The sequence below is a fragment of the Polypterus senegalus genome, chromosome 3 (assembly GCF_016835505.1).
Source record: "Polypterus senegalus isolate Bchr_013 chromosome 3, ASM1683550v1, whole genome shotgun sequence".
Taxonomy (NCBI): domain Eukaryota; kingdom Metazoa; phylum Chordata; class Cladistia; order Polypteriformes; family Polypteridae; genus Polypterus; species Polypterus senegalus.
In genome coordinates, this window is record NC_053156.1 from 31,444,128 (window position 1) to 31,516,216 (window position 72,089).

At 40.0% G+C, this 72,089-nt stretch overlaps 1 protein-coding gene and 1 long non-coding RNA gene across 2 annotated transcripts; one reads left to right on the forward strand and one right to left on the reverse strand.

The window, feature by feature from the left end:
- Window positions 1-38,019: 38,019 nt before the first annotated feature.
- Window positions 38,020-41,073, reverse strand: LOC120524990. Its single transcript, XR_005632877.1, has 2 exons — window positions 40,801-41,073; window positions 38,020-38,477 (listed from the first exon to the last, which is right to left on the reverse strand). It is a non-coding gene; the product is annotated as an uncharacterized LOC120524990 (long non-coding RNA).
- On the forward strand, window positions 38,162-52,186 carry LOC120524989 (endonuclease domain-containing 1 protein-like). The gene is made up of 2 exons (XM_039746907.1): window positions 38,162-38,537; window positions 49,100-52,186. The coding sequence occupies exons 1-2, from the start codon at window positions 38,175-38,177 to the stop codon at window positions 49,691-49,693; spliced, it is 957 nt and encodes a 318-aa protein (XP_039602841.1). The 5' UTR covers window positions 38,162-38,174; the 3' UTR covers window positions 49,694-52,186.
- Window positions 52,187-72,089: the final 19,903 nt, after the last annotated feature.

Consider the following 72,089-nt stretch of genomic DNA (forward strand, 5'->3'; position numbering starts at 1 on the left):
TTTAAACTGGACATAACACTCATACAGTTACAAAGAAAGACTGCATATGGTTTCAGACCCTCTCTGTCATCCGATCTCATTTGCAGCCACTTCTTGGCCTTCTTCATGTAGGCATCGGCTATCTGTAAGTGGATTCCATAAAAGGTCTCTAGCTTCTTTCTGACCTTTCTTTAACTTGCTTCCGATGGCAGGTATGTACAGCTTTGCAAAATTTCATTAGGCATACCTTTGGTAAATTGTGCTAAGAATTCTAATTTATCTCGGGGGTTGTCCACCACTTCATCAACTACACAGTCAAATGCCCTGACAAAGTTTACTTAAACCAATGGGGCACCATCAAATGCTGGAACCTTTCTATGGGGTACATAGGGCACTTGCGTCTTGTACTGCTGTTCATAATACTGTTCATAATGTGGTTGGTGAGACTTGTATTTACTTTCATTTTTATATAAAAAGTTACAAATACTTGCTACATATGGTTCTTCATTTCTCACATCTGGTTTCTCAGGAACATTATAGGGATTTGGTTCACTTGGACTATGACTTCTTTCTTTAAGAGCTCGCAACTTTGCATTAGATTCTATGATTGGAGCCTCTAATGACAGCTGATTCATTTTTGCCTTTAGCTGTGCCTTTTCCAAAACCAGAACCTGCTGCTTTTATTGTTATTTTGCCATTATGTTTGGTGACATTATCATAACATCTTTTTGTTTTTTGCAGATAGTACCATTTTGTATTCTTTTTCCATTGCTGTGGGCATGTTGTTTATAATAACACTACTCTGTTGCTAAAATATTAATAGAGGTGGTGCTAAATGTGACAATAACAGCACACTGTATAAAAGATGGTGAATTACATCTCGAGGCTTCCTTCCTTTGCATATTTTTACCCTTTCTTTTTCAACATTTTGTTAGTGTAAAAGAAGTTAATTAGTGGTTCCAAGAAGAATTTTTGGACATTTTTCTTTTTTATTAACTTAGATTCTTATCTTTGTTGTGACTGTGATGTTTGATTTTTTCTTTGTGCTGATTTTTGATTTGTACTTGTTCCTTCTCTATACTTCATCATTCAGTCTTTTCCCCCTAAAAACCTACACAAAGCACTCACCTTTGCTAACATCTCATTAGTTCCTTTCCTGAGCTCCGTAATAGTTCTTTAATACAACTCAAGGTGAAGTTAAATTGGTTGGTTTATGACACTGATATAAAAAGCTGAAGGTCTTCTGGCAGAAATCCTTTCAAACAGGAGAAATCCTGCCAATTACACTAAGCTGCTGAAAAGTATTTGAATTTGTCAAATTATTTTGTCTCTCGGCTGGCCTGGGAACACCACAGGATTCCCCCAGAAGAGCTAGTAGAAGGGATTCATTTAAAGTGTATGATTTTATTTAGTTTCTTTTATTGTTGTTTTTGTTCATTTTGAATGGTTGTTTCTGATGTCTTTATGATATTTCTGTTGGTATTATATGTGAGTTGTAATTATGTTCTGTTTCCTTAAATATTCTTCTGTTCCTTGTTTTTTGTACCTGGAGCACCAAGAAGTGGGACCACCCTGCTGTCACCATTCCTGGGCCCTCCCTCAGGGTATTTAAATTTAATACAAAGGCCTGAGAGGGAAATCATTCTTTTAGTCTTGGATTTTGTAAGTATTGCTGCTTATTGTTGGATTTTATGTTTTTGTTGACCTCTGCCTTTTGTTTAAAGGATTCTGATCATTAGATTGTGATTTGGACTTAGTTCCTTTATGATTTCCTTTTAGGCAATTCCTTAGAGATTCTTTAAATTTTTGTTAATAAATCCTTACTTGATAAATATTCTTTGATTGCTCTTCAAATACAAGCTGATGGTTGACAGTCATCCTTCTCCTTGTGGGACTTTCATTTTAGATTTTAAGACTTTTATAGTTGTTTTGCCAGCTCCTCATTTTTGGGCCTACTCTGGCTGAAGCCAACAGGTTGTCTAGGGACCTGGCTGAAGTCAAAGTTAACTTAGCTTGGCAGATCAGGCATCTTATTTCACCTTGGAGGGAATGCCAATTCATAGCAATACTAAGCTGTAAGGGAATCATTCTCCTGGGACTTTAAACTACTGTATATAATTTATGGAAACTCAAGTAATAAGTGCGAGTAGGTGGGCATAATTTTGTTGTAATGAAAGTTCACAGCCGAATGAAGTCAGTGAAACTGTAAGATGTAATGATAAGTACAGTTGGCTTGGCTAGAATTTGAACCTGTCATACAACAACAATGTTAATCAATATGCCACTATGCTGCATTATATTTATTCAAACCTACTTATTCTAATGAAGGAAGCGCAGACAACTTCATTAGTGTAAAGTGTGAGGTGGAACACAATTCAATCCTGTTACTCACATGACCCACTCAAATTCTAGAGTATATTCTGTTTTAAAACTTCAGAAAAGGCAATTATGCAACATCAACTAATATATAGTAGACACCCTGGGTCCAGATCTGAGAGATACAAACTCTTCAAGAAGCCACAAACTGCAGAAGGGAGTGGAGATGCCCAAAGAAGCCAGCTGCATAAGTGGCCCCTGAACAGCACGTGAGTTGGGGGGTTGGGGTGAGTGGTGTGATTTGCTGATTTAGCACTATGAGAAACACTTTATTTTGTGTCTGCCTGCCGCTGAGGTCTATAGTCCAGGTAGCATGGCCACTGGAGAACCTCAGATTGACCCTGGCCTTGATCAAAACTGGGGGATGGTGTGGTAGTTGGGTTGTGGGCAGAGAGGACAAAGCAGCTGGGAGAACATGGCTCCACAGAAGACCTGGCGGCATGGTTAAGACATTGTTAAAGATACAAACAGTCCTTTTTAGGACCACACCAGCAGTCTGGTGTAAAGTGGCTGAATCTACTCCTACTGTTTCTCTCACTCCCCAGGTCATTATACTGGTATTTGTGGGAGATAGAAGTGGGATAGAACTAATAAATTACTCCAAAAGGATGATTTGTTTAGTAGTAATGCTGGTGGACTTCCACCATGCAAAGGATGGTTCACTTCACACTGGGTGGACCAGGTCTTCTTGCACCCCTTGAGTGTCCCAGTGGATGGAGTTTATGTTACCCTCAAGGGTTAGGGTTCTGAGAGAAAGGCAGCATAAAACCCTGGGTCCAGAAGTACAAGAGGGACAAGCTTTTCAGGAAGGGGGTGAAGATGCCTGGAAAAGCCAGCTATATCAGCAGCTTGTAAACAGCATGGGGTAGTGGGATTGTATATCTAACACTGTGAGAAGAACGAAAGGGACATATTAGATGGGAGCATGTGGTGCTACATAAGACTTAGTGTTGTGGTGGTAGTAACACTGAAAAAAACAACACTCCTTTTAATGGCCAAACCAGCAGTCTAGTATAAGCTGGCTGAATCCATTCCTCTGCATCTTGCACCCCTCGGGTTGTTACAATACTGAATGTTAATCATCTGACATGCAGGTCCTAGATCACAGAAATCACAAAATGAAAACTAATGTCAGAAACTTTGTGCGGCTTTAATAATGAAATACATAGAAGATTAATTGGCTTCATAGGTCGTGCAAAGGCTGGTTTCAGCCTGATGCTACCAAAATTGGTTACAGGGACCCCTGCCTACCCTGGAGACCCTGAACTGTATTTTTTAATGAGTTTGTAAACATATGTAGATATTTATACAGTGTTGCAAGTCCATCACACAGCACACTCATACCCACACCCACTCAAGAGCAACTGGAGAGAACACATACAGCCTTGAAAAGATCATGCAAGCCCAACACTAAGTGGGCTGCATCACCATGCCTTCTAATCTTTTATAGCAGTGAACCTCACTAGATGGGCATGTGGTATAGCAGGTCCACAGCCCTCTCAGCAAGGGCCAGTTTTTAAATAAATAATCACAGCGCTCGCGGCTTAGTGAGGGGGCGTGGTGGCTGTAGCGGATCTCAGGGCGATCTGCGGTGTTAACGTTTGTCACCTAGTGCACAGGCGAGGGACTGCCCACATTCATGATTGTTCCTGAGGATGTTAATGTGCTGCAGTTGCTATGGCCCCTCAATATATAGAAGCGCGAGTTGGTTAGAAGGGGAACAAATGGGAAAAAAGAAAAGAGAAGGAAATGGAGGTTGCAGGAGGAAGTAGGAAGCAGTGAGGAGAAAGAGCAAGTCGGTGCAGCAGGAAGCGAGTGAGAGCAAGCTCGTGGCAGCTGAGTAGGCCAACACCTGGGAGAAGTAGTGGTTGTGGTCGCTCCCGCAGAGTTTGTTTGGATGAGCTGGAGTGACCGGAAGGCGCAGTACTCTCCGTGGAAGGTAGCGGGAGTAGGGACTTGGGACGTGGTGTTCCCTGCGTGAGAGCCGACCGGAGCCAAGGATCGGTAAGGCGACTGACAGTAGCCTGAGACGCTAGTTTAGAAGAAGCACCGGGCTTGACATTGGTTTTTAAAAGACTGCTTTATGATGAACATTTTAACCTCGTTTTAAAGGATTGTTTTTTTTGTAGTATTTTTAACCTCCACCATTGTCACTGTTTTATTGGATTATTTATTTAATGAAGATCTTTTGAATCACTGCACTATTTTTGAAACACTGTTTTGTTTTGTTGAAATAAAGGTACTGTGCACTTTTTCATCATCCCCTTGCTCTATTGTTATTGCCTCCCTGTCTAGCTCATCGGTAGCATTACCGACAGTGTTGGGTTCAAGGGCTTCCGAACAGCGATGGGAGCATGGAGCTGAGCCCGCATTGTCACAGGGCAACCTACAAATCATCTTTAAATAGACCTACAGTACTAGTCGGCACAGGTATGTTGGCAGCATTCACCTAATAAATGCAATTCTTTATATCAGGAAAACAATCCAAATCTTATTGCTTGTCCATCTCTAATGAGCCAAGAGCCACCCTTTCTTTCTTTCTTTCTTTCTTTCTTTCTTTCTTTCTTTCTTTCTTTCTTTCTTTCTTTCTTTCTTTCTTTCTTTCTTTCTTTCTTCTCCTGTGGCAGTAGTTATAGCTTCAAGTATTCTTGTTACAGTAAGTCTCTACAACTTTGCACATCTGGCTTTGGGCAGTTTATCCCATTCTTAAGCTCTATTCAGTCAGATGGGAAATGACCGTAAACTGCCATCTTCAGGTCTCTCCACAGAGAGTTTTGGCTTTGGCAGGGACACTCATAGATTTGTTCCAAAGCCACTCCAGATTTGTCTTGACTGTGTGCTTCAGGTCTTTGTCACATTGAAAGTGAACTGTCACCCCCCTCTAAGGTATCATGCACTCTAGAGCAGATTTTCCCTCAGTTCCACCCAGCCTCCCTGTCCCTAATTCTATGAAACACATCCATAACATGATGCAGAACCACAACTGTGAGCCAATTCAGTCATTCTATTGAAAGAGGGATATAATGATCGGTATGGTAATTAAAGTTAGATAGTGTTCTTTTAAGGTTAAATTAATAAGAGAAGTTTGGACAGAGCACATTTCAATTCACAAAAAGTCTCAGAACTCATCATCTAACACATGAATACCAAAATCAAACAAGATTTTGAATGGTATAACATTCAGGTCTGTTCACTGGTAGCTTAGTTACTTTACTGTTTTGAAAGTTAGAGCAACTCTTTTTATTTTATATTTTTACTTCTATAATGACACATATATCACAATTAAAATTTTTTAAAATTTGTTTAATTTTAAGTGTTATAATATCCCAATATTTATTTATATTGTAATATCCCAAAATAACAGTGATAATAAAAGGTAATTACATGCAATAGCAGTAAATGTAATATATGTTTTTTAATAACCATTTACAATGTCATTATGTACAAATCAAGCCCAGATAGGTTTCTACTGGTTCATAGACAGCAGATTCTGACTTAATAATCTGAATAATTCTTTACATTTATATAGCACTTTTCTCACTACTCTCACTACTTTTCATAGCTAGTGGGAAGCCACTTCAACCACTACTAATTTGTAGCATTTACCCGGATGATGCATTTGCAGCCATTCTTGCACTAGTCCTCTCACCACATATGAGCTATTAGGTGGTCAATGACTAGGTCATGATGGGTAATTTAGCCAAAACATTGAGATACACTCTGCTCTTTAAGAAGGATGCCCAAGGTCTTTAATGACCATCACAAGTCAGAACCTCCATTTTACATCTCATTCAAAGGATGGTGCCAATTTTACAGCACAGTGTTCCCATCACTACACAGGGTCTTCATTCAAACCACAGGGTAAGCACCCCCTGTTGGCCTCACCAACACCTCGTCCAGCTGCAACCCAAGCTTTTTCCTAGATGGTCTCCCACCCATGTACTGCCCTAGCCTGACCATGCCTAGATTCAGGAGGATGAGCCATTCTGAAGTGCATGTGGTATGGATTAACAGATAAAAATATTGCAATGACTGATGTGTTATTGTTAGTTGTTGGTTGTGAAGGATCTGTGACTAATTGTACTTCATATTTCACAAACATAACATTTTTAATGAAGTGCCCAATGAAAATGTAAAATCTGTATGGATTGTGACTCTTTGCCAATAAATTACTGTTTCAGAGAAATGCAAAATCATTGTGATGAACAGCTAATGCAGCCTTGAGGTTGTTATTAGTGTAATGTAAATGCAGAGTACCCAATTATTTATTGTAACTAAGTCTTGTTTACAAAGCTCCTTTCCTTTTCCATCCATTTCTGGACAAGGTACAGTAGGCAACCTTTTGCCTCCCTTGCTTGCATTTTCTTTAGTTTACAGTTGCAAAGATTATTTAACTTATCCTGAACAATTTCAAGCAGAAGGAGAAGTGAGTTGGTGTAGCACAGAAATGAAAACAAACTTGTTTCAGCAAACCTGGAGACCTTTATACATTTCATTTCAGAGTCTATATTTTTTTGAAGTAAACAACTCAAAAAGATGCATTCCAAAGAAGGGGAGCGCACATTCCCTTTGAAAAACAAAAAGCATCAATAAATAAAAACCTATGAGGAGAACTGAATGCTTCAGCAATAAGATGGGCTCAAGGCCCATTAAATTGAGAGGTCTCAGGTATCTACTCTAAAGGCAGCATACCTGCAGGATTAAGACAGTGACAAATTACACAACTTCTGGTCAGAGGGGATGTCAAACTTGACAAGAGTAGTTGCCTGAGTATGACATACTGTAGATGTGGGAACCAGCTAAGCAAAATGAAACAATTATAAAACATGGGCAAAACAGTTACAAAATAACTAAAAGAAAGACAATTACTAACAAATAATTAATGATTCCAGAAATGATTTCGGAAAACCAATACATAAAATATAGGCTCAAATAAGTAATAAAGAAAAAAAGACATTAAACAAAATAAAATACAACAGAAAATTGTCTACAATTGTCTACAATTTGAAAATATATGAGTGTACTGCAAACAAAGACTAACTTTCATGTTTAGCATTGTGATGCCCCATGCCCATCACATACCTCACAGCGGTCTACCCAAAGGGCATCTAGCAGTCATACAGATGATAAACCAGGATGAGTAAGAGAGACACAGACAAGATAGTACTGATGTGTATGAGGACCAACAAAAACAAGAGACCACACTTATAACTCTTTTTATTTAACAAATTAAGAAACCTTTAAAAACAATTTCCTTCTGAGTTGACACACAGCTTCATACAATGCATCCAACATTCAAAGCAATTCCACAGATCATTTTCTAAATGGCTTTTGAGGATCTCTGTCATTTTTGCTTTTACTACTACCAACAAAAAACAGGTTCTTTTGAGCAGAGACTTGTGCCATTCAAAAGCGCTTGCACAAGACAAACATTCTTCACCGTAAGCCTCAGTCAATATTTGGAAAGTTTCAGTCACAGATTTCTTCAGTTTCACAAGAAACTTGATGTCAATATTCTGTTCACTCTTGCACTCCAACATTTTCTAAATGAGGGTAAGAAAACATCTATATTTGAATATGTGTCCATTCGTACTGATAGAGGCGATTGAGTCAAGCATTTTCTCCTAGAGACAAGTTAGAACTATTTCGATAATCATCTCTTTGTTTCGCCCCTTCTGCTCTTGGTTCCTGAGCTATAGGATTAGTCTCATTTTTTGTATGTTGGACCTCATATAATGGCACTCCTGCATATAGAACTAAAGTCCACACAAAATGTGTATTGTGTATGGGACTACTGACCTAAGGTAAACATGTAACCAACTGCTGAAAACTTGTCTAACTCATCTACCAGTGGTTTTTGTCAAACTAGTGGTTCACCCTTTCAACAAATAAATCACTGTACCAGTCTAGGAAAATACAATACAATATAATACAGTTTATTTTTGTATAGCCCAAAATGACACAGGAAGTGCCACAATGGGCTTTAACAGGCCTTGCCTCTTGACAGCCCCCCAGCCTTGACTCTCTATGAAGACAAGGAAAAACTCCGCAAAAAACCTTGTAGGGAAAAATGGAAGAAACCTCGGGAAAGGCAGTTCAAAGAGAGACCCCTTTCCAGGTAGGTTGGGCGTGCAGTGGGTGTCAAAAGAAGGGGGTCAATACAATACAATACACAGAACAGAACAAATCCTTAGTACAGCATAATAATAAAAATTTTAGAAGCAGAATTTAACTGTAGATGATATCACATAATAAGATTTGGATATTTTTAGAGTCCTGGAGACCTCATCCATCAAGCTGCCTCCCCATTTGGCCATTCCATGGCTGAAACGTTGCTCGGGCAGCCAATCCGATGAAAGGACCCCTTTTTCCCATGATTCCTGTGATCCTCCATGAGGAATGACTTTACCATAGGCAGGCAAACAACTTGGCAGGTGGGCCGTGGCACCAATTGCCACATTTGAGTACCAAGAACAGAAACAGAATAGGTGAGGGTTAGTAACAAATTATAACAATTATGTTACTTATGTTTTAGTGCTAATGACTAACAACAGAGATGCAGTCTGTACAGTTTATTCAGCAGCTCTAGTCAGAATATGCTAAACTGAAGTAGTGAGTCTTCAACCGAGATTTAAAGGCTGAGACCGAGGGGGTATCTCTTATAGAAGCAGGAAGACCATTCCACAATTTAGGGGCCCTGTAACTAAAAGCTCAACCCCCCACTGTTATTTTATTAATCCTTGGAATCATAAGCAGACCGGCATCTTGAGAAAAGCAGTAACATGAATCTTTACACAACATTAAAGCAAACATACATTGTGAATAGTAGGGGAGCTGTCAAGCATTCATTGTGCCTATGATATTTTTATTTAAATTTATTTACATTAATTAATTAACAAAATCAGTAACAAAGGATGGGTCTAGCAGTGTCCCTCAGCCACAAGTCTGACTTACTGACTGTAAAGTGAATTGAGCTCTCATTCCAGCCCATAACAGCAGGCCCAGTACCCAATATTCCTAAAGAACCCCCTACAGGATATCAAAAGAAAGACAGTCACATGTCTCTTCCAAGTACACAAATTAATGAAGACTGGTTGAGCATACTTCCATGAACCCACAAGAATTCTTCTGAAAGTAAAGAGCTGGTGAAGATGAAATCTTCATTGTTCACCCTGAATCCCAGGTTTTACCAGCAGATGGACTCTCCTTTCTAGTACCCTGATATAGGCTTTCCCAGGGATGCAGAATAGTGTGATCCTCCTAAAGTTTGACATGTTCCAGGTAGGTGTGAGACTTCACCAGGGCTGCCCTTTGTCACTGATCCTGTTTATAATTTTTATGGACAGTTTCTAGGTGCAGCTAAGGGGTGGAGGGGGTCCAGTTTGGTGACTTCAGGATTTCATATTTGCATTTTGCAGACAATGTGGTTCCATTGACTTCAATGGGCGGTGACCTCAGGTGTGCACGGAGGTGGTTTGTGGCTGAACGTGATAAGGTTGGGATGAGGATCAGTATTCTCCAAACCTGAAGTTATGGTTCTCCTCTAGAAAAGGTTGGACTGCTCTCTCCAGGTTGGGGAGGAGATGCTTCCTCAACTGGAGGAGTTTATGTATCTAGAGGTCTAGTGAGGGGTTCACAAGTGAGGGAAGAAAGAATTGAGAGAGACTGACAGACAGATCAGAGCAGCATCAGCAGTTTTGAGTATGTTGTATTGGTCAGTCGTGGTGTAGAGAGAGTTCAGCCGAAAGGCAAAGTTCTTGATTTACCAGATCTACAGTACTTTCCTCACCTATGGTCACAGGCTTTGAGTTGTGACCTAAAGGACTAGATCACAGATGTAAGCAGAAGAAATGAGCATCTTTCACAGTGTGTCTGGGCTTAGCCTTTGAGATAGGGTGAGGGGAACAGACATTCGGGAAGAGCTCAAAGTAATGCCACATTTTCTTTGCATCAAAAAGATCCATTTGAGGTGGTTCAGGCATCTGACTAGGATGCCTTCCTATGAAGGTGCAAGTTCAACTGGAAGGAGGCCTCACGGCAGACCTCGAACATATGGAGAAATCATATCTTCTAGCTGGCCTGGAAACACCTCGTTATTTCCCTGGAGGAGTTTGAGGAGGTGGCAGAGAAAAGGGATGTCTGGGCATCTTTGCATAGACTACTTCCCCCACAACTGGATAAGAGGTAGAAAATATGATAGATGGTAGATGGGTGGATACATTAATTTAGGCATTTTGTTATTTTACGTTATTTATAATAGTCATATTTTTGTTTAGTAGTGTGGTTGTTTTCTATAGTGACCTCTGTACCATGTTTTAATCTACCTGCACTGATAAACAGATATCTAATCTGGATTTCTTCTAACGTTCCTTCAGAGGCTGCCTGACTGTGATATGCTGCTAGCCATACGGAGTCAAGGCTGTGCTGTTGATATCCTATATTCTGTTTCATCCGCTACAAGTGTTTGAGTATCTCTCAACATTTTTTAATCACATAACCACATCCCACAAACAACTCTTCTGTGGCAGTGAAAGATGTGTTCATTACTCCTACTTTCTAGATCCCCTTATCACGGCCTAAACAGGCAAAACCTGGTGATAAAATTTAACTGCAAAAGCAGCAAATCCAATGAGATAAAATGTACAAAATAGGAAAAGAACTATATGTGCATCAGGAGCAAAAACGTAAATCACATTAGCCTGAGATTGTGAATCTATCTGGTCTCAATAGAGAATAATAATAATAATAAGATTCAAGATTCAAGAGTTTATTCATCTCACACACACAGTTATATAATGTGCAGTGAAATGAAATGCTGGTCTTCTCCAAGATCATGCAAAATAAAAGCAAACACACAACAGAATAAATAATAAAATTAAAAAGATCAAATTAACTACATTAAAAACAAATGAACTAAATAAAATTAAACTAGATTAAAATAAGTTAAAAGTCTTAAATCTCCAACAGTAAAAAGTATAAAGTAAATCTGCAGTAAGTTACAGCGAGTGTGCCATAAATTTTAGGCTTGAATGTTTGTTGGCTTGTCAGAGTTCAGGATTCCAGTTGCCTGAGGGTAAAACCTCCTCTTGAGTCTTTCAGTTTTTGCCATTAGGCTTCGTAGCCGCTGAGTTGAGCAGGCTAAACAGTCTGTTGCTGGGGTGGGTAGGGTCCATAATTACTTTCATTGCTTGGTGCAGATTTCCCGCAGAGAGGGCAGTGCTGTTCTTAAGATGCACTCTCTGAACGCACCACTCTCTGCAGGGCTTTGTGATCTTGTACCGTGTTAGGATGCTCTCCGTGTAAAAAGTTTGCAGTATGATTGCCGAGACCTGGAATTTTCTCATATGATAAAGGCGCTGTCTTGCCTTTATGACCTGAATTTGTTTGTGCTGGATTCATGTCAAGTGCTTAATGATGAGCACACCCATGTATCTGAAGCCGCTCACCCTCTCAACAGGAACTCCTTTTATGCTGATGGGGCCATAGATGTGCTGCTGCTTCCACCTGAAATTTACCACTAGCTCCTTGATCTTGCTGACATTCAGTGAGATGTTATGTGCCTGGCACCATACAACCAGGTTCTCTACCTCATTCAGATAGGCCTCCTCATCATTGTTGGAAATGAGGCCTAAGACCACTGTGCCATCAGCAAACTTATCAATGGCATTTGAGCTGTGCTTGGCCACACAATCATGTGTGTAAAGGGAGTACAGCAGAGGTCACCTGAGGTCTGCCCATTAGAAAATCCAGCACCCATTCACTGAGTGGGATATTAAGCCCCAGGTCTTTAAGCTTTGTGGCCCATAAGTGGGGGACAATGGTTGTAAAGGCTAAGCTTCAGTGTATAAACAACAATCTTACATAATTCCACTTCTTGCTGTCTATTAGGGACATAGAGGTGTGCAGAATATGTGAAATGGTGTCAACTGTAGACCTATTTGTACGGTATGCAAACTGGATTCTTAATAATCCCCTTGAAGCACTATGAGGCAGTAATCATTAAGGTACGAGGGTTTATTGTTCTTTGATATGGGTACAATTTTTTTAAAACAGGTAGGAACCACATACTGGGCTATAGAGTAATTGACGAAGGATGTAAACACTCCAAAAGCTGATTGGCACATGATTTAAGAATGCGCCTGGAGATACCATCTGGACCTAATGCTTTCCTGCAGTTCACACACCTTAGAGCACGAATGACATTGCACTTTGAAACAGACATCGCATCTCCACTGTTCTGAGCAGTGCTAGTACTAGATCTCTTATCCTCTATTATCTCTTATAATCAGAAAGTTAATGCTAGCTCTGTTAGTGTCAATCCGCACATTGAAGTGTTCAGGTCGTCAGCTAGAGAAGAATCAAAACACACAGTGGGTTTAGCTCTAAAGTCTGTAATGGTCTGTAATCCCTGCCACAATCGTCTGCTGTCCACCAGATGAAAGTTAGACTCCACTTTCTCCATGTACCTCCTCTTTGTCTTCTTCACAACCTTCCTCAGAAAGTTTCAGTCTGCTTTGTATTCACTATAGCCTCCAGTCTGCAATCCCGGAATTCTACAGTTCACCACGTCCCAGATTGATTTGTCCACCCGTAGCTTCAGATTAGGGAAACATAAGATTGTTTTTGTTGGAACAATGGACTCTGCTACCATATAGCAACAAAGCTGACAACTGCATCAGCAAACCCATTGACATCATTAGAGCTCGACCAGAGTCCACAGTCCACATCGTCAAGCGTTTCCTGTAGCATGGCTTCTGATTGGGGAGACCAGCATTTGATCTCTTTCATCACAGGAACCTCTCTTATGATGCATTGTTTATACTCAGTGAGAAGGAAAATGGTGGCATTGTCCAACCTGTCGAAAACCGGATGTAAAAGCACTTTGTAGTTGGAAATGTGGCATCCAGGTGAAAGTTCAGCATGAAACATCTGAGGTTAGCTTTGTTAAAGTCCCCCGCCACAAAAAACATGGCACCCGGGTGCTTGATTAGATGTTCAATAAGCACATCAAGGAGTTTAGACAAAGCCCTATCTACGTTAGCCCGAGGGTTTACATAGACAGAGGTGATGATAAAAGCAGAAAAATCATGCGGCAAATGATAAGGGCGGCAGATGAGTGCCAGATCTTCCAGATCAGTAGAGCACGAGTGCAAAAAACTGGAGATGTGTCTGGGATCGCACCATTTATTGTTTGTCATAAAACAGAAACATTCACCTTTTACTTTACTGGATTCAGCCATTCTCTCCATCCAAAAGACTGAGAAATACTCAGATGGGTTACTGCTCAGTCTGGTATTGCAGGTGAAAGCCATGTCTCAGTCAATAATAAAAAAAATATCAAATAGGGATTTAGACAATATTTTTGAAAATGTTTCTGTCTGTTTTGAGCTGTCCTACTTAAAATTAATTAGAATATATAAAGTTTAAATGATGAATGCTTGCTTGAATCATCCTACACTAAAAATAATTCAAAAAGATCAATGGCATGTGACAAAAATATGCACAGTGAAGGAAAGATAACAAGATGACAAAGAAATAACAGCATCACAAATAAAGTCATGCTGTCCTCCTGAACTAATTGTGGCATCATTTTGAGTGTGTTTCATATTGCTACTTTACAGCTGATGTTCATAGTCAACATATTTTTTTTTATCTTAAAAACGCCCTTTGCCAATTATCAGGTGTTTGTTTTTTAAGATGTCCTAGTTTTGAGAATTTAGAGAATTATCCACAGCTCTTTCACTTTATTATCATCTTCTTGTGATATCTGAACTCCTAGCTGTACTGACTGTAAAAAAAACAGTCAGTTCAAAAAATTAAAGAGTGAGGATCAGGAGAAAGAATAAAGTCAAAGTATAAAGGAAGGGTCAAAACTTAAAGTCAAGAAGAAAAGAATGTCAAAGTCAAATTGAAAAACCAAAAGTCAGTGTCAAAAGGCAGAGATTTGTTTCAAAACACCAGTAATCAATAATCATGGGTAAAAACATTGATTTCCTGATTAATTGCTATTTTTCATTTAATGATTCAATATTGATTATTAAAGTCTTAAGGTTGATATTGTTAATCTCTACCCTGCTTAATTACATTTTTGACATTCGATCCAGTAGAAGTCACAAATTCGCCTGTTAAGGCTTTCTACGGAAAAAGCGCAATAGACTACTGCCTCACATAAAATGGTGTGTCCTCCTCAACTGAAATCAGGGCCTTTGACGCTTAACTCAGATGTGTTGATTTACTACAGATTCAAACAGAGTGTGTGTAAAGGAAAGCTGGATAAAAGTTAGACCATATGTAAACTGTGCAACTCAGAAGTTAAGTATTGTTGTAATACAACAAATCTGAGAAATTATTTATCCTGACGTCACCCATAAACATAGTCTCAGTTGACATCCTAATGAATAGAGAATAAACAATCTAGAATAAAGTCCAATGTCCAATTACAAATAGAGGTGCTAAGTTTATTTACCAGACTTAAGGGGATGATAGTGTTAAATGCAGAGCTAAAATCAGCAAATACCATCTTGATGTAGGAATTGTTGTTGTCCAGATGTGTCAAGGAAGAGTGAAGAGCCGAGGATTTGGCATTCTCCATTGACCTATTGTGACGATAGGCAACTTGGAAAGGATCTAGTGTGGAAGGTACACTGGATTTGAGTTGGGACAGAACCAGTCTCTCAAAGCACTTGGTGATGATATGGGTGAGTGTATCAGGACAGCTGTCATTCGGGCTCCCTGAAGAGGATATTTTAGGCACCGGTACAATCATTGTGGACTTAAGGCATCCAGGGACAACAGCCGGGGCCAAAGACAAATTATAGATGTTACTGAAGACCTCATACACTTGCCCAGTGTTGCTCATAAGCACATGCCTGGGTATGCCATCAGGATTCCTTTTGCTCAGTACAGATTGTACAGTGGAGGTGGTAAGTCTGAGGGGCTGGTTGTCTCAGGGAAGAGTTTTGGTTGCAAGTGTTTTTTTGTCCTGATTAAACAAGCATAAAGTTGTTGAACTCCTCAGGAAGATTAAACATTGAAGAAGGAACATTGCTTGTTGTTGAGATTGTATTTACCTTACTGTATTCTGTGATGGTCTGGATGCCTTGCCACATACGTCTTGGGTTGATGTTTTTGAAATGATCCTCAGTTTGTTGCTTGTGTTTCTGCTTGGCTCTCCTTATGCCCTTTTTCAGATTGGCTCTGGATGTACTGTAGCTGTCAGCATCGCCAGATCTGAAAGTGTCATCACTTGCTTTCAGCAGGAGTCTAACCTCTCCATTCATCCAAGGCTTATGGTTAGGGAAGATCTTAATCTGTGGTGTACCTTTCAGTGTCCACTTGCGAGTCCCGAGTGGCATTGGTGGCAAACAAGCTCCAATCTGTGTGCCAAAACTTCTGCTGTAAAGCAGAGTCTGCCTCTTCAGGCTAGTCTTTCACCGTCCTCACTGAAGGTCTCACACATCTGATAAGTGGTGTGTATTTGGGGAGTAGGAGCAAGGAGAGGTGATCCAATTGTCCAAGGTACAGAGGTGGAAATTGCCTTGTAGGCTTCAGCAATGTTTGTATACACATCTAAGTTTCTGTCTTTTTGGGTGGGGCAGGCGATGTTTTGATGACCACTTGGGGAATACAGTTCTAAAGTTGCAATGATTGAAATTGCCTGCAGTAATGAAAGCCCCATCTGGATGTGCTGTTTGTTGTTTGCTAACAGCAGCATGCAGTTCTTTCATTGCAAGATTAGCTTTGGCATACAATGGTACATACACAGCACTGATAATAATAGATGTGAATTTCCAAGGTAAGTAAAAAGGTCTACATTTAATCAGATATTCCAGATCAGCAGAGCAATGAAATTCTCTTTCAATAGTGTCCGCACAATAAGCATTGTTCACATAAATGTACAGACCTCTGCCTTTGGTCTTACTGGTATTGTCTATTATTCTGTCTGCCCTGAAGGTGGTGCACCCCTCCAGATCAATAGCATTGTCTGGGTTACCATCATTTAACTACGTTTTGGTGAAAATCACGATTTTGCAGTCTGTAATACATTTGTGTGAGGTGATCTGGAATTGTAGTTCATCTAGTTTGTTTGCTGGACACCAAACATTGGCGAGAAAAATGCTTGGCATAGGTAGAGTTTGCTAATACCTGGCTAATCTTTTACTCATTTTTTTCTTAAGCACTTGCTATTTCTCCTTCAGAGCACTGGATTTGAATGCTCTCTTTTTCTTATTCAGGAGACATTTTAGCTCCTTAGTAATTCAGGGCTTGTTGTTTGGAAAGCATTAAGATTGGGTTAAAAATGTTTAGTACATCTCAGCTATAAGAAGAAAAGGTCAGTTAGTGAAATGTGAAGGACTAGATTCTGTGTTATTGCAAAACTGGAAGCTGTTATTTTTTAAGCTTATCTTCCATCTTCATATATAACAAACCTGAGATAAGCAACCTCTTCTTTAGTTTTACAACTGATAAGTTACTATTCTGTGGTCAGTACACCAGACAATACATTTACAAAGTTTATCAAAAGTCATGCTCACCCCAGCATATCAGTTAATCAATGTATCAATATATCAATATATCAATGAATCACCTTTATTTAAATCACCATGTAGCATGGTCCCAATAAACTGTACAAATAAGAAGAAAAGATGGTACAAAATATACAGTAAGCAAGTGAAACATAGAAATCAAAAAACAGCAACATCAATGTTAAAGGAACAATAAAAAATACAATTTGAAATTAGAAACACCATTTAAAGGGATGTCAGCAAATAATAAAAATAATAATTTAAGCTTTTTTGTTCTGTCGGCCATGAAAGTGGCGCACCCCTCCAAGTTTCAAGATGATAGACCATGTGAGTTGTCCATGTACCATAGGAGAGACCTCTGACCAGGACCTGAAAAAGAAAAAAACTTTTTTTTGGTGCATAACAGCAAAAGGTTGCCTCATCACTTCTTTTATGCTTGGCTCCTAGAATAATTGGCAGAACACTAATAGAAGATCTAAGATGACAACTTGGAATGTAGGGAGACAGGCACTTTAAAATATAGGAAGGAGCAATATTATTTAAAGTTTTATGAACCATTAAGAGTATTATAAAATCAGTCCTAGAAGTAGATAAAAGAGCCCAGGGTCATCAGGTGCTATAGACAGGTAAAGTTGTGTATCATCTGTATAGCTATGGTAGTTCACCCTGTGTTTAGAGATTATCTGGCCTAATGGAAGCATGCAGATTGGAAATAACTGCGGGCCCAGAATAGATCATTGTGTTACACCATATATAATTTCATGGATCTCTGAAATTTTTAGTCATAGTTAATATATACTAATCTTTTACAAGTATACATGCATATGCATATGAAGCTATAAGGTAATAAATTATTTAAACATAAGGAAATGGACTGAATGTAACTCAAGGGTTAACTAAATGTAACTTAAAGCTGAAGTGCATGAGGTCTCTGCCTTGTCTTAGAGAAGCCAACAACGGGATTTTCCAAGGTTAGAATGAGGTAAATGAGTAATGAACACCCCTCCAGAAATCAGGGATAAACTGATGGAAAAGCCCAAACACCCCCTCTATGGAGTAATGCTAAGATCAAAGGGACAATCTGCTAAACACCCTTCTTAATGAGGTGGTGTTTAGAATAATAGGAGAATCAACAAGAGTCAGAAATTACTGGTGGTGTTAGTTTATTGGATAAGGTAATAAAGTTCTGCATACTAAGAGTTCAATGAGTTGATGTAATAAGAAAAAAGCATAAAAGCATATCAATTGTTTAATTGAATGCTCACTCCATGAACTGAGATATTTGTGCATAACTATTTACAAATAAAGAAATGTTCTCCATTCTCATCTGGGCTCTGTTTCAGCCTTATTTGAAGATGGAGGAAGGTTTTTACATAGCACTTCTAGCATCTGGTAAGCTATCAAAGTTGAGGTAGCCTCTGTGAGTGTTGAGATATTCTTGCTCTGTATTTGAGCTTATCTATGCTGTGTGAATGTTAAATAGATAAATATTGCATGACTTATATGTGAATCAAGGCATTTACAATACAATACAGTTTCAGTATTAACTTATCTACCAATATAGAAAAAACTTCAGAGGTTAAAATGCCTTTCCTGGACACTTTTACATCACAAAAGAGAGTTGTTAAAAAGGGTTGAGTAGAAATATATAACCACATTTTCTGTTTTTTGTCTTACTGAGAGTAGTTTAGTTTTAGTGACTACTGACACAGATGTATTGGCTCCCTTGGCCTGGTCACTAAGGATGCCTGTCTGCAATTGGGTTATATGGTAGACTAGCAAAATACCCGCGCTTCGCAGCGGAGAAGTAGTGTGTTAAAGAAGTAATGAAAAAGAAAAGGAAATATTTTGAAAATAACTTAACATGATTGTTAATGTAATTGTTTTGTGACTGTTGTGAGTGATGAGTGTTGCTGTCATATATATATATATATACACACACACACACATATAAACATATATATATACATATCCATACATATACACATATAAACATATATATATACATACACACATACACACATACATACATACACACAAATACATATATATATATATATATATATATATATACATACATACACACACACATATATAAACATATATATACATACATATCTACATATACACACATACATACATACATATATATTGTGACAGTAGGGGGCAGTAGTGCACCCTTGAACCCTCAGGTACAACTCCAGACACCAGGTAAAAGTCCAGAACCTTTTTATTTTGTTCTTCCGTGCACCAAGTACCCTCCACACTACTCATACAATAAACCAACAAACACTCTATCAATAAACTCTCCTCCTCGCCCAGACACTTAGCCACCCTTCCTCCCAGCTCAGCTCGGTGTCTGGACTGAGGCACTGTCCTTTTATAGCCCCTGACCCGGAGGTATTCCTGTCCCGACAGTCCATAGTTCCTTACTCCTTCCGGGTCAGGGCAATCAGTCCTTTCTTTAACCCGGGAGCACGTTGTTCGTTCCTGTCACGTGACCATGACGTACTCCCGGGTCATAGGGCATAAAAGAGCCCATAAGCCCCCCCACAGCGACTCCTGGTGGCCCCCAAGGTATCCAGCAGGGTTGTGTAAAAATACTACAAGGTCCATAATGCCCTGCTGGACCTCGGGCATGATCCTGCTGTCAGGAGAGCTCCTCCTGGCGGCCTGGGGATGCGGACCGGCATGGAAAGCCGGCAATCCTCCACAATATGTATATAAAGTCATATATACATATATAAATATAATGTCAGAGTCAGAATATATAAAGTCAGCGCTAGAATATATAAAGTGAAAACTTGAATATATAAAGTCATTGCCGAATATATAAAGTAAAAACTTGAATATATAAAGTCAGCGTCGGTATATATAAAGTCAAACTTGTTTCTGAATATATAAAGTCACCGCTGGAATATATAAAGTGAGAACCTGAATATATAAAGTGAGAACCTGAATATATAAAGTCAGCGTTGGAATTTATAAAGTCATTCCTGATTATATAAAGTCAAAGTCAAAATATATTGATTGAAACGACTCTGAACTGAAGTAAGTTAACAAAAATGTATTCAGAAAAATAAATTAAAAAAACACTGTTCGGTTAATGTTTTGCAAATGATGCATGTGCCCTGCCCAGGATTGGTTCCTGCCTTGCGCCCAGTGTTGGCTAGGATTGGCTCCAAAAGACCCCCGTGACCCTGTGGTCGGATTCAACGGGTTGGGAAATGGATAGATATTCCAGCACTGACTTTGTATATTCCGACGATGACTTTATATATTGAAGTTATGACTTTATATATTCCAGCGCTTACTTTATATTGTGAGCTGGAGGGCTTCGCTATTACTTGTGGGGACGAAACTTCACTTTGGTAACTGATCATGCTCCACTTCAATGGTTATACCGACAGAAAGATACAAAATCTCGCTTCATGAGATGCTTCTAGGCTTACAACCTTACCGTTTCACAGTAAAACATCGACCCGGTTCTGAACACGTCAACGCAGATGTATTATCACGACTAAATGAACCTGGTACAGAGAGTCGCTTGATTCACGGGAATGTGAATAAAGCTGAGGGGGAGGGTGTGAGCTGGAGGGCTGATCGCACCCCAAGAAGATACAGATGCCCCTGGGCAAACCAGAACCCCTGAAACACAGACTACCCTCACATTGCTCCTTACTTTCTCACTTGCGCTATAACGCGTAATGCAAACCTCGAGCGATACTCCGCTAACTTAAAAGTCTTGTGCAGCGCCTGTCAGTTGAAAATTGATTGTTTGCTTGCTTTTATCGCTCTCTCTCTCTGCTCCTAGCGGTACTGTAATCTCTGACTTGTCATGGAGCACGTTTAAGCTCATGTGTTTGCAGTGTTTGAATAAAAATCCTTCTTGTTTCTACGACCTCCCGTGTCTCTGTGCAAATCTGTGACCCAAGCGTGACAATATATTCCGACGCTGACTTTATATATTCAAGATTTGACTTTATATATTCCAGCGCTGACTTTATATATTCCGACGCTGACTTTATATATTTAAGTTTTGACTATCCAGCGCTTACATTATATATTCCGAAATATTCCAACACCGTCTTTATATACTCTGGTTTTGGAAAGCGCTGATCAATGTAATCGGTGTACCAGGAAATCATGCATTGACACAAGTTCCCCTTTGCTTGGAATTGAAACTGTGATTAAATGCATTATTTTTTTAATGCGTTATGGAGCACATGCATCGAAGCTTCTCATCTGTGCGATTGTCAATGTAACCTTTTGTAAGTAGTGCCTGGAGGATTCAGTGTGGAGAAACTCTAGAGACAGCGTGTGTATTAACTTGTGGATTTTTCTGTGAGTATTTGTTAGCAGCGTCTCAAAGTCACTTCTGTAAGACTGCGTTGGCTGCGGAGCTCAGCTCAGAGCGAAATTAGGTGAATGGGAGGGGAGATGATGACGTGACTTCCCCACCCGCCTTAACTGTCAATCCCCACAAACACAGTCTCTCGGAATTTGCATAAATACAGCCGTTCACCTGCAATTTTAACTTAGTTTTTTAGTGATCAAAACTCTCGTTTATATCCTGCGTCCTCTCATTAAACTTGTATCCCGCATTACCCGTGGGAATGACAAACGCCAGTGGCAGCGTGTCTATGAACTTAATTTAAAGTTTAGGTTTACACCGTGCTTTGTTTCCGAAGTAGCAGCACTCATGAATATAGTTGTATATGTCACTCGCTCGCTTCTTATTGTTTCGCTGCCTTCTCAATTATATAATGCATGTTTTCTTCAGCGCGTTTTGGAGCTCTTCCTGGTTTTCTACGTAGTGCGTTGATAGTGAGTTCATGTGATTACGTGGGAGGCGTGATGATGTCACACGAAACTCCGCCCCCCACGGCTTTCCAGCTGAACTCCATTACAGCGTATGCAGAAAAATAGCTTCCAGTTATGACCATTACACGTAGAATTTCGAAATGAAACCTGCCCAACTTTGTAAGTAAGCTGTAAGGAATGAGCCTGCCAAATTTCAGCCTTCTACCTACACGGGAAGTTGGAGAATTAGTGATAAGTCAGTGAGTGAGTGAATGAGTGAGTGAGTGAGTGAGTGAGTGAGTGAGTCAGTCAGTCAGTCAGTCAGTCAGTCAGTCAGTCAGTCAGTCAGTGAGGGCTTTGCCTTTTATTAGTATAGATCAACAAGATCAGGCCAGCGGAATGGCAAATCTTTGTTGGTGTCACAAACCTTCCAGAGCATGTTGAGATCTTATTGGCTGTGGATTAAATGACAGTTAAGCTTCTAATCTTTCTTCCATGTCCCTTTTACTTTAAACTCCTGGGGCCTCATGCATAAACGGTGCGTACGCATCCAACATCCGGTGCCGCCACGAGTGGCAGCCATTCAAGCAGCTCCGTGTATGACTTTATCTTTTTACATTTTTTCTCTATTATTCTCTATTTCACTGATCACTTCTGCCACTTTTTGTATGTGGAATCGCTCCCTGGACACTTTTTACTGCTTTTACTACTTGACATGGATTTTTACCCTCCCGAGACTCGCCTATGCAAGTTGTCAACTTCAAGCGCTGAGAAGAAATGCCCGCGTCGGTGTGGTTCCCTATTTACCTGACGAGGTAAGAAGACACCCATAAACATAGTCTCAGTTGACATCCAAATGAATAGAGAATAAACAATCTAGAATAAAGTCCAATGTCCAATTACAAATAGAGGTGCTAAGTTTATTTACCAGACTTAAGGGGATGATAGTGTTAAATGCAGAGCTAAAATCAGCAAATACCATCTTGATGTAGGAATTGTTGTTGTCCAGATGTGTCAAGGAAGAGTGAAGAGCCGAGGATTTGGCATTCTCCATTGACCTATTGTGACGATAGGCAACTTGGAAAGGATCTAGTGTGGAAGTACACTGGATTTGAGTTGGGACAGAACCAGTCTCTCAAAGCACTTGGTGATGATATGGGTGAGTGCAGCAGGACAGCTGTCATTCGGGCTCCCTGAAGAGGATATTTTAGGCACTGGTACAATCATTGTGGACTTAAGGCATCCAGGGACAACAGCCGGGGCCAAAGACAAATTAAAGATGTTACTGAAGACCTCATACACTTGCCCAGTGTTGCTCATAAGCACATGCCTGGGTATGCCATCAGGATTCCTTTTGCTTTGTACAGATTGTACAGTGGAGGTGGTAAGTCTGAGGGGCTGGTTGTCTCAGGGAGGAGTTTTGGTTGCAAGTGTTTTTTTGTCCTGATTAAAACAAGCATAAAGTTGTTGAACTCCTCAGGAAGATTAAACATTGAAGAAGGAACATTGCTTGTTGTTGAGATTGTATTTACCTTACTGTATTCTGTGATGGTCTGGATGCCTTGCCACATACGTCTTGGGTTGATGTTTTTGAAATGATCCTCAGTTTGTTGCTTGTGTTTCTGCTTGGCTCTCCTTATGCCCTTTTTCAGATTGGCTCTGGATGTACTGTAGCTGTCAGCATCGCCAGATCTGAAAGTGTCATCACTTGCTTTCAGCAGGAGTCTAACCTCTCCATTCATCCAAGGCTTATGGGTAGGGAAGATCTTAATCTGTGTGTTGTGATTTTGTTAATGCTTGTGTTGATGTAATCTAGAACAGAAGTTGTGTACCTTTCAGTGTCCACTTGCGAGTCCCGAGTGGCATTGGTGGCAAACAAGCTCCAATCTGTGTGCCAAAACTTCTGCTGTAAAGCAGAGTCTGCCTCTTCAGGCTAGTCTTTCACCGTCCTCACTGAAGGTCTCACAAATCTGATAAGTGGTGTGTATTTGGGGAGTAGGAGCAGGGAGAGGTGATCCAATTGTCCAAGGTACAGAGGTGGAAATTGCTTTGTAGGCTTCAGCAATGTTTGTATACACATGATGTAAGTTTCTGTCTTTTTGGGTGGGTCAGGAGACGTTTTGATGATCACTTGGGGAATACAGTTCTAAAGTTGCAATGATTGAAATTGCCTGCAGTAATGAAAGCCCCATCTGGATGTACTGTTTGTTGTTTGCTAACAGCAGTATGCAGTTCTTTCATTGCAAGATTAGCATTGGCATACAATGGTACATACACAGCACTGATAATAATAGATGTGAATTTCCAAGGTAAGTAAAAAGGTCTACATTTAATCAGATATTCCAGATCAGCAGAGCAATGAAATTCTCTTTCAATAGTGTCCGCACAATAAGCATTGTTCATATAAATGTACAGACCTCTGCCTTTGGTCTTACTGGTATTGTCTATTATTCTGTCTGCCCTGAAGGTGGTGCACCCCACCAGATCAATAGCATTGTCTGGGTTACCATCATTTAACTATGTTTTGGTGAAAATCATGATTTTGCAGTCTGTAATACATTTGTGTGAGGTGATCTGGAATTGTAGTTCATCTAGTTTGTTTGCTGGACACCAAACATTGACGAGAAAAATGCTTGGCATAGGTAGAGTTTGCTAATACCTGGCTAATCTTTTACTCATTTTTTCTTAAGCACTTGCTATTTCTCCTTCAGGGTCTCTTTGTCACTGGATCTGAATGCTCTCTTTTTCTTATTCAGGAGACATTTTAGCTCCATAGTAATTCAGGGCTTGTTGTTTGGAAAGCATTAAGATTGGGATAAAAATGTTTAGTACATCTCAGCTATAAGAAGAAAAGGTCAGTTAGTGAAATGTGAAGGACTAGATTCTGTTTTATTGCAAAACTAGAAGCTGTTATTTTTTAAGCTTATCTTCCATCTTCATATATAACGAGCCTGAGATAAGCAACCTCTTCTTTAGTTTTACAACTGATAAGTTACTATTTTGTGGTCAGTACACCAGACAATACATTTACAAAGTTTATCAAAAGTCATGCTCAATCCAGCATATCAGTTAATCAATGTATCAATATATCAATCGATCACCTTTATTTAAATCACCATGTAGCATGGTCCCAATAAACTGTACAAATAAGAAGAAAAGATGGTACAAAATATACAGTAAGCAAGTGAAAAATAGAAATAAAAAAAACAGTAACATCAATGTTAAAGGAATAATAAAAAATACAATTTGAAATTAGAAACACCATTTAAAGGGATGTCAGCAAATTATAAAAATAATAATTTAAGCTTTTTTGTTCTTTCGGCCCTGAAGGTGGCGCACCCCGCCAAGAGTCAAGATGATAGACTAGGTGAGTTGTCCATGTGCCATAGGAGAGACCTCTGACCAGGACCTGAAAAAGAAAAAAACTTTGTTTTGGTGCATAACAGCAAAAGGTTGCCTCATCACTTCTTTTATGCATGGCTCCTAGAATAATTGGCAGAACACTAATAGAAGATCTAAGATGACAGGCTTTATAAATACACTGAAAATAACCGCTGTCACAGGTGGCTGGGTGTGGTCACTAATCAGCCACCTACTTAAGGAGCCGCAGCCCTGTAATCAAGGCTGGAGTCGGGTGAGGAGGAAGACAAGGTTGAGGCAGAGGAGGCGAGGAGAGGCCCGTGTGTTGTGTGTGTGAAGAAAGTGGCTATTGAAAGCCTAGACTTTGGAGTGGCTATTAAGAGCCTAGACTTTGGGGAGTTTAGTGGCGGTGCACTTGACTTTGTATATAATTGTGTAAATAAACATGGGTGATGGAGCAAATGGTGTCCGCCTGTGTGTGTCTGGGCCGCTATCTTTCACACCGCATATTGTTGATTAGTGTAATGCATCTGATTGTAATTAACCTGTAACAATATAATGGCCCAGGGAATAGCCATAGTATTCCAAATACCATAACTGATTTAGCGTTGTTACTCTCACTGCACCTTCTTTTTCTGCTTTCAGCTGCTCCCGTTAGGGGTTGCCACAGCGGATCATCTTTTTCCATATTACTCTCACTGCACCACTATGAGTATTTATATCACTGTATCTGAGTGGGGAATCACAGCAGCAGCTCATCGGAAAGGGAATTATCGGTATACAGCATCAAGCCCACGCTGCCTCAGCCACGGCAAAACGTTTCAAAGCCTTTCCTGTACGGACCTTGCGGTCCAGAAACAGTTTCATCCCAAGAACTTTAAACGCACTCAATCAATTGCTCCTTGTAGAACTGTTTGTACTTATAAGTAAAATTACCCCACTGTAAACTTGCACTACAGTTATAATATTTCACAACCTGAGCCACTTTATAAAGCGCATATTTACATATGATGATGGTATCGTTTGTAAGATGAAATGCAGCAAAATATGTTGACTATATTATACAGATATAAGTTTAACTTCATTTAAATAATCTGTATTGTTAATAATTAAACATGTGAGGACATGGTGCCGCAGTGCTAGCAAGTTCACGTATTGATCCTACCTTGTGCTGTATATTTTCTGAGGCTGGCGCGACACTGGAAGGATAGACAGATAGAATAATTAAACACGTACTATAAAGATATTTAAATGTTCCTTAAAAGTTTTGAAGAATCGTCGTTGTAAGCTTACAGATGGCTTAATGTCTATTACAGAGCTGATTGTATGGCGATTGGGTATTTGGGGAAAGAAAAGTAAGGACAGGAATTGAAGGTTAGTACGTTTAAAAGAGACAGTACTGCTACAATAAATTATTTCATTGAAGGTCGTGCATGGCGCAGCAGCATCTTGTGTGAGACATGAACAATCTCTGTGCCATCGTGTTCCAATGTTTAATAACATGCTTTCATTCCAATCATCATGAAAATGATACCACGTATACATCTCAGTATTTTAATTATTCAGAGAGCTGTAATATCACGAATGCAATGGATTCTGTGTCCTGTCGGAGAAAGAGAAAGAACGGAAGCACGTAGTGATTCACACACATAGAGCACATTGAAGAAAAATACAAAACAAAGCATTTAACATGCTACTTTAGTTACAATGGGATTTAAGAAACTAGTAAATTAAATGATTTTAAGATGAAGTTTATGATGTTCTACTTTAATGAAAAAATAAACTACGTGATTAAAGTGGAAATTTCGAGATTAAAGTTGACATTTTGTGCTTTTTTCCCACTGTGTGCCTATTTTTTTTGTCTGTACCCTAATAAGCTCACCTTTTCACGGCGACTTTGATATGTGACTTCTTTTTTATTTTGGCACTGTGCAACTTTGTGGACTTGAGCTTTCGAGTTTCTCCGACACGCTATGTCACTCGATCAACTTCCTTTTGTTCATTATACCACTTTTTAAATCAACAAAAAGTATGTTTTTCCTTTGCCTCCACTTGGTATTCGCTGAATTTCTTATATTTTCCCCATTGTCTTTTCACAGAAGGCTGAGCTTAAGGGGTATTTATATTGATTTGCATACTCATAGAGGCGTAATTCTGGGAGGAGTTGGAGCGGGACAGAAGGCGCATGCACGAGCATTACTTTTCACACTGACCAGGATTTATGGAGCGGAAGAACGTGGAAGTTGGAGTATGCACAGATTCCTGTATCTAGATTTTTCTGTGCGTAAGCACATTTCGGCTTTTGTGCTTACGTCATATTATAGTACAAATTCTACGCACGGCGTAATGCATGAGGCCCCAGGAGAGACAGATAGTACTTGTGGTTGTGACCATACATATATACAGTATATTTTATGAACGAGAGCAGAAGGAGGAGGGATTGGTGAGACAGCACACATCACAGAGTTTTACCTGGGGTTTGAGCTTTATGGGAGCATAAGCACCCCGTATGTCTAGTCGGCTAGAGCTGTATTTTGCTGAAATAGATAGGTAGATAGATAGATAGATAGATAGATAGATAGATAGATAGATAGATAGATAGATAGATAGATAGATAGATAGATAGATAGATAGATAGATAGATAGATAGATAGATACTTTATTAATCCCAAGGGGAAATTCACATAATACAGCAGCAGTATACTGATACAAAAAAACAATATTAAATTAAATAGTTTAAATGTAGTATGTGGCGGGCAGGGGGACTCTGTGGGAATAGAAATTAAATGGAATTTCTTTCTGGTAGGACAGAGTGATACCATAAGTACTCCTGGGAGATGGGTCCAGCTGCAGAGGTCTGTAGCTCCGCTATTCAGTAGCTCCCCAGGACAGCCAATTGGATTGCAGGTATTTGTCACCTGGTTTACCCAACTTGAGTCAGAAAACTCTCCCCCAACCCTAATCTTAACCATAGTGTAATCATTAAAGTAGCAAGGTTCAGAGGTGGGAAAGGAAGTAGCAATCTTGTGGCTTAAAATATATCACCCTGTCCGCTACACCTCACATTGGCATTCATGTTGAAAGTTGGGGCCGTAAAATACAAATTCACTGTAAGTGAATTAGCCTATTTATTCTCTTAACTGTCTTTGGCAGGAACATTTAGTTCATCCTGAAATTATTAGGACTCCAGTTCAAATGCTAGATCTGAATTACAGGAACTAAACAGGAACTTGAGAAAGAATTCTTAAGTGTGATCTCTCATATCAGAAAATCTATTGGCAAACTATCAGAAAACACAAAAATGGCAGGTAAATCTATAAGAAACAGAACAGCTACAGAAATAAGCTAAAGATAATTCTCAACTAACACTGGCACTTGGGCTTCCTTGAACAATTAAAACTAAATCAGTTCACTAAATGGTTAAGGATAAACCCTTGAACTGCTCTATTCTTTTTGCAAAAAACATTAAACAAATTACTTTTTCCTTTCATTTTTTCCCTTTAATTTGATATTTTTTCAACATTTTTTGATAAAATGCTTCCAGGTAGGGATGGCTCAGTGGTAGCACTGCTGCCTTGTAGTAATGAGACCAAGGTTCACATCCCAGGTCTTCCCTGCATGGAACTTCTATATTTTCCATGTGGGTTCTCCAGTTTCCTCACACAGTAAAAAAAAACAAAAAACTTACAGGTTAGAATGATTGGTAATGGTAAATTGGCTTGTGCACATGTATGTTCAACTTATTATGGACTAGCATCTCGCCCAGAGATTGTTCCTCCTATCACAAAATCAAAGAAGCCACAGAAAGGTTTGGCGCTGCCACCTGCATATTATTCCCTGGCTGCAAAATGGCTTAAAGGTTTGTACTGATGGGTACAGATTGGAGTCCAGAACAGAACTAATGGGATGGAGGAAAGGTGGCGGCTTTCAAAGTCAATATAGGAAGTGACATCAAAGGGGCAGGAGCACGACGGATCTTCATCCATAGGCTCGCACCTAAAAGTGATATCAAAGGGACCGGAAAGAGGAATGACTTCATCAGCAGGGCCAGGTGGAATTACCCGTAAACGGTCTTTAGAAAATTGAGAGAAAGCATTAGCGCACCCAGCTACCTTCCGGTCTGGCTCAAAATTACTCTCATTCAAGCCCTTAAGCTGCCTCCCATGCACACGTGTGACACTCCCTTGCACACAATGCTTGCTGGTTTAGGCTCAGGTTCTTTACAAACGTGCAAAGGATAAAGTAAGTTTGAAAATGGATGGATATTTCTATAAATTGGTAGGGTCTGCTCTTGTAATAAAAAAATGATCTGGCATCATGCTGTTACATTCCGTCTGCTTAAATGGTACCTGTGACAAAATGATCTACAGTTCACCCCAATAATGTCACCAAGGTGTGATGTTGTGAGTTCAGAATGCATTCAGTTGAGATAAAAAGTAAAATTAGAAAAAAGGCTTGGAGAAAACTTAAAATAAACGTATTGCAGGCTTACTTTTATGTAGTACTGTTCCAACTGTACACAATTTCAATTGCTTTTACTTAACACTGCCAAGGAAAAAAGGGGGTTCTGGGAGTGAAGGCACAAATGAACCCCTAAATATGTGTGCCACAAATACAACATACAGCTTTGAAACTTCACTAGAAGGAATCAAGTCAATAGATACAGTATACTTCACTTTAAATTGGATGAAATTAATTCCAAATTGCATTAATACTAATAAAGCAACTACATCTGTTTCCTCAATGTTTTTTAAGACCATCTAAGAGCTCTTAGCAGCGTTTTACTGTCCTGACCAAATAACAACTCATAATATGCATCCTCCTCTATATCTGATGAAACACAGGATTCAAACTAACTTCAGGTGAATACTTTATGGATTGCATTGTATTACCTTCCCAATGTGTTTACCTTGTCCTCACTTTGACTGCTGTTCTGCTGCATTAAGCCAACAATAAAGGGCTTCTTCAGATCTGAGTTTATATATCCCTTTGCTTATATGGTCAGTTCAATAATAGGAATTTGCCCTCATTTGATTGCCATTGTTAATGTTGTCTAACACTTTAAGAAACATATTAGGATTGTAAATGGAGGGGACCTCAATAATTACCCTCTAAACTTAAACTAAATAACAAGGAAGCAAAATTACACAGAAGTGGCAAATCTGGACAAAGACAAAGTAACAATAGGAAAACAACTCCAGCCTGCCTAAGCCTACATTTATAGGTGTTAACTCCTTCTCTACCACAAAGAGTTCTTTGGCCATTTTCCCATCTCTACAACATATAAAGTACTCTCTTCTCTTATCTTCTTTCTCTTCTTCTGTACTTATTCTGCCTCCTTTTAATCCAGCCTGTAAGCCCTAACCCCAGCTCCCATCACAGCCTTAAGCTCTGTGGTCCATAATTTGAGGTGGCTTCAAGCTTCACACAGCCACCTTTAACCAGATCCTGTAATACTTGCACAGTTTGATTTGTTAAGGGTCAACAAGTCAGAGTACCATCTGGTGGCTTCTTCAGACCACTTTAATTTGTTCCCCTAATGTGCTGGTTTTATTAGTTTTCTTTCATTTTAATACTGTGCAGTGCCAACTAATAGATTTAGGGGGTATCTCATGGCCTCTTTGTCAGTTCTCCTAGCCTCCTCCTTTAAAAAGGAAACATAATCCCACTTCTGCTAGCCTATGGCTGAGTGATTCCTTCTATTGACTAGAATGTATTCCTGTCAACCTTTACTGGCCTCCACAAAATTAGCATTATATCTCTAGCAACTGCTGGGTCTACCTACCCTTATGAGTATTATGAAAACACTAGTGACTTCCTCCCACATTGCAGCTCTCTCTGTCTCTTCCATGATGTTGCACTTGGGGAACAACTTGTAAACTCACAGAGCCTACTGTCCCCTGACTGTGTGCTTGTGCACATTTTTAATACACTTACTCTTTTTTATGTTAATAACTTTGCTGAGCCCAGTGCCTATTTTGTGGCATAGTTTTTTGAACGCTACCCATCACAGAAGATAAAAAAAAACTATGGATACATTACAATTCCTATAAAAAGTATTCACCCCTTGGAAGTTTTCATATTTTATTTTTATGCAAAATTAAATCACCATGGTTTTAATTTGGCTTCTCCACAAAGTGGTCTAAATTATTTACAACAATAAAACTCAAAATATTTGTCACAAAAGTATTCACCCTCTTAAATTCAGTATTCATTAGATTCTGTGTGTACAACTGAGTCCGTGTGTACAGGTCTCTATCCTTTGTGAAGTCCAGCCGCAAACTCTTAGTTGGATTGAGATGTGGACTCTGACTTGTTCACTCCAGGAAATTAACATTGTTGTTTTTAAGCCAAGCATGCATAGCGTTGACTGTATCCTATAGTTGTTGTCTTGTTGGGAAACAAATCTCCTCAGATGCAGGTGTCATTTAAACCTGCTGCAGAGAAGCATCTCCACAGCACAACACTGCCACCATCATGCATCACAGTCAGCATGGTGGTTTTTAAATAAGTGCAGTGCTCAATCATTGCATTTATTTAGTTGGCCAAAAAACTTGATTTTGTGTCATCAGACCATAGAACCTTATTCCAGCTGTCCTCAGAGTTCCCTGTGTATCTTTTGGCAAACTCTAGCCAAGATATCCTATGCATTTTATTCTTTCTTACTCTCCCATAAACCTGCAACTGGTGAAGTCCTGAAGCAAGAACTGTCTGCAAAGTCTTTCCAGTCTACCTCAATGTAGCTTGTAACTCCTTAAGAGTTCTTATTAGTGCTTTGGTGGCCTTCCTCACCCATTCTCTCTTTGAACGATCACTCAGTCATGCTCCAGGAGATTTACAGCTGTGCCATATTCATATTCTTTCCATTTCATAATGATTGATTTAACTGGACCTTAAACTTAACGTGCACACGTACCGGTCCCGGGACATAACAGCGGTTCAAAAACGTTACAGCCATGTGTGCATGCCCATCTGCCATGCATCTCGACACCCTACTCATCAAATGAAACTTCAAAGTCTCGTCTTTCCGATGATATAAACCATTTTGACACACAACAACCACAGCACTGACACTAAAGCCTTTTTTACAGAGAAGTACATACTTTTAAGAGTTGACTGTGCCTACCTTTGAAGACCCCCTGCAAGTCAAACATCAATATTTCCAAGCAGTATTGATCCCATTGTGTCCGTAAGGCTCCAGCGAATATAATCCAGTAAAACGATTTAGGTCCAAAACACACGATATATTCTCAAAGGGACAAAAACTCCAGAAAACGTTTCATAACTTGAGACCACTTAAGTAATTTTTTTTCACTTATATTGCTCATATTAGACGTAATTTGTTTCTGTCGGCGATAACCATGCTACCGCATGAAACACGGAAGTGTTAGCTTTCGAAAGACACCTAAGTTGGCCAATTACGGGTCTGGGGTTGACTGGCACCTCGTATAGCCAACCAGTGTCACAGAAAGCTTGCAGGGTGACGTATAGCTCTGAACTCTGGTAGAATCTACCAGTTTGATTGGACACTGTGACTGACACTCAAAACTTACAGCCAATGAGCAGCCGAGCATTTTGATATGTAACTTGCTATACTTACTTGTAAACAAAACGATCGGAGCTGCGTGAAGGTGGCATTTGTGCCAGTCTGCAGAGTTGGTGCGTGGTTGTTTATTGTGATTTTGCCAAGTTTTTTCGCAGTTTAAATATGAATAAAAGTAGAAGTTTAAACGTAAATAAACGCTCGATTAAATAATAGATGCATGTACGCGTTGCAAAAGTATTCAACCGGCACACGGGCCGTATAATGGGAGAGAGCGACGCCACGCCCTTGTGCTTTCTGCTTGCTAGTGATTGCTGCCATCAAGTGGCACATGGAAAAACGCTGAGCTGTGTTGTAACAGTTTGTAAAAGAAATATATATAGTTTGTGTGCATTTTATAAAAAAAAAGTAAAAAATAAAAAATATAAATATATTTTTGGCCCATAACTTGTATTGACTATTTTTACATAGAAATGTGTATTTTTTATTGTTTTTATTATGGAACATGAATTTCCATAACTAATAGAGTGACACTGTGTGTAGATATAGATTCCTTTAGGTGTAAGCTTTCAGTAGAGCCCTTATTGATATATGTGGGTTGAAGCATTCAAAAGTTATTACACTTTTTCCATATGTTCCAAAATGTGGATAATGGTCCCTCTAAAAAGCCCCTGGGCATGCCCACATAAAAACTGGTGTAAAAAATGTCATTTTTACAGGTATTCTTTTCAAATTTGAAATTTGAGTAGTCAACAAGTTATTCTGTTGGTACATAGTGTGTTTCTGTCCCCACCTACCTACTGCAGCTTTATTTTCCTTTACTTTCATAAAAAAACTTAGGCGAGAACAAAAAAATTAGTTTTTTTTTGTGAGTTCTAATGTGCATAACTTTTGATCAGTCTCACCTACAGTGATTCTGATACTAAGGGTGAAACTAGAGAATGTTACCTTTACAAAGAGACCAAACATGTGTTTATACTACAGATAGTTCAATAACAGCAATGATTCTAATCTGGAGAGGTCGAATTACAAGCGATTTAGCAAAAATGACCCCGAATGATAAGGGGTTAAGGGAAATTCAGTGACTTTGATATTATCTTGACTCCATCCCCTGATTTGTGCTTTTCAAACCCTTTTCTTAGAGTTGCTTGGAGTGTTCTTTGTCTTCATTGTGTTGATTAGCCCACTATACAGGCTCTCCACAAATCGGCCCTACCACATACAAGTGCATTTATACAGCAGCCATCCGAACTTCCACATGGGTAATCTACATTGGACTAACTCTGGAACTTCTAAACCCAAATGCCTGCACCATTGAATATATAGGTGTGAATACTTATGCTTTCAGTAATTTTGTGTTTTATATTTTTTAGTCACTATGACCACTAACAGAGCCCCAACCCCTTGACACAACTACACAGGCTATAGTTCCAGGTTCAAGTCATACCTCATATCCAGTTTTATTCTTAGTGGTGTTTTACATGACCAGCCCGGCATCAATTTAATAATAATAATAATAATTATGATAATAATTTGTTAGATTTATATATGGCGCTTTCTTCACTACTCAGAGCACTTTACATAGTGAGTGGGGAGCCACTAGAACCACTACTAATGTGTAGCATCCACCTGAATGGTGCAATGTTGGCTATTTTTGCACCAGTACGCTGACCACACATGAGCTATTAGGTGCTGAAGGGGTGAGAGATAGTTAGCCAATTAGAAACAGGAGATTATTCGGTGGCCAGAATAACTAGGCTGAGGTGGGCAATTTAGCCAGGACATCGGGATACACCCTACTTTTTACAAAGGATGTCCATAGGTATTTTATGACCATCAAGGTTGAGGACCTAAGTTTTATGTCTGATCCGAAGGACAGCATGATTTTTACAGCATAGAGTCCCCATCACTGAACTGGGGCATTGGGATACACATTCAGACCACAGGATAAGTGACACCTGCTTGCCTCTTCAAAACCTGTTCCAGCAGCAACCCAACTATTCCTGGCTGGTCTCCCATCCAAGTACTAGCTGGGCCTGAACATGTTTAGCTTTAGGCGGATGACCTGTTCTGAAGTGCATATAGTAAAGGCTGATGGAATCCCGTCCTCTAATATTACATACGTTCAACACACAGTCACTCACAAAATGTCTTTGATAGGTTTGGTCAATGGCATTTGGCTCAGGAAAAAATAGATCTGGGATCAAGTTGTCATTATGATGTTCCCAGGGTTCTCCATATTCACTCACAAGATCGTTATCTGCCAATGGTGGACCAAGGACGTTGTTAATAGTCTCACCCTCAGCGTATCATCGCCATCTTGTCTGGGGATTTGGAAGTCCGGCAGATAGTATGCCACTTTCTTGCTACAAGGTACAGGTAGCTACAAGACTTGAGAAATATTGTAAGTCATTCCCTTGTTGACAGCCTTTGGAGTTTTTTTTTTTGTTTTTTCTGTCCACCCTGGCCATCGGACCTTACTTATTCTATGTTAATTAATGTTGACTTATATTTATTTTTTATTGTGTCTTCTATTTTTCCATTCATTTTGTAAAGCACTTTGAGCTACATTTTTTTTGTATGAATTTGTGCTATATAAATAAATGTTGATTGATTGATTGATTGATCAGACCCAGTGATGGCACATACCTCTCTGCCTGGCCCATCGGTGAACATCTCCATAATGCTGAGTTTGCTGTTGCTGTCTATGCAGCAGTCCTCTTAAGTTTGTGAATATACCTTGGATATTCATCTCTGAGGTTCTTATTCATTATTCCACTCCAAGCAAGTTCACAGGTGAGTGATGTCAACAGAAAATCTGTTTCCCAAGGTTGTTCACACCTTTTAGCACTTTTTTCTACCATAATAAAGGTTTGACAATCATGTTTAAATATAAAATGCAAAGATGTGTCAGAGCTTTTAGCCACAATTAATTTAATAATGTGCACGTCCCTGCCAAGCAGATGGCCAGGAAAATCCTGCCAATTACGACAATTGTGTCCATCAGTTGATGTAACTGAGCCCCATTCACTTGACGTAACTACAGAGGCAACAGTCTTGGGTTTCATAAACAGAATATCTTTCATAAATGTTTTCTTCTTCAACCCAGAATACACATTATAATTTTTTTCTTACTGTTTTCTTACTCCAGCCCTCCCAGGTGAGCTTTATCCTTCATTCACATCTAACTCCAACGCACTGGGCGATGAGGAGGCCTCCCTTTTAAACCTGACTCATCAGTATTTTCATTACCAAATCATTGTCTTCAGGAAGTGCTTCTGGATCAGTTGGAAGTACCCTGAAAGAGGGGATTCACCTCCTGACAGTGCCCCCTGATTGCACCCAGGGAACCCAACTCGGCAACCCTACAGAAACATAAATCCCATTCTGCCCTACAGGCATCCAAACAAGAGACTAAAAGGGGAAGGCTGGCATCCAGTTTGTGGGGATCAACACAAGTATGGAAGGCAATTTCCCAATGTCCCTCATTTCTTCTGGTCTACCAGCCGGGTATTGGATTTCCATCCATTGCATCTGGGATTTCCAGTGCCAGTATATCCTCTGTTACCATGGCCTTTCATGCTAGCTGCTTGGCTGAGGCAGAGTGTGCCAAGCCTCCCTTTGTTATCATCCATTATTAATTAATTTAGACCACTTTGCAGAGGACTGTTGTTTGACATTAAAGAGTCTTTTTTCTGCTATCAGTGTCAAATAAATCGAGAGAATGATGAATCAAAAGGCAAGACAAAGGTTAGGGTGCCAACCTGGTTTTCCTCATTTACTTGAGAAAACAAAATTAAATAGCGCTCAATGGCAAAAAAATATCACCCTCAGGTGTTCAACAAGTACAGACACTACCTACTAAGGCTTCTTTTGAGTTCTTTCTTTGGGATTGCAGGAGCTCCATCTCCCCTGTTCTTCAATCAACAAGCGATGTCTCCTTCTGGGTATCTGGGCTTTTAAGGTCCTGGGACCTGAAGGGGCCGATTGTGGCCCTCATATGGTGGTTTCTCAGCACTTTAGAGACAAACGTAGACAACGCTGATAGTAGCAGTTCCTTCTCTCGGCCCGTGGTAATATTAAATACCTGGGTGGAACCTGGATGGTGACCCTCTGACAAGTATGCGATGACAATATATATATCTATAGTTGTAGTAGTATTGTCAAATAAATATACTGCATGGTTGTTGTTGAGAATGGACTCACTTTCATTTCAAATGAAACACTTGCCGTCTCGGGATGAGCAAGCAGGATAAGATTTAATTGCAAAAAGCCATCTCAGATCAATGAAGTGAGTGCCCATCATTGAGAAACCATTCACATTTATTACAATTTTTATCAGTATGTTTTTTGCACATGAACATTTTTCATCACTTTCGACTCCAAGAACACCAATCCTTCATTCGTAAAGTTTTACCAGTATCACCAATATATTCTCATGCTTACTCAGAAATAATTGCTTTTCTATCCTTTACCTACCTCCATTATTTTTAATACCAAAACATAGTTACCACCCCACCAAAGAATGACCTTCACCTAATCACCTTTCTATGTCCACTAAATCACTTTTCACATTCCTTAATTAGGGCTGGTAAATAATGGTGGCAATAAGAAAAATAAAAAATACAGGCATACATTTTTAATGGTTTAACACTTTCAGAACCTAATGCTAGTAAATACAATATATTCATCCATCCATTTTCCAACCCGCTGAATCCGAACACAGGGTCACGGGGGTCTGCTGGAGCCAATCCCAGCCAACACAGGGCACGAATCAATCCTGGGCAGGGTGCCAACCCACCGCAGGACACACACAAACACAACCACACACCAAGCACACACTAGGGCCAATTTAGAATCTCCAATCCACCTAACCTGCATGTCTTTGGACTGTGGGAGGAAACCGGAGTGCCCGGAGGAAACCCACACAGACACGGGGAGAACATGCAAACTCCACACAGGGAGGACCCAGGAAGCGAACCCGGGTCTCCTAACTGCGAGGCAGCAGTGCCACCGTGCCGCCCTAATACAATATATTCCAATTTAATTTGATAGAGATTACCTTAATGCAAGTTTTAAGTCATTTCTACTTGGTGTTTTAATGTGGTAGTTTTCCTGTACTTGTTTGCCTTTAATTTTGTATTTAAGACAAACTATTATCAGAAAAAATTGAATTTAGCTGATTTGAATCTTCTAATCATTTCCTTATTAAAAGGTTCCAAGAAATGCAGCAGTTACTGCAATTTAACAATAGTATAAAGAATACTCCCTAAAAGTGTATTTTATTTATGTATTATTTTTTATTTAATAACAGAACATGGAGACATAAATACACACTAAATATCATTAAATAATTGGAAATAATTTAAATGATGATTTAAATAAAAATTGATTCCTCTTTTGCATTTTTGGGTGCTTCGCCTCAGGCGTGGGTTTTTTTTTTTGTGTGCACTTTTCCACCTGTTTCACAACTTCCTTTTGTAACTGAAGATCAGTTCATGTCACAGCAGAAGGTCCTCTCAGCGTATATAAAAGAAAAACATTTACTGCCTCCAGAACAGATCCTTCCTTTTAGCTGAAGCAGCACCATGCAGTCACTTTATCTTCTCATTGTGGCTGTTGCCTTAGTTGCCTCAGGCACAGCAGAGGTGATGAATGACTTCTCCTCTTGTATTAAATACTTTTTTGGGGGAAAACCCCCAACTGGCTTTGAGAAGACTGCCTTCCCTGTTCCAGAAGAGCCTCTCCCTGACAGCAATGCACCCCAATGTCTAGCAGCCTATCAGCAAAGTTCACCCGCTTATATCTGCCAGAAGATACCAAACAGCAACCAGTATTATTTTGCCACTTTATATGACAGGGGCCGGAGAATTCCTCTCTACTCTGCTTACCTGGTAGAAAAAAATGAACCATGTGGTAAACGACTAGGTTACTTTCGTTTGGAACCTCAGGTAAGTCTGAAACTAAGCCTTTTTAGAAAACATTACTCCAGTTTTTAACTGATAGAAAATAAAAGCATCATATTGATTACTATGCAGTAGAAGAGAAACTTGATATTATAATGGCCCTCAAACTAAGGCTGAATAGAAAATGTTTTCATTCATAAATAAATTGATAGACTTACTGAATGGTTGATTGATTTCCTTTCCTTCAGCATAAATCTCTGTTAGAATAATGTATCACTTGTTCTTAAATAAGTATGTCCAGTACCTACATATCTACTAGATACTACATATGTTCTACATGCTAGCTGACTAGTGCTTAGTGGGTATTATTCACATTGCATCTTATATCATGTCCCAACACATGTATCCATGTAGAGTGAGTCTGGTATAAAGGAATGTATTACAGTAATCCCTCGCTATATCGCGCTTCGACTTTCGCGGCTTCACTCTATCGCGGATTTTAAATGTAAGCACATCTAAATATATATCATGGATTTTTCGCTGGTTCACGCTTTCATGGACAATGGGTCTTTTACTTTAGGTTACATGCTTCCTCAGTTTGATTGCCCAGTTGATTTCATACAAGGGACGCTATTGGCGGATGGCTTAGAAGCTACCCAATCAGAGCATGTATTACATGTTAACTAAAACTCCTCAATGATATAAGATATGCTTCCCGCGGCGGTGCTTGTTTGCTTTTCTCTATCTTTCTCACTCTCTCTGCCTGACGGAGGTGGTGTGAGCAGAGGGGCTGTGTGCACAGAGGACACGGACGCTCCTCTACAAAATGCCGCTTATCGTGGTGTTTCTGTATACTTAAAAGCACGTATTGATTTTTTGATTGTTTGCTTTTCTTAGCGAGCGCTCTCTCTGACATTCTCTGCTCCTGACGGCGCTCTTTTGAAGATAAGATATGTTTGCATTCTTTTAATTGTGAGAGAGAACTGTCATCTTTGTCTTGTCATGGAGCACAGTTTAAACGTTTGGCTAAAGGGTGTTATTTCATGTCTAGAGGACTCTAATAATGTTAACAAGGTGGGAGAGTTTATAAGGGCTTAAAATATATAAAAATAACCATACAAACATATGGTTTCTACTTCGCGGATTTTCACCTATCGTGCGGGGGTGGGGGTGGGGATGGGGGTCTGGAACGCAATCCCCGCGATCGAGGAGGGATTACTGTATACAGTACATATGAGTGCACTGAAGTGAATGTCACTATAGGAAAAATGAATTTACATTAAGTCGCATTGACTGCTGATGGCATTGAGCACAACTCACAACAGTCAGTAGTAATAACACCTTGACAATGAATTCTGAAAGAAGCAATAGTGTTTTTTCTATAATAACAATTACACTTCTTTACATCTATAGTTCTGCCCTGAGTAATTATTTGTCACATTTTCAATACATGATTTGAGAATCAGCATTCTTTATGTGTGATAAAGGCTTGACTAGTTTAAAATACTGTAAAGAACAGCTCATGGGTTAGTGTCCCATCCAGGATTGGCCTTTTTCCCTTAACTGGCCAGGAGGTCAGTATAACAGAGAGATCAGAGGAGGCTCTGTTTCTCCCTGGGCTTTGGTACCCATTCAGATACCCACAGGGAATGCTGGGAACATTAGTCCAGTGGGGGCATCCCTGCTAGTGTCCGTGGGTGCCACCAGGGGGGTGATGCAGGGAGCTACACTCTATTCTTTATGGGATTTCCAATTGACCTGAAAGTGCTTCCATTGGGCTGTGCCCTAGCACTGGGAGTAGTCCTGGGTGCGAGATTAAAGAAACCATTCAACATCTTACAGGCAATTTGGAGTTGGGTGTGGAGGATGAACAAAGTTTTCCACGGGGGGTGTAGAGGAGGAGAAGAAAGAGAAAAAAAGAGAGAAGAATTGTTGTGTGTTGCATTTATGCCACTTTTGAAACCTTTGTGTAATGTATTAGTGAAAATAACTATTTTTATTAAACTGGGACTGGGGTGTTGCAATGTCTCCTAGTAGTCACACAATCAGAGTTTGTTTTCTAGTGATTATTGTCAATAAAAGCAAATTAAATCCACTGTTGATTCAATGTTGTATTACAATAAAATGTGAATATTTCCAAGGGGGAATGCATGTCCCAAAACACATTTTATTTATATATTATTTTTGTTAATACCAGAACATGGAGATATAAATACACACTGAATAACACACTAACGCACTAAATTGAAATGTTTTACAGATGATTTAAATAAAAATTAAGCTCTCTTATGATTTTAGGCCACTTTACCTGAGGTGTGATCTTTACACTTTTGGACTTGTTTCACATCTTCCTTCTGTAAATGAAGATCAGTTTACGTTACAGTCGAAGGTTCTCTCAGTGTACAGAAAAGAAACATTTACTACCTCTAGAACAGATCCTTCCTTTTAGCTGAAGAAGCACCATGCAGCTACTTTTATTTTTTCTGTCTGGCTGCTACCTCAGTCACTTCAGAGACAGCATAGGTGATGAACGACTTCTCCTCTTCTGTTAATTTCTTCTTCGGGGAAAAACCAGCAACTGGCTCTGAGGAGACTGCCCTCCATGTTCTCTGTTTACTGTATATCTGCTTCACACGAAAAGAGGAAGGACAATAGGTCAGACACATACAAACAGCTGTTCTGGTTTGTTTTTTTCTGCCCATCCACAATCCATTGGCATGTCCGGGCACAGTCAGATGGAAGATTCTTTCCACTGCATGCCTCTCATTCCTTCTGTGTGCATAAGTGTCAGTCATTGCACCCTGGAACTTCCTCACACCTTGGTTGCTCTCACTCAGAAGAGGTGTGGTGCCATTCAACAATCCCAACTGACTCATGTTTCTCCATGCATGCCACTGAACTAACCTAACCAAGGGAGAGCATGAACAAAGTAATCACTGGCAATTGTCATTTAGACCAGGCATGTCAAACACGCGGCCCGCAACAGAAATCTGTGCGGCCCGCATGACAGATCCTAGTTAGCACTAAACTTGTACAAAATGATTACTATCATTTGTGATTGAATCATTCTGCATCTTTGGCGTTATTTATTGACTTTTCTTACTTCTGCCTTCTGACAAAAGCACATTTTTCCATGGCATTACGGTACTGGAAACATCATCTGCTAGTATAGTTGCAGCCGCAAAGTCGCAACTGAAGTGCTAGGCTGCGGTCCGCGGCCCGGTAACTGCCAGCAACGGAGACTCATTTAGTGAAGGGCTACAGCAAAAAGGCTGCCCCCTTCACTGAGGACACTTTTCAGAACGCTAGGCGGGTTGGGCTTTGCAGCGACACAGAAAGAGGAGAGAGACCACGGTGAGAGAGTATTACAACGAAGTATTTTTATGTTTCTGACAGTTTCCCCATATGACACGAGTCCACAGAAATCTCGTTAGTACGAAGTACATTCAGCAGCAGATACTTTCATTACAACGAAGTGACCATGAAATGCTTGAATGAATCATCCACAAAGCAGTTAGTTCTGTGGTCACAGCTCAGTTGTGGACATTTGCACAACGATCCCCAAACAGAAACATTGTAAAAAAAAACTTTCCTCTTACTGTTTTTTGCTGTTTTTGTTTTGTGTGGTTTGAAGTGATACCTTTTCCTTATTGCTCGTCAACATTTGAAAAACATCCATTAGAATTTAACTCATTATCACCCTTCTATAGAAATGGCATACTTGTTGTATGAAAAAAAGAAGAAAAATCTCGGGTTGCAAACGTATGCGAACTGCTGCATTTGAAGACGCCGAAAAAGCCGTTTTTATGTGGTTGCAGTGATGCTTGTTCAAGAAACATTCCTATTAATGTGGCACTCATTCAAGAATATATTAGGTTTTTAAACTCTCTTGCGTTTCTGGTTTAGATCCCAGATCCCAAAAGAGTTCAGAAACCTCACAATATGAAGAAGAAGAAGAAAAGGGTGATTTGGCTTCTGATAGATAACTGTGCTGACCACAACATGTTTCCGCACTTAGATAATGTTCACATTGAATTCCTCCCACCCAATTGCACGGCAGTGCTTCAGCCATTGGATTTGGGTATCATTCGCACCCTGAAAATGTATTATCGCAAGGAATTGCTGAGAAAAATTCTCGTCAGCATAATTTGTAGATAGGAGAAGATTAAAATAACGCGAAAGAAGCTATTGAAGCTGCTTCTATTTCCAACATCCTATCTTTGTGATGCACGTTTTCTGCAGTAACAGCAACCAAAACGAGATTACGGAGTAGACTGAACATAAGCAACACACTTTGCATGTCACTGTCTTCCATCCTCCCCAGATGGGATCATCTGGTTGCAGGAAAACAAGCTCAGCGCTCTCACTGATTCTGTATTATGGTAAGCTGTATAATTTCTATTACTAAATTATAACTTAATAATAATAGAAATGTAATGTAAATTGTTTATAAAACTGCCCTACCATAATCACCCCATAAACTCCAACCTCCAACAACTCACCGGTCCCTGGAAAAATTTGCTTCTAGTAAAGCAGTCCTTGATGTCAAACAGGTTGTGGACCATTGGGCTACACTATTGGCTGGGCTGCTGAGACTGGCCACTGGGCAGAACTGACTATCACGAGTAGTAATAGCTTGCATATTTTCACGTGTTTTTGCTCTAGTTTTATGTCATTTTGTGCTAGTATTGTAACGAACAGTTAGTGCAAACTACAGCTGAAGATCTGAAGTGGACGCGAGAAGTTTGTGAGTTTATTAACATATTTTTTATGATTTTCAGTTTGTAAAATTAGTGTAGGTCAGGTGGCTTTTTGCATATCGGCTTATTTTACAATATAAACTTTGAAGTAAACTTAGTAAAGTCAAATTTGATTTTTGGAGGATTTGTTTTCCAACTTGTATTACTGAGCAATGAATTCAGTGAGCGTTTTCGCGATTTCAGTTCACACGAAGAGGATTTTGTGCTGTTTACGTCACCATACTCTTACAACGTTGAGAATGCGCCTGAGAATATCCAAATGGAATTGATTGAACCGCAGTCAGATTCTATTCTGATGGCAAAATACAACGAAGTTGGTGTGCCAGGCTTGTATGCTTACCTGCCACCCTCGTATGTGCAGATCCATAAGTTGGTATCGAGAGTACTGTCTATGTTCGGAAGCACTTACCTTTGTAAGACTTACTGTCGAGCACCTTTCATCCCTCATAAAAGTTGCAGCTGCACAAGATTTCAAGCCTGATATTGACAAACTGGTTTCTAACAAGAGATGCCAAGTGTCGGGACAAAAGAAATAGATCTCACAATGTAAGACTCCTATATAAGCAATGAATATAATATAATAATATAAGGACCTAGCTAAGAGGCTAAGACTATAATTGTACGCTGTTTTATGGAGATTGTATGGAAATAAATTGCTTTTCTTTAAACTTTAAACTTTATGTGTTTTAAAGATTTCAGTGTTGGAAAGAAAGCTACAGTAACTTTGTATAATAGTATAATAGTATTTGCTACAGTGCGGCCCGTTGACGCACATATGGCAGTTGAAGCGGCCCACCAATGGTAGTGAGTTTGACATGCCTGATTTAGACAATCTTGTCTGCCATTTTCTCTCCTGGCTTCAGCTGTGGCATTAGTTTCCACCCCAGATGAAATGCTTGAGGCCGAAATCGAAGTTTGGTGATATGGTCAAAAATTCCCTATTGAGTTGAGTTCTGATCTTTAATCTACGACATTCAAAGCATTGATAAAACTTGATTTCAACATGGCATCTGTATGTGTCTTTGTGTCTGTGTAAAACAGAAATTTATTTTCCATCCATCCATTTTCCAACCCGTTGAATCTGAACACAGGGTCACAGTGATCTGCAGGAACCAATCCCAGGCAGGGCGCCAACTCACCGCAGGACACACACACCAAGCACAATTTAGTATTGCCAATCCACCTAACCTGCATGTCTTTGGACTGTAGGAGGAAACCCACGCAGACACGGGGAGAACATGCAAACTCCACACAGGGAGGACCCGGGAAGCAAACCCAGGTCTCCTAACTGCGAGGCAGCAGCACTACCACTGCTCCACCATTCACATCATAAAATTATACATTTCATCTGAAGATGATGCTCTTTTCTGTTGTGCAGAGCTCCTGGGTGACTACATCCTAGAAAAGACAGAACATTTTAGAACAAAAGGTTTCTGATATGAACATGAGACATTTGTACAACAATAACTTCCAAAAAAAAAAGAGCAATCTTTGTGTCATGTTAGTCTTTTTACAGGCTACTGGCCTATTGTTTTTGGTCCTGCTCGGTTCAGTACTTATCCCCATATTCGTCAAAATCCTCTTGACCCAAATCCAAAGATAACTGAATTATAAATTGTTTAACTTTATCTTTTGCAGTTTACTCCATTTTGTCGTGGGACCAGACCTACTAATTTGCAAGTTTTTATTACATGAGTAAGTTTTTTAAAATACATCATTTAATTAAATATTAGCCACTAGAATGCGTCACAGACCTCCAAACCCCAAGTACAAATACTCAGACTTCAATTTGGGTTCAAACATGTATTTATTTTAAGAAAATACTTTCCACAGTTTGTTTTCCTCAAAATCCATGCAATTATAATTTCTCCTCCAATCCTACCAAAAGCACTTTTTTCACCTCCTCCACTGACCCTCCGGGTTGTGTGGACTTCTCTCTTTTCAACCTAACTTAAGCACTTCCAGTTTGGGCACAACCACTCCAAGACAAGGGACTTACTTCCCAGTAGCTCCCCTGGAAGAACCTGTAGAACCCAATAGGGCAACCCTACAGAGCCACAACACCCATGTTGCCCTTTGGGTATCCAAACTGAGACTCACCAGATGCGACTCCACCAGACTACATGGAAATTACATGAGCATAGGAGGCAGCTTCCCAGTCCCCTTCACTGAACCTTGGCCTACCAAGTGGGAAAGGGTCCACCTTCAATGAGTTGCCTATCCATCTATGACCTTCTCCCCTTCCAAGCTGAGGCCCTGAAAGCAGAGAGACCAGTCCCACAAGGGTGTCAGAGAGTCCAATATGCATTGGAGGATGGCAAATATCAACTGATGTATTCAGGAAGGAAACAGACATTATTGACATATGTTTTCCTATGTTCTTCATTACATTTCTATCCCCATTCTCACCACTATAATCTGTGTTTTCATCTCCCCAGCTTTGGATACAGTCATGGATAACCAGTGCTTTTGGAACAGGGGCCCCTTTGCACTGAATTCCATTATATCTTACTGCACAGGATTTGCTCACCTGTGCAGCCAAATCAATTTTTGGCAGGACATTGATTCCCAACCTTTGTAAGTAGACAGTTACCCAGTACTTGGTGGTTACACAGCACTCTTTAAGGTATTCAGGGCCTGTGGAAGTGTTTTAAATCAGCTGGGTTAGTGTTTCCACTTCATAGTTTCATCACTTGGCTGGCCTGGACATTCTATAGGGAATGCTTAAGTCCACTTGACTCTCTTCTGCATAGATCTTTAGAGGTGGCTGTGTTTTTCTGCTGTTCCAATTGAAATCAGATAGTATTTATGTATAAACAGTCATTAAGCAAAGGGCATTTGAGTCTGGGTGGACCTTTGCATGACCAATCTGGCCTGCTGTTCTCAATTTAGTGCTAAGTTCTAAACATGTATATCGTCCTCTATCACTAAATTAGGAATTCTGTGAGGCAGTCACTTACCACATCCTTTTGAAAGTTACAGTATATTCTCCAGAGTCGGATTTGGGTCAATGTCCTAAATATGTAACTCCCAGAATACTCCATGGTCAGTCATGTGCCTATTCTTTGCCTGTTGTAGCCCAGACTTTTGGGCACCCATCTGGCACTTTTGACGTATTATCGTTATCTTCCCTGGGAATATGGATGTATGGAAAATAAACGTGTCACTTTCACTGTTAGCAAGGTATTAACAGGGGGTAACAAACAGCTCATTAGCCCAAACAGCCCAGTTTGCATTGTCCAACGACAACACATATTTCAAGGTCTACCAATTGTGACACAATCCCATGGGTTCATCCTTTTCTTTACTTGCTAAGAAGCCCCCACTTGTCTCTTTAGACGACCTTGGTTGCTGATGTTGTTATTAAAAAAAAAAAAAAGAAATACTACCACAAGTTTGTTTTTTCTCAAATTTGTGTATAAATGTATGCATAGACAAAGGCAACATGTATCCAAAATGCATGCAAAGACATTTATAGGTGAAGATAACTGACAGCTTGTTTAATCTATGAGACCAAATGATGGAAGATGAAGAATAAGAAATGAACACACAAACACACTTTGATCTGTAAATGTTGACATAGACAGAGGCAGTTAGCCACCCCTGTTCCAATAGTGTGTCTATTGATGCAGCTTGTGTACTTCATTTGACTTAACGAGTTTAGTTTAAATTAACTTTTACTTTTCCTGTTCATTTTACTCTACACTTACTTTTGTATATAACATTATGTAAGGTCAATACGCTTGATTTGTATATTATTGCATAGTAAAATCAGTTGTATTGTATCTTAAAATCTTCAGTTGAGTGATTTCTTGTGTCATCACGAAAGCGAAGTTTACACGAAAGTACTGGATGGACCCTCACATACACATTGCAGCAAGTGTTGTGACCTGAGGAATGACTGAAAACTTGTTGCCAAAACAACATGTTAAGATTCTCCTTGCAAGTTCAGTGTACCGCATGGAAATCCCTGAATTATTACAGTAACCCAGATTTGAAAAATTTTAAATAATACATACTGCATTATTACTATAATGCCTTGAAATCTCTGGAAACAATACCTCGGTAAAAGGAGGCACAATATCAGATTGAAAAGACCAGTAGATAGAATGTAGTTACACATTTTAAAAAGTCAATCCTATATTTTAACAAAGCCCTAATGGTGAATAAATTTAAGAAATCATGGTAAAAAGGTTTTTTTAACTAAATGGAAAAACTTGGAAAAGAGGAAATGCACAGCATGACCAATATAACCATCATGCAACCGTGTGTGTATGAACAATTTATGTTCACATATGTGTGTGTGTCCATACACTACACACACACACACACTTTATTTTGCAAGTAAGTACCATATCTCATTTAAAATTACACTATTCTGCATTGCTTTATGATGTATGTTGTTTAACTTGTGTTATTTATGTTATCTGTATGTGATTTTGTTTTGTTATAAGCAGCTTCAAAACTATCAAGCTAAAATTCTTTACAATAAGTAAAGACAAATAAAAAGTGACTCTCATTCTGAACTGACATGGCACTTTGTACACTCCCAGGTATTCATGCATCACAACACCCTGACTATTATAAACAAAGCCCAAAGTAACAGTAAAAGATTGCAGGAAGTGTCTTAAATCAAAAACAATAATAACTATAATCAAATGAATCAGTCAATGATTTCTAATCATATAAAACTAGGCCAGTTTAGGAAAACAGAAAGTCCACTTATATTAAAAATAAAAAATAAAAAGGACAACCCAGTTCTTTCATGAGCTTGATGTGGGAAGCAGCATGAGTTACTACTTTTGGTTATTTAGATTAGGACCTTAGATGGATCAGTAGTGTTCACATGACAAGATCCTGTCCTTGGATATGTTCATGTCCAGGTATTCATGTTCATGTTCAGGTATTCATGTTCATCCTTGCAATTATTACCATAAAAAACAAAGTACAGCACAGTAAATAGGTGTGTGGAACAATGGCTGTTAAAACATTTTTTGCTTTTACTGTGTTTCTGCCTTATTTACAAAGTACAGTGTGGACATTTGCAGGAATGACAGGTTGTAGTATAAAGGAAAAGTTGTGACACCAACTGGGTAGTCCTACTGAATAACTAGAGTCCAAAACAAAATCACACCTTTTGGCAAAACAATAAAAAGCCACTTGGGCACAATAATAAAGTAACAGGATCTTGGCAGTTGAAATAAGGGTCGTTCACTTGCACTCCATCTGGCTCGTTCCTCTTCATGGAAATGACAGCTCCTTCTGGGCAGCCAGGTTTCTTATAATGTACAAACAGGAAGGGATCGGGGCTAAGTGCCCCCACTCCATGGTTTCTCGATGTTCCAGGGAGATAAGATGAAGAATATGTAAGTGACAGCACCCCATCTCACTCCAGTAGGTTATCACATATCTCGATCGAGCCTGTGAGGAGATCATCCGACGAAAATGCATAACAACATATAATATAACATGAGATATAATTCATAAACATGTTTATTTTGATTTGGTGTTGCAGGGTGCCAGTGCCTATCCAGGAAACACCAACCACAAGGCCAGAGCTAACACTGGACAGGAAGCCAGTCTAACACAGGATTCTCTCATGTGCCAATTTATGATCATGTGCCAGTTAAGCTAGCATACACATCATGAGAAATTGAGATGAAAACCAGCATAGCTGGAGAAAAGCCCCCACATAGAAAGGAAATACAAAGTACACTTAGATAGCAACCAGGACATTTGATTTGTGAGGCAGAAGCACTAATTACTGTTCTACCTTACCAGCCTGAAATGTGAATACAAGTGAGAAAAATTCAAACAGTTCAATGATTCTGCTTCTTTTTGTTTCAGCTTATACATCGAGAACTTTCTGCAGAGTCACAACAAATAAAAGATACTAAGAATATGATAAAAAAATACAACAAAGAAAATGGTTGCAATGCCAAATTTCCAGAATATCGAGAAATACATAAACTAAACCAAAGTCAAGCTGTTGATGAGGACTACACGGCTGCAGATAGGGAAGGTTATGATCGTTGTCACTTAAATCCCCGACAGCACCAGAATCAGAAAGAGTTCTGCGACTCCACCTTCACTTTTACTAATATTGTTGCAATGAACAAGGAGCTCAACAATAATATATGGAATAAACATGAAATTGAAATAAAAAATATGACAGATTCCCAGTGTAATCAAATGTATGTGATCACAGGAGCTGTCCCAAACAATAACAAAAAAGTGAACAATCGTGTGTACGTGCCCAGCCACATCTGGAGTGCCTACTGCTGCGTTAATAACATAGGGCAGCCTATAAAATCAGGAGGTGTCCTTGTCTGTAATGACAACAACGCCCAAAAGCGAACCATGGCGGTGAACAACTTGGAAGAAGAATTGGGCCAATTGTACAATCAAGAGATAAAACTAATTGATGGCTGTCAGACTTAGACTTCTATGTCTATGAAAAAAACAAAAGTGTTTCCCTGAACAGGACAAGCATTTTCTTTAAAACACAACAAATATAAAAGTGTTCACCTTAAATATATAAAAAAAGAATAATAACAGCTTAAAGCAATTAGTGCTTCCTAACAATGATGGCTTACATGCAAAACACAGCTGTTTCATGGACTACTATGAAAAGCTATTCAATGAAAATATCAACGTGATTTGTCTCATGTACTCCTTCAATTTGACAGAAAAAAATATGCCATCATGGCACTATAAATCTTTCTTTGACCTAGAACAGTCAGTCAGTATATCCCCTCATTAGAAGCCTGGACCTTCTCCTGCAGGTTTGGTCTCACTGTCACATCAAGACAACTCCACCCATCCAGCCATCAATCTGTTTAAATTTCCATCTCCAATTTTTAGCTGCCAGAGCCTCTCCAGGAATCATCTGGTACAAGATTAAAATCAACTAGAATGTGCCACAAGTAATAATCGCCAATTGACTTCAGGGGAATGTATTCCGGATGAGTCGGAAAACCAAGCAAAAGGCAGAAGAAATGGAAACTCCACACTGACTTGACCAGGATTCAAACCCAGACTACAAGACACAAAGAGGAAAAAGGAAAAGTAGGCCTTAAAATATAAAAGGTTTAGCGAGAAAGAACAAACCCTACTGATGGTTCACTGGACGATTAAAAGTAACCAACACAGAGCAAGCAACGACATCACCTAAAACAAATCATCAGTGTTTGGGGGATGATAGAACTAACAACAAAAATCCCTTGTCATGTACTGTAATTACAAATCAGTGCTGGTTTACAATTTGTTTGTAATGGTTGCTACCATGACAATAAATTACACCTTTCAGACAACAAATTCAAATATTATTTTATTATAGAAAATTGTCCCACAAACTAATTTAGATGCTAGTGCTACCCATATATGATGGGTTGAAATCTAAGTAATCAACCCAGACCTCAGAGTTAATGTTTGCAGTGAACAATGCACTGCATCTGTCTCTGTTTGATAACATTTGGTATGGCATTAGTAAAAGCGGTGTTATTGCTTATGATGTGCCATCTGTTGGAATAGAAAAGGAAATGCATTGTATTGCTCCAAATGTTTGTGATCCACTAACTTTTGAAATAACAGAGACATAGAAACCGTATAGACTCATAAACAAACACGCAGACACTTAACCTTTTATTAAGATGGTTTTAAATGACAGCATGATTACCATCAGGAAACAAAGAACATGCGGGACATGTTTAGGCTTTTAGTGCACCTGCAGGACTGAAACTTTGCAAGTGCCTGTACACATACTGTACTTCCTCTTCAGTCTCGAGCACATGGCTGCTCTGATTTCAGTAAGCCACCAAGTGTCACTATATATTTTTGAAGCTCTAAAGCATCAGATCTTTTTTTCAGAACGGTCAGGAGGAACCTCAAAATAATCTGCTCATCACATCATGATAAACACACAGACGTGAGCTGCTGGTTGTTTTGTCACATACAATCCATTGTTAACTGGCAGCAGATTAGTTAAATGAGAGACTAAAAGAAGCAGTTAAAGGGAGGGAATTTTAACAAGTAAGTTAACTAAAATGAAACAGGAACAATGTTTTTAAGCAATATTTGACTTTTGATTAGGAAGTTTGTTTGGAAAGAAGCAGGTTTTCCAGGACAAACCTGAGCAACCTTTTCCTAAAGTGAAATGTCATAGCCACTAAGCGACAGTACCCCAGCATGACTTTAGAAGGATATAAGTATAGATTAATGTTACTTTTCTGACAGAGAAAAAAATATAGAGGAGAGAACTAAGAGACACTGATACTTTGAAAGATGGGAAAACAAGAGGGTTATAAGTGAGAAGAAGCCACACCAGAAAGAGAAGACAAGTAGACCTTTGTAAAGCAAATGTAATGAATGAATTGTATACTGAACTCATAAGAGCTCAAGACATTTATGAGGTATGAATTATTTTGTACCACTTCCAGTGGAGATTACAGTCTGAGGACACAGTGAAATGTAGAGAACTTTTGGTATTGTTGATCTCGCTGTCACTTTGCTACAGACGTTTGTCTTGTTGCCACAATGATTTCCAGTCACTGTCTGTATGTTTTTCCTGTGTGCCCTGTGATGGACTCTCATTAAATCAAAGGGGAGTTAGGATATATTTTACTAGCCCCTCAGCCCTATAATCAAAATATAAAAATTGTAGTATTTAGTAATTTGTAAAGGATTACTTTCTTTGAATTACTACCAGACTCTGCTGAAGCCCAATGACAGCATGTACCTCACACTGAGAGGCCTCCTTCCTGGTGTTGGGCTGAACTTCGTTTAGAAAATATCATTATGTGGTGCTGATATTTGCACCCATCCATTCACCCATTAATGGACATGCTTAATTAAGAAATGTGTAATTTTAAGTGCTTCTATAGAAAGATGTTGTTAGCAATCAATATATTGTTTTGTTTTCAAAAGCTATAGCTTTGCATTGAATAAACTTGAATTGATTAAATCAATATTGGTGAGACTGGGCATTTATTTAGTTCTAATGAATCTTGAAACCATATCAATTTATGGTAGCTGCACTGAATATACTGCATGTAATAGTATATTAATATACAGACTGCTTTGGCAAACACAGACCATTCAGCTAAGCATAACTCATTTTTTTCTAATCACCAATTGTTTCCAAAATTTCACCAAGTTGAGATTTGGAAAGAAAAGGCCATTCAACTCAAAATAACTCATCTTTTCATTTTACCAATTGTTTCTAAAATATCAAGTTCAAATCTGGAGGTCTCTTTGCCTAACTTATTCCATATGTCGGTGTTTCTCTGTACGCGGAAAAATATGTCCAGTTTGAAGAGATTTACCCTCAAACAACCTTCATCTGTGCCTCTGTATAGGAATCGAGAATCATAATTAGATCTCCTTAATATATTTTTTTTTGTTTTCTCCTTGACAACAATGGAATCAGAAAGTAATAAAATGGAGAAGTATTAGTTTGTGTTCTGCTTCTCTGATTTTTCTCCTGAGGAAAAACACCCTGGTATTGTCACAAGTGTCTCCTATTGAGTTTCAGCTGAGGTCTCTATGAAGTCAAACAATGGGTTCAGATCTTCCAAGAAGTGTCTTGGCGTTTTTATTTGTTACTGTTTGAGAGTGCGTTGTGGGCTCAGTAATAAACTGTGAAATCTGTGGACTGTTGTTTGTGGTAATAAAACACTTCACTGTGACTACAGAACTGTAGTGCTTGCTTCTGAATAATATAATCAGTTGCTGTAATCTATATTGCTGTGCTCCGTTTAGATAATACTCATTCTGGAAAAAAGGCAGGCAATGCAGCTTTGTGATTAAGACTTTAAAATCAAATCCTGCTGCTGACACTTTGTGACGGTGAACAAGTCTCTTCATCTGCCTGTGGTCCATTTGGAAAAACAAAAGAAATGTATCCAATAATATCTCAAATGTAATTTGCCTTGGATAAAGTTATCAGTCCAATAATAAGTTAACAATATGAAGTCTTGAAAGAGATGAACACAGGATGTAATGAAGAATATTTCTGTACTCGGCTCCATTCAGCTTTCTCTTGACCATAACTAGTCTCCTAGTCCTTAGTGCTGCCACCACCATTCTTCACCATGAATAGTATTGCACGGGTGATGAACAGTGTTTGGTTATCTTGAGACAAAGCATTAATGTTGGTTTCATCCAAGCAGAAACTATTGTTTCCCCACAGTCTGAGAGTGTTTTGGGTGATTTTTGCAAACTTCAAGCAAACTTTTGTGTGTCTTTTACGGAGGAGAGTCTTTTCTCTGACCACTTTATCAAAATGGCCCAAATTGGTATTAGTATTGCAGTGATGGTTGTCTTTCTCGATCTTTTTTCCATCTCCACACAGGTTCTCTGGAATTCAGTCAGAGTGACCATCAAGTTCTCAGTCCCCTCTCTGATCATGGCCCTTGACCCCCATTTTCTCAGTTTGGACAGGCAGCTAGCTCCAGGAAGAGCTGTGGTTTAGCCTTCCCAATATCTGTGCCTCTGCACAATCCTTTCAAACTCATGGGACTGTGTTTTTTTTTTTTTTGATCTGATAGACATTGTCAACTGTGGGACCTTCTATAGGCAGGTGTTTTCCTTTCTTACTTCTGTCCAAGCAACTGAATTGACCACATGTGGATACCTAACAAGGTTTACAAACATCTCAACAATGATCAATAGAATGGGGTTGCACCTGAGGCAGATTTCAAGAGTCATAGCAAAGGATCTGAATACTTGTGTGTGATATTTAACTTTTTTATTTTTAATAAATTTGCAAAAAATTCTAAAATCCTGTGTTCACTTTGTCATTCTGTGTCTCCAAATGTTGCTCGATATAACGAAAAAATGAATTTAAATGATTTAAGCACAAGGCCGCAGCGTAACAAAATGTGAAGAAAAAAAAAAATAAAGGTTATATATTCTTCCTGAATCTACTTGAAATGACAATAAGTATTGAATCAAAAATGTTCTTTGAAAATCAAATTAATAAGAAAAAAAAACTATAGTTTAGACTAGGCTAAAAAAAAAAAGCAGTCCTTTATGTCTCCACAGTACCAAGTGTGACTGTGTCTTTTCCAGGGTCTTGAAACTGAGCAACTACTGAGTTAGTAAGGCAGGATCAGCATGAGTACAAAATACATTTTTCAGTCCAGTAAAGTTTGTTTTAAAAGGGTTTTGTGAAAATTCAAAGCAAAACATCCATCCATCCATCCATCCTCTTCCGCTTATCCGAGGTCGGGTCGCGGGGGCAGCAGCTTAAGCAGAGAGGCCCAGACTTCCCTCTCCCCAGCCACTTCTTCCAGCTCTTCCGGAGAATCCCATGCTCCCAGCCCAGCCGGGAGACATAATCCCTCCAGCGTGTCCTGGGTCTTCCCAGGGGCCTCCTCCCGGTTGGACGTGCCCGGAACACCTCACCAGGGAGGCGTCCAGGAGGCATCCTGATCAGATGCCCGAGCCACCTCATCTGACTCCTCTCGATGCGGAGGAGCAGCGGCTCTACTCTGAGCCCCTCCCGGATGACTGAGCTTCTCACCCTATCTTTAAGGGAAAGCCCAGACACCCTGCAGAGGAAACTCATTTCAGCCGCTTGTATTCGCGATCTCGTTCTTTCGGTCACTACCCATAGCTCATGACCATAGGTGAGGGTAGGAGCGTAGATCGACTGGTAAATTGAGAGCTTTGCCTTACGGCTCAGCTCCTTTATCACCACGACAGACCGATGCAGAGCCCCATCACTGCGGATGCCGCACCGATCCGCCTGTCGATCTCATGCTCCATTCTTCCCTCACTCGTGAACAACACCCTGAGATACTTGAACTCCTCCACTTGGGGCAGGATCTCTCCCCCAACCCTAAGAGGGCACTCCACCCTTTTCCGGCTGAGGACCATGCTCTCGGATTTGGAGGTGCTGATTCTCATCCCAGCCGCATTACACTCAGCTGCGAACTGATCCAGAGAGAGCTGAAGATCACGGCCTGATGAAGCAAACAGGACAACATCATCTGCAAAAGCAGTGACCCAATCCTGAGTCCACCAAACCGACCCCTTCAACACCCTGGCTGCGCCTAGAAATTCTGTCCATAAAAGTTATGAACAGAATCGGTGACAAAGGGCAGCCCTGGCGGAGTCCAACTCTCACTGGAAACGGGCTCGACTTACTGCCGCAATGCGGACCAAGCTCTGACACCGGTTGTACAGAGACCGAACAGCTCTTATCAGGGGTCCGTACCCCATACTCCCGAGCACCCCCACAGGATTCCCGAGGGACACGGTCGAATGCCTTTCCAAGTCCACAAAACACATGTAGACCGGTCGGGCAAACTCCCATGCACCCTCCAGGACTCTGCTAAGGGTGAAGAGCTGGTCCACTGTTCCGCACCAGGACTAAAACCACACTGTTCCTCCTGAATCCGAGGTTCACTATCCGACGGACCCTCCTCTCCAGAACCCCGAATAGACTTTTCCAGGGAGGCTGAGGAGTGTGATCCTCTATAGTTGGAACACACCCTCCGTCCCCTTTTAAAGAGGGGACCACCACCCCGGTCTGCCAATCCAGAGGCACTGTCCCGATGTCCATGCGATGTTGCAGAGACGTGTCAACCAAGACAGTCCTACAACATCCAGAGCCTTAAGGAACTCCGGCGATCTCATCCACCCCGGGCCCTGCCACCAAGGAGTTTTTGACCACCTCGGTGACTTCAGTCCCAGAGATGGGAGAGCCCACCTCAGAGTCCCCAGGCTCTGCTTCCTCATTGGAAGGCATGTTAGTGGGATTGAGGAGGTCTTCAAGTACTCCTCCCACCGACCCACAACGCCCGAAGTCGAGGTCAGCAGCGCACCATCCCCACCATATACGGTGTTGACACTGCACTGCTTCCCTCCTGAGACGCCGGACGGTGGACCAGAATCTCCTCGGCCGTCCGAAAGTCGCTCTCCATGGCCTCCAAACTCCTCCCATGCCCAGTTTTGCCTCAGCAACAACCGAAGCCGCGTTCGCTTGGCCTGCCGGTACCTATCAGCTGCCTCCAGAGACCCACAGGACAAAAAGTCCTATAGGACTCCTTCTTCAGCTTGACGGCATCCTCACCGCCGTGTCCACCAACGGGTTCGGGATTGCCGCCACGACAGGCACCACCACCTTGCGGCCACAGCTCCGGTCAGCCGCCTCAACAATAGAGGCACGGAACATGGCCCATTCGACTCAATGTCCCCACCTCCCTCGGGACGGGTTGAAGTTCTGCCGGAGGTGGGAGTTGAAGCTACTTCTGACAGGGGACTCTGCCAGCCGCTCCCAGCAGACCCTCACAACACGCTTGGGCCTACCAGGTCTGACCGCATCTTCCCCACCATCGAAGCCAACTCACCACCAGGTGGTGATCAGTTGACAGCTCGCCCCTCTCTTCACCCGAAAGTGTCCAAGACATATGGCCGCAAGTCCGGCGACCACCACAAAGTCGATCATCGACCTGAGGCCTAGGGTGTCCTGGTGCCAAGTGCACATATGAACACCCTTATGCTTGAACATGGTGTTCGTTATGGACAATCCGTGACGAGCACAGAAGTCCAATAACAAAACACCGCCGGGTTCAGATCGGGGCCATTCCTCCCAATCACGCCCTTCCAAGTCTCACTGTCATTGCCCACGTGAGCATTGAAGTCTCCCAGCAAAACGAGGGAATCCCCAGAAGGTATGCCCTCTAGCAACCCTCCAGAGACTCCAAAAGGGTGGATACTCCAAACTGCTGTTCGCGCATACGCACAAACAACAGTCAGGACCCTTCCCCACCCGAAGGGGAGGGAGGCCACCCTCTCGCCCACCGGGTAAACCCCAATGCACAGGCTCCAGTGGGGGCAATAAGTATGCCCACACCTGCTCGGCACCTCTCACCGGGGGCAACTCCAGAGTGGTAGAGAGTCCAGCCCCTCTCAAGGAGATTGGTTCCAGAGTCCAAGCTGTGCGTCGAGGTGAGTCCACTATATCTAGCCGAACCTCTCACCTCGCGCACTAGCTCAGGCTCCTTCCCTTCAGAGAGGTGACATTCCATGTCCCAAGAGCCAGTTTCTGTAGCCGAGGATCAGACCGCCAAGGTCCCCGCCTTCGGCCACCACCCAACTCACACTGCACCCAACCTCCTTGGCCCCTCCCATAGGTGGTGAGCCCATGGGGAGGATTACCCACGTTACCTCTTCGGGCTGTGCCCGCCGAGCCCCATGGGTGCAGGCCCGCCACCAGGCGCCGCCATCGAGCCCCACCTCCAGGCCTGGCTCCAGAGGGGGCCCGTGACCAGCCCGGGCAAGGGAAAACATCGTCCACAGTTTTTATTCTTCATTGGAGGTTTATTGAACCGCTCTTTGTCTCATCCCTCACCTAGGACCAGTTTGCCTTGGGTGGTTCTACCAGGCATAAAGCCCCGGACAACATAGCTCCTAGGATCATTGGGACACGCAAACCCCTCCACCACGATAAGGTGACGGTTCAAGGAGGAGCAAAGCAAAACAGTGCAGAGAAAAATAGAGAAAAAGGTTATTATAGAAGCAGATTGAAAGACAAAAAAGGAAAAAATGTGTCTTCTACAAACTTAGCTTTTTTTTGTTAAACTTTAGATGCTTTCCATTCTTCAAAGTTGTGTTAATTTCTCTATGCTTTACTTAATACATTCAGTATGTTCTGTACATACGGCACAGTACATTCAATAGGACACGGTTTGAAGCTCTTTGCCCTCCATGCCTCACTGACTATAAGGCAGATCATAAAGTCTAATCTGTAGCCAGAGGGACAAGAAATAGTAATTTTCCATTTCAATTTAGCTTGTGGAGGTTACAATAGAACCTCCCGTAGACTACACAGTAATATATAGGCAAGTATCTTAACACAACTAAGAAAATACTTCTTTCAATTTAACATAAACTAAATGACTAACAAATGGCTCTAACATCTGCCATATTTTTTCTCTCATAAATTGGGAGTAAATCTGCACCATTTCAGAAAAACAGCCCCTCTGACTAGTTCTAGAGGCATACGTACACTACGTGGGAATCATGTGATGATATGCTGTGCTTCATCACCACCTTCACATGCTCATATTTCAGATCCTGGGTGGTGGGAGCTCAGAGCCCACATAATTAACATCACAGACAGCTGCTCCTTGCAATTTGCTTTTCACCATTCCCGAAAACTGTCTGGTTGCATCTCTGCCGCACCCAGTCACTCATTCCACAAGTAGCTTCCCCTGGAAACATGCTGACATAAAAAGAACAGACACGTGTAAACAATGCTCAGCCACAGTGGCCCCCAGGACTAAACTTTTTAATTACATGAGCATTTTGATTAACTGTGGGTTCTGTAGTGCTTGTGAAACTTACCTGAATTTTGCCTATTTACCACTCTCAGTCTTAATTTAAATTTTAAGAGAGTCTCAGAACAAATAAAAAAAATGCACATTCTACTTTAGTGAGATTAAAAGTCAGAGGACTTCTAAAAGGTGAAATACATTTGTAACTCTATATAGTCTTACCTCATGCCACAATCACATTCCATCAATCCTGGGACACACCTCTGACATGGTACTCAAAAAGAAAGATTCTTGGGTGAAAAGTCTTTTTCATCACCACAATAGACATTTGAAGTGAATGTGCAGAGACCAATAAAACATTGAGTGCTTACATGATACACATGATAGTGATCTACTCTTTCATGTAGTTTCTAAATATTTCAAAGAGTTTTATGCTCTCCACACAGCACAGTACGTGTCTCAGACAAAGGGAGAGTCATGCAGCCACCTTGTTCAATACCCCAGGCTGAAACAGTTGATTTTCTTTTTCATGGGGCTATATGTGAGGAGGTCATGCTGAGCTGTCTGAAAAAGGTGAATAGTTATGATTGTTGTGGTCTTTATTCTACAATTATTTAACAAGTTAGTTTTTACTTGTTTTGATTTTAGAAGATTATTTTTTGATTTAATAGACATGTGTGCTACTGACTTGTCTCACTGCTTATGTCCACATTTCACTGGCACTTTGAATGAGTTTGATTGGCCAAGGCTTGTTTCCTTGGTGATGTCACAGAGCAACAGTCACATCTTCACCTGTAGCTCATTATAAAATCATTATCAACTGTTTGTTTATCACATCAGCTAGAATCTGGCATTGTTTGACTTTGTATGTTCAATTTCCTCATAATAACTATTCATAGTGGCTCTAAAATCGGTACTGACCCCTACTCTCTCTTCTGTTTCTTTTTTTTTCTTTGTGGTGGTGGCCTGCGCCACCTCCACCTACTCAAAGCTTCATGATGCTCCAACAATGATGGATGGATTAAAAGGCAGAATTCTGCGTGACCATCTTCATCAAGCCTTTCCGTGAGAACCCTAAATCCAAAGAGGACTGTTTCATTTATGTTAGGTAGAATGCCCAGAGGGAACTGGGCGGTCTCATGGTCTGGAATCCCTACAGAGTTTATTTTTCTCCAGCTGTCTGGAGTTTTTTGTTTTTCTGTCCCCCCTGGCCATTGAACCTTACTCTTATTCGATGTTAATTAATGTTGATTTATTTTGTTTTATTATTGTGTCTTTTATTTTTCTATTCTTTAATATGTAAAGCACTTTGAGCTACTGTTTGTATGAAAATGTGCTATATAAATAAATGTTGTTGTTGTTGTAGACAAACTTATTGCGCACGTGTGGCATTTTCCTAAGTGCAAATCTTTCTCGGTTTTTGTATTTCGTTTGTAATTGTTATTTGACTTCAACTATGGTCTTGCTTCTTGGCTTCGCCTACTTATTAAGCTGATTTTCCAGGTATCCGACTTTTTGCTTGTATAAATTCTAATCCATTGGCTACATCTTCTATTTTTTCTGATTGTTACTGCAGACATTGTTACAGTAGCAGTACAATACAGCATGTTGCTTTCCTAGTTGTACACTGCCTGCTGAAAGACAGTTGTGAGTCCACTCGGCCTTTAAAGTGTATTTTCTAACTTTAGTTTCCCATTGCATAATTATATTGTACATATTTGCTACCTATGTGTATCAGTTTTCAATCCAATTCTAGTGAGTTTACCTACAATTACACAGCAGACACACATTACTAAACAAAGCAACTAAAATGAAAATAATAAATATCAATAAATATGCAACTCTACCAAATTAAAAATAAATATCAGCTACAATCGTGCAACTTTTATCAAAAAGAATAAGACAAATAAGACAATACAAGTAACTGAAATACAGATGGTCAGTAACATTGAAAAGGCAGAGTAAACTGATGGGCAGTGCACGTGAATTTTATACATGTTGTCATGGTCCAGCTGTGCATAAGACTCCACACAAGAAGCATAAGGATAACTTAATGGCAGGGTTTTTTTGTGATGATATGCACCAGTGCGGCATGCCGGCACCTTGACTGCAACAACTGGTCGTGGCATAGAAAACATATTAAATGATTTTATAATCAATTGTGTGCTGCTGTCCAAATCTGTATATTTTTACCAGTTTTTGTGTGCTCTGTGTTACTCCAATGATAGCCTTATTACTGACAAGCACTGTCTCCGTACTTCTCTTCATACTTTAATGATCTGGCCGGAGACTTAGAGTGCCATGGGGCAGGACAGCTACTGAGGACTGTGCTTGCAGAAGGTGCAGTGTGATATGCTAATGAAACACCTCAGTGGGAGGAGGTCGTGGGAATAAAGGGTGGAAGGTGTGTTTATTTTGTGGGAGCTAGAGACAGAGAGGAGGAGAAAACAGTGGGTGGTAACAGCACGTGTGGGGATGAGAAGGAGCAGCATGGTGTGTAGGAACAGCGCTGAGTGAATGATCTGGTAGAGGGGAATGAGAGTCAAAGAGCGGTGTGCTTCAGGGCCTTAATACTGAAACAAAAAATGAACATTGTGAAAGAGTTGAATGAGTCCGATTGCGAGTAGAAAGTCGAGGCGTCTCCCACGGCTAGAAAAGTGGGAGTTTAGCAGGGAAGCAATAAATAATAAAACTCATCAATTTCAAACACCTGAAATGTGTACTGGTGTTGCTCCTCCCTGACTGGTTGTGGGTGTTACAATACAGTTTGTTGGCCCTCCAATCACACGCTTTCATCCTGCAAGATTAATTAATTCATGGCTGTTACAAGGATGACAATTAAAAATTGAAACTGTGGTGCACTGCTGGGGTGCTTCCACACTGAAAAGACCAGGGGGAGGAGTGTATCCAGAAAATTACCTCCCATAGCTGTACATTATATTTTCACGTACATATGAGATAAGGGCTATCCCATTTTTTTCACTGTACGGTTCAGAGCTTCCGTATATATCAAATGTTCATAAGATATTTATCAAGATCACTTAAGACTTACATGCTTAAAAGGTTTATAAGTAAAAGACACATTTTGCTGTTAAGCTAACAAGCGCATTGTTTAACACTAGAATTACCAAAGCCTAAGGCAGTGCGGCTTTGACATCATGGATCATAAGGTGCATACTAATTCAGCGTGAGCAGGAACACTCAATAAAACTGAATAAAAAAATTCAAGTGACAATGAGATACCAAGAAGGCAGATTCACCAGCGTTTGTGTGTCAGAGTGTGTCAGATCAGAGAATTTCCAGTTGTATTGTCTCAAAATACCACTCACATCTACAATTTTTCCCAGTTTCAGGTAAAAACTAACAGCGTCAAATCTAGGGTGGTGATAGGGGGGTTGTATCGTGATTGTGACTGAGAGAATAAAAGTGAAAAAAATGCTAACTTTTACAAGTACTATAAATTTACACTGGCTGCTACAGACACATATTAAATGTATATTTTTATTGTATAATATTAACAATAAGAGCAGCTGACTACTCAAAACAGTAAATTTGCAAGGCAGCTGGTATCGAACTCATGACCTCTTCATTACAAGTTAGCAGTTCTTACCACTGCACCATGGAAGCTGTCATACTATACTTGTACCTTTGGTGAAAGTGTTTATTTGATATTTGGACTTCAGCCTTCACATATTATACAGTTTCCGTCTATATTTTGTCATTTATTACTAAAACATGAAAAACGTTTCTGTCTTAATGATGGGTTTACATAAATTGTAGACACGGAACACACATGAAAGATCTCAATCTATTATTTCCCTCTAAAACTCCAGCACTTCACTCCAAGATAATCAAGGCTTGAACTTGGAGAATTTCTTGCCCTTTGTGCGGCGGTGGGGGGTGAGGGGGCGATTGTGAGTGTTAGCTATAGCAGGCTGCTTGCTGCTTGTCTTGATCGACACATTTACAAGACAAAAGATGCTGAGAGGTGCAAAGGGATTTAAGGTTGGCTGGAATTATGAGTTTTTTCGTAGGCTGTGGTAATTCTAGTGTATATTAAATTCTTCTTTATCTTTTCTTTTTCCAGTTAAAAACATAACTTGCAGCACTTAAGACAAGCTTTCTGTCCAAACTAAAATGGTGTCCACTTTAATTAAAAGACAAACTGAAGAGTTCTTAATTAATTAAAGTAGGTTTTCTTACAGTTTGTCTAATTGCACATGACGACTTCTCCAATTCTGTTTGTCTCAGTTTATTACTTCACTTTCTTTAACATAACATTTAACTTTCTAATCGTGTCTCACTCTCTGCTAAAACAAGCCTTGAGTTACTGCTCTTTGTTTTTACGACAGGATGTTTGCTGAAAAAAGAAAAAAGAAATATGTGCATTACCTCAAGTGCTGTAATATCTGGGATAAAGGAGCACTACAACAGAATTACTGTAAAGAATAGAAAAGCAGGGTCTGAAAAAATAGTTTTTTGTTTTTGGCCACACCGATCAAGTCTTTTTAAGAATGCGCAGAGCATCTCTAGTTATTTCACCAGGCTTCTCTTGAAGTGATTTACTAGCAAGGCAAACCACAGCACAGAAAATCATACTGGCCATGACAGCATTGTAGAAAATCAGAATCAGTAGTATGCATGTATACAAGGAATTTGGGAATTTTAGGATTTTTTTTTTTTTGATGACTCTCAGAGTTTAGTTACATGACAGACATACGCATAATTGATAAGTGCACACCAGAGATAAATACAAGACATACAATGTGAACATATGCATACAAAGTGAAGGACAGTGCAGGGAATAAAGAAATACATACACATTAAGTCTGTAAATGAATATTGTTAGATGATGAAGGTGCCGATACTGAGCAAGTACAAGTGATTCATCATTTGTGAGCTTGATGGCCTGTGAAAAGAAACTGTTCTTATATCTACTTGTTTTGGTGTAGTTTAGTCTTTAATGCCTGGAAGATGGGATAAGTTCAGAAAGGCTGTGGATGAGAGGGGTCACTGATGATTTTTACTACCTGCTTCATAACTGTGGAATAGTACAGGTCCTGTAAGGTGGGAAGACTGGCACCAATGAAGTTTGTGGCAAACATGACTATTCATTGTAGCCTGTTTCTGTCTTGTTTAGTTGATAATCCAAACCACTGTGATGGATGAGCTGAGAACAGACTCAATAATTGCTGTGTAGAACTGAATCAGGAACTCCTGTGACAGATTAAACTCACAGGAAGCACGTCCGCTGCTGCTTCTTTTTTGTTATGGAGTCTTTTTTGGTCTTCCATGTCAAATCCTTGGTGATTACAGAACCCAGAAGATTTCCCCAATTGACAATTTATAGTTAAGAATGAAGATGCGCCCCTCCTGATGTTCACTGCCATCTCCATAGTTTTTAGACTATTTAGCTCCAGATTGTTCTCTGAAACAAAAAAGGGCCAGCTGCTCAGTCTCCATTCTGTATGCAAATTTGTTAACATTTCTGATGAATCCAATAATCATCTGCATATTTCTGTAGCTTGACAGAGGGATCCATAAAATTGCAGTCATTAGTAGAGAGAGAGAGATCATTTCAGGAAGCACACATGCCTGTCGAGCACCGGTGCTGATTGTGAGGTAGAGGTGAATCTCTCGAGTTTCTCCAGCTGTTTCCTATTTGTCTGGAAATTGGTAATCCACTTCAGGTGGGGACAGAAACATAAAGCTGGGTGCATTTACAGTGGTGGAGTTTTGGTGTGATTGTGTTAAAAGATGAGCAGAGGATGTTAAAAAAACACAAGGAGTACAGTCTCACAGAAAATAAGAGTCAACTCAACTCTTTTGTATATGGTTCCTTTGTGTTCAGAGACCTGTCCAACCTATCTTGTAGAAGTACTTGTTGGAGTACACCACTTCTCCATCACTCCTTGAATAGTGACCGGACATAGTGGCACTTTGGTGCAACAAAAGGCAATAACCAGTTGCTTGTAACTGCCGATGTTTAGTTACAGACAATTCTCTTTGCATGAAAAAACAAAGTAATCTACCTGATACCTCTCCACTATATCTCATCCCCTTTATCAATACACCCGAATTAGCAAAGAATCATCTGAGAATTTCGGTAAGTGACATGACCTTGTGTTATATTTATCGTCCGAGGTGTACATAGTGAAGAGCAAAGGAGAAAGTACTGACCCTGGTGTTGCTCCAGTGTTGCTCACATGCTTATCAGAAACACAGTCCTTGATTCTCACATACTGCGGTCTTCCTGACAGATAGTACATTATCCAAGACATCATAGGCTCATCCATCTGCATAAATCCTTAACAAAGATGGCTCAATGGCATTGAAATTATGTCCATTATGTTGGAAAGCTTTTTTTTTTTTCTTAAACGGGTAACCAATCAGGGAATGAGTTGTTGTAATAAGTATGATCCAATCAGAGTAGGGCTACATAATAGGCATGAACAAATCAGAACGTGGTTGGCGCCTGCTTTTTCCAAAGTCTATGTTTTCAATCATCCATATTGTAATACCGAGCCAATGTTTTTAGGAGCATATGGCTTTGTAGAGAGTTTTCAAATGTCTCGGCTTCCAGAGGTTAAAAATGCCAGGGTAAGTTTGGATGAAAAGTGAAAACAGAGACTAATGCCTGTGCTTTTAAATTAAAATGTAGCAGTGTGGATGTAGCCTTATTCATACACACACACAAAGCCTTTTGTATAATACACTAGCTCTGTTGACTGGGCAAGAAAGAGGAAAAGTAAAAATAATTACCAATTATATGCTTCCAAAGTTTAAAACCCTTTAACATGTTAATACATAACTATTGTAATTATTGAAAAACTTCTTTATAAAGAATACTCTTCTTTTTTCCTTCTGTTGCAAATTGCCCAAAGTTAGAATAAATAACTTTAGAGATGGCATGGTCCAACTCGGGGCTGCATGGGGTCATGAGGAAAAATAGTGCGGGAAGTATCTGATTAAACAAGAACGTTAAGTACAAGAATCACACCCAGAAATATTTGTTGATAGACAGGCGTGTTAACCATTACAGTACCATCACAGCCCGCAGGGCACTCTTTCTCCATCAGTAGGCCATGCTGTAGTATTTCTTGTCAGTTGGTCCAATCTCAAACCTGCAAAAACCAGACTATGATGAGAAGTACCAGTTTGACAAATTTTAAGTCTGTGGCTTAAAAAAATAAAGCTGTACTTAAGAACAAACAGACATTGATTGTGCATTTTATAAATACAGAGTGCATTAGAAATCTTGTATACCATCCCTAGAGTTTCTTGGTAGAATCAGACTCATAGTAAATGTGCTCCATCGGTTGACTGAGGATTCGTGGAAATGGTGCAAGATGTTGTTCATGACGGATCATTATCTCTGTTCCTGTTTCCAGAGACTTTTGTCTACTGCTGAGAACAGATGTCATCATTCTCATTAAGTTGTTTGAAATATCCTGTTGTCTCAACATACCACTGTGTTAAAGAACACACTTGAATTATGCAGAAATGTTCCTCTATAAAAAGGGACTTCAGTCTCATCCAGAAATTTACTTGACTCTGGACATTATAGTACCTGACTTCTGTTTTGCAGCCCAATTCAGATTGTTATCAAGATGTCTGATCAGGTGGACTCTCAAAATGAGGCATCTGTGCTTCTGAGTGTTTTCTTGGAACTTTGATTTAACTCATTTTCCTTTTGTTTTTTTAACTTAGAAAATGTACACATGAGGTAATATTCAGATGGATTCATAAGGTGTCCAATTTATTACATCCTCCTCTCCCCAAAACAACATATTCTTCTGTCCTTCTCCCTACTGCCTCTTTCAAAACACAATTTGTCCTCCAACGAAACTTCTACAATTCCTGCAGCAAAACTCCATCCTCCCTCCTAAGTCTTTCAAAATGTCATCGGTCCTCCAACCTTCAACCTTCCTGCCTCCATCCTCCACCATAACCTTTCTCCTCCTTCCTACCTCAGATACAAATATGTGAAAATCGTATTCTCCCCTTTAAAACATTGTTTTGCTGAACCTTGAGCACACTGTAGCTTCATTAGGTCAAAAGGCGTTTTGCTTATATAACTTCATTTGTAAAATGCATTTTTACAATCTGCTTTTTTCACATCATTATTTAATTTAAAAAGTAAAACATTTGTGATATTTAAAGTATTGTTCATTTTCCATCTGCTGTAGTTTTAAATTGGAATAGTACATTGTGCATTTTAGGCCAGATGCACATTTCTCTTCCATTTTCATCATTTAGAAAAATCATTCCCATATATCAATAAAGAAAGTACATCCCATAAAAATGCATCCCAAATACACGGTTCACAACAACAACAACAACATTTATTTATATGGCACATTTTCATACAAATGATGTAGCTCAAAGTGCTTTACATGATGAAGAGATAATAAAAACAAAATAAATAAGAAAATAGAATTAGAGAACATTAATTGACATAGAATAAAAGTAAGGTCTAATGGCCAGGGAGGACAGAGACCCCTCAAGGCATTTTACCTAACATCGGTGATCTCAATGAGACTTTATTGTATTCAGGGTTCACATGGAAGAACTTGATGATGACAGTCATATGGACTTCTGGTCTTGAATCCATCAATATAAGAACATCACGGTGCACAGAAGAGAAAGTAGGGGATACAGTAGTACAGATTATGGAACCACCAGGAAGAATAACGATAATTAAATGTATATACAGAATATCAGGATTAAACTAAAATGAAGCTATGAGAAAGCCATGTTAAAGTAATGTGATTTTTTTAAAGTGCTCCACCATATTAGCCTGGTTAATTTCTATTGGTCAGCTATTCCAGATTTTAGGTGCCTAAGAGCAGAAGGCCGCCTCACCACTTCTTTTAAGTTTAGCTCTTAGAATAATAAGCAGACACTCATTTGAAGATCTAAGGATACGATTTGGAGAGTAAGGTGTAAGACATTCTGAAATATAAGAAGGAGCGAGATTATTTAAGGCTTTGTAAACCATAAGAAGTATTTTAAAGTCAATTCTAAATGACACCAGTAACCAGTGTAGTGACATTAAAACTGGGGTGATGAGCTCGGATTTTCTTTTCCCAGTTAAGATTCTAGCAGCTGCATTCTGCACTCTTTGCAATCGATTGATGTCTTTGTTGGGTGGTCCTGAGAGAAGAGCGTTACAGTAATCTAACCAACTGAAAAGAAAACCGTGAACTAATTTCTCAGCATCTTTCAATGATATAAGTGGTCTTACTTTTACTATATTTCTTAAGTGAAAAAATGCTGTTCTAGTGATTTCATTAAATTGTGAATTAAAATTCAGGTCAGAGTCAATAGTTACCCCTAAATTCTTTATGTCCGTCTTGACTTTTAGTCCTAATGCATCAAGTTTATTTCTAATAACCTCATTATATCTATTTTTGCTAATCACTAAAATTTCTGTTTTCTCCTTAAGTTTGAGAAAATTACTAGTCATCCATTCTAAAACACAAGTAAGACATTGTGTCAGAGAGTCATTGGCTCCAGCCCTACCCCTTGGAAATAAACATCTACTTGCTGCAGCCAGGTGTTATGTGGCGTCCCTTTGGCCTCGTCCAGCTTCTCAGGTCCTCAGCAATAAAGATCCTGCAAGCCATGTCACCTGTGGAGAATCACGTCACATGGCCGTATACAATGTGCCTCATTTGGGACTCTGTGATTCCACTCTTCTTGGGTCACAAGATTGTGTCCATGTCTCACAACCATATGCATTATTTGCTCTGTATGAAAATGTACATTGTACTTATGTTTTCATATTGTAAATTTTTATTGTTTTATCATATTCATCATTTTTAGGAAAATTATTTTAAGGAAGAGTTACACATTATCTCATTGCTTTAGGTACAATGACAACAAAGGAATTCAATTCAATTGTAAGCCTGCAAAATTAACATTTTTATTAGTATGAATCACATCATGTTTTGCTGAATTGTCGGGATTGTAGGTGACAAGCAGATTTGCTTTGAATGCCCCAGTCTTATTTGCATTACAAGAACCACGACTGCAGTTTAAATGCTGTCAGTGCATAATTATGAAAAGTATCATTAATTTTGATGAGCAAGATGTCACTGAACCATATAGCCACATTCATTTCCTTTCCCTCTTATTTAATTGCCTTCTACATGAAATGGGGACCAAAAATTTCCAGAAACAGTCAGTAGAACGAGAGTAGGTTGTTGTTTTGCCTTCACAATCCGTACTAATCCCTACTTTTCTCTGCTGTTCTTTTTCTGTTTTTTTTTTTTTTGTGGTGGCAATCTGAGCCACCACCACCTCATCAAGGCACCATGCAGTCCCTACATTACATTGATGAATTGAAGGAAGCACCCCAGATGCCCACATGACCATCATCATCTAATTCTCTCATGTGAAGCCTGAAAACTATGAGGACTGATTTAGATCATTTATGTTAGACAAAATGCACAATAGGGGATGGGTGGTCTTGTGGCCTTGGAACCCCTGCAGAATTTTTTTTTCATTGCCTAATCTCATTTAGATTTTTTATAAATGTTTCTCTCTTTATCTTGTAAAGCTCTTTGTGTTACAACATTTGTATGAAAATGTGTTATATAAATAAATGTTGTTGCTGTTATTGTTCTTGAAAACACCACTTGGTATCGTATGCCTACAGTCTGGTTAAACAATACGTAGAGTGGCATCATGCTGAATTGATTGAGCATATTCCTGATTTTTATTCTACAATCATGCAGGTGACATCAGCAATGCTTTTTTCTCCAAGCCACCATAACAGATTTTCAAGAGACAATGATGATTGTCATTTTTTTCCCTACATGAAACTGTGAGCAGCAGTGTGGCAAGGTGTGATTCAGTGTCTTTAGATCAAAGAATAATCCCTCATGAAACTTTGCTCAGTGTGCTTCAGTGACATTCATTTGGAGGAGTGGGGGTCCTGCAAGGAGCTGCGTGGCATGGCGCTATACAAATACATTTGATCAAACATTGATCCTCTCAGGAAAATTTATGCTGTGACTCTGTGACATCCAATCAAAGGGTTTCTTACATGAAACTTCTAATGGGTATGCTAAGAAGTTGAAACTGAAAGATATGTAGATAGATAGATAGATAGATAGATAGATAGATAGATAGATAGATAGATAGATAGATAGATAGATAGATAGATAGATAGATAGATAGATAGATAGATAGATACTTTATTAATCCCAAGGGGAAATTCACATAATCCAGCAGCAGTATACTGATGCAAAAAAACAATATTAAATTAAAGAGTAATAAAAATGCATGTAAAAGCAGACAATAACTTTGAGTAATATTAGCATTTACTGCCCCGGGTGGAATTGAAGAGTCGCATAGTGTGAGGGAGGAACGATTTCCTCAATCTGTCAGTGGAGCAGGACAGTGACAAAAGTCTGTCACTGAAACTACTCCTCTGTCTGGAGATGACACTGTTCAGTAGATGCAGTGGATTCTTCATGATTGACAGGAGTTTGCTTAGTGCCCGTCGCTCTGCTACAGATGTTAAACTGTCCAACTTTACTCCTACAATACAGCCTGCCTTCTTAACAAGTTTGTCCAGACGTGAGGTGTCCTTCATCTTTATGCTGCCTCCCCAGCACACAACCACATAGAAGAGGGCACTCGCCACAACCGTCTAGTAGAACATCTGCAGCATCTTATTGCAGTTGTTGAAGGATGCTAACCCTTTAAGAAAGTATAGTCGGCTCTGACCTTTCTTACACAGAGCATCAGTATTGGCAGTCCAGTCAAATTTGTCATCCAGCTGCACTCCCAGGTATTTATAGGTCTGTACCCTCTGCACACAGTCTCCTCTGATGATCACAGGGTCCATGAGGGGCATGGGCCTCCTAAAATCCACCACCAGCTCCTTGGTCTTGCTGTTGTTCAGGTGTAAGTGGTTTGAGTCGCACCGTTTAGCAAAGTCTTTGATTATAATCCTATACTCCTCCTCCTGCCCACTCCTGATGCAGCCCACGATAGCAGTGTCATCAGCGAACTTTTGCACGTGGCAGGACTCTGAGTCGTATTGGAAGTCCGATGTATATAGACTGAACAGGACCGGAGAAAGTACAGTCCCCTGCAGCGCTCCTGTGTTGCTGACCACAATGTCAGACCTGCAGTTCCCAAGACGCACATACTGAGGTCTGTCTGTAAGATAGCCCACGATCCATGCCACCAGGTGTGAGTCTACTCCCATCTCTGTCAGCTTGTCCCTAAGGAGCAGAGGTTGGATGGTGTTGAAGGTGCTAGAGAAGTCCAAAAACATAATTCTTACAGCACCACTGCCTCTGTCCAAGTGGGAGAGGGATCATTGTAGCATATAGATGATGGCATCCTCCGCTCCCACCTTCTCCTGGTATGCGAACTGCAGAGGGTCGAGGGCGTGGTGGACCTGTGGCCTCAGGTGGTGAAGCAGCAGCCGATCCATGGTCTTCATCACATGTGACGTCAGAGCAACAGGCCGGAAGTCATTCAGCTCACTAGGATGTGATACCTTTGGGACTGGGGTGACACAAGATGTTTTCCAAAGCCTTGGGACTCTCCCCTGTTCCAGGCTCAGGTTGAAGATGCGCTGCAGAGGACTCCCCAGCTCCAATGCACAGGCCTTCAGCAGTCGTGGCGATACACGATCTGGACCCGCCGCTTTGCTGGCACGAAGTCTTCTCAGCTCTCTGCTCATTTGGGCTGCTGTAATTGTGGGTGGGGATGTCTCACCTATGCTGGTATCAACAGAAGGATGGTTAGAGGATGCAGTACTCCGAGGTGAGAGTGGGTTAGGGTGATCAAACCTATTAGAGAAGTTGTTCATTTGGTTTGCTCTCTCCACGTCTGTCTCGATGGTGGCAACCCGCTTCGTGCTGCAGCCAGTGATAATCTTCATCCCATCCCCAGAAAGAGCATTGCTCAGAAAAGTGATATTAGGAGAATGTGCAGCAGACAGCGTCCAGATGTGGCAAATGAACCCATGACATGTCAGCCTTGAAAGTGCATGTCGCAGCACTTCCAAACTATAGTAAGCTGTACTTACAAATCAAGAATAAAATCAAGTCCTTCAGAAAACTGGTCAATCTCATCATAGTCAAAAATCTGACTAAAGGTCTTCATATTCCTTATCATTAGCATTCTGTAACATTTCCAGAACTTCCTTGTCATTATACTTACTTTTTTTTTGAAGAATAGGACATTTTCCAAGTATAAATTTCAAGCCTTATTGCACATCTCTGCGTGCAAGCTTGTGCCTAAAACTGTGTAAAGATTGTCTGTTGTATAAGGCATGGCTGTGACTTGTAGTACAAGTGACCAATCAAAGACAGCAATACATCTTTAAAAAGGTCTCAAAATTAGCTATCCAAAAATCCTTTTTACCGTATGTGGCTCATTGTAGATGTGTTTAAATCACATATTTTACTAATGAAAGAGAACAAACAACATGGACACTTTTTGATTTATTTACAAGAAGACAGCCTTGGGTATGTAAAAACACCATTAATTACAACATACACAAATAACCCAGAGGGACAATT

Excerpts from the sequence above, each read along its gene's own strand:
- LOC120524989 (XM_039746907.1), top strand. The coding sequence starts at position 38,175 with ATGCAGTCACTTTATCTTCTCATTGTGGCTGTTGCCTTAGTTGCCTCA. Across the intron at positions 38,538-49,099 it reads ACTTTCGTTTGGAACCTCAG|CTTATACATCGAGAACTTTC; the intron begins GTAAGTCTGAAA and ends TTTTTGTTTCAG.